This window comes from Populus nigra, chromosome 1, assembly GCF_951802175.1.
Source record: "Populus nigra chromosome 1, ddPopNigr1.1, whole genome shotgun sequence".
NCBI lineage: Eukaryota > Viridiplantae > Streptophyta > Magnoliopsida > Malpighiales > Salicaceae > Populus > Populus nigra.
The window spans coordinates 49035665-49107753 of NC_084852.1; the positions used below are offsets into that span (position 1 = coordinate 49035665).

The 72089-nt window shown below is 35.0% G+C and overlaps 5 protein-coding genes, 3 long non-coding RNA genes and 2 pseudogenes across 18 annotated transcripts; 7 read left to right on the forward strand and 3 right to left on the reverse strand.

Annotated features, from left to right (window-relative positions):
• The first annotated feature begins 9834 nt into the window (after positions 1-9834).
• LOC133682692 (uncharacterized) lies at positions 9835-10362 on the forward strand. The gene has a single exon (XM_062106170.1). The coding sequence runs from the start codon at positions 9835-9837 to the stop codon at positions 10360-10362; it is 528 nt and encodes a 175-aa protein (XP_061962154.1).
• A 3854-nt stretch (positions 10363-14216) lies between these two features.
• Positions 14217-16187, forward strand: LOC133675771 (UPF0481 protein At3g47200-like). 5 transcript variants are annotated; one of them, XM_062098317.1, is made up of 2 exons: positions 14217-14336; positions 14664-16187. In XM_062098317.1, the coding sequence occupies exon 2, from the start codon at positions 14665-14667 to the stop codon at positions 15967-15969; it is 1305 nt and encodes a 434-aa protein (XP_061954301.1). In that variant the 5' UTR covers positions 14217-14336; position 14664; the 3' UTR covers positions 15970-16187. The 5 variants fall into 5 exon arrangements, with proteins under 5 accessions (XP_061954301.1, XP_061955770.1, XP_061955033.1 ...); XM_062099786.1 differs by having other exon boundaries at positions 14228-14336; positions 14588-16187; XM_062099049.1 differs by having other exon boundaries at positions 14247-14434; positions 14588-16187.
• Positions 16188-17708: 1521 nt separating this feature from the next.
• Positions 17709-18691, reverse strand: LOC133679650 (succinate dehydrogenase assembly factor 1, mitochondrial-like). Of its 2 annotated transcripts, none has more exons than XM_062103421.1 (2): positions 18361-18691; positions 17709-18174 (listed from the first exon to the last, which is right to left on the reverse strand). In XM_062103421.1, the coding sequence occupies exon 2, from the start codon at positions 18123-18125 to the stop codon at positions 17823-17825; it is 303 nt and encodes a 100-aa protein (XP_061959405.1). In that variant the 5' UTR covers positions 18126-18174; positions 18361-18691; the 3' UTR covers positions 17709-17822. The 2 variants fall into 2 exon arrangements, with proteins under 2 accessions (XP_061959405.1, XP_061958663.1); XM_062102679.1 differs by having other exon boundaries at positions 18272-18687.
• Positions 18692-19888: 1197 nt separating this feature from the next.
• LOC133704259 (UPF0481 protein At3g47200-like) lies at positions 19889-39741 on the forward strand. Of its 6 annotated transcripts, none has more exons than XM_062129082.1 (2): positions 19889-19973; positions 38323-39741. In XM_062129082.1, exon 2 carries the CDS (start codon positions 38324-38326, stop codon positions 39632-39634), a length of 1311 nt encoding a protein of 436 aa, XP_061985066.1. In that variant the 5' UTR covers positions 19889-19973; position 38323; the 3' UTR covers positions 39635-39741. The 6 variants fall into 6 exon arrangements, with proteins under 6 accessions (XP_061985066.1, XP_061985049.1, XP_061985041.1 ...); XM_062129065.1 differs by lacking the exon at positions 19889-19973 and adding an exon at positions 37892-37996 and having other exon boundaries at positions 38247-39741; XM_062129057.1 differs by lacking the exon at positions 19889-19973 and adding an exon at positions 37911-37996.
• On the forward strand, positions 20165-23011 carry LOC133685229 (uncharacterized). The gene is made up of 2 exons (XR_009838693.1): positions 20165-22522; positions 22619-23011. It is a non-coding gene; the product is annotated as an uncharacterized LOC133685229 (long non-coding RNA).
• Positions 26842-29053, forward strand: LOC133682204 (uncharacterized). Its single transcript, XR_009836632.1, has 3 exons — positions 26842-27088; positions 27991-28062; positions 28813-29053. It is a non-coding gene; the product is annotated as an uncharacterized LOC133682204 (long non-coding RNA).
• A 17109-nt stretch (positions 39742-56850) lies between the features above and the next one.
• On the reverse strand, positions 56851-57857 carry LOC133680789 (uncharacterized). The gene is made up of 2 exons (XR_009836388.1): positions 57486-57857; positions 56851-57388 (listed from the first exon to the last, which is right to left on the reverse strand). It is a non-coding gene; the product is annotated as an uncharacterized LOC133680789 (long non-coding RNA).
• A 1800-nt stretch (positions 57858-59657) lies between these two features.
• On the forward strand, positions 59658-61321 carry LOC133683839 (putative UPF0481 protein At3g02645; annotated as a pseudogene).
• Positions 61322-63727: 2406 nt separating this feature from the next.
• Positions 63728-65609, forward strand: LOC133704086 (UPF0481 protein At3g47200-like; annotated as a pseudogene).
• A 3234-nt stretch (positions 65610-68843) lies between these two features.
• On the reverse strand, positions 68844-70226 carry LOC133691977 (DNA damage-repair/toleration protein DRT100-like). The gene has a single exon (XM_062112647.1). The coding sequence runs from the start codon at positions 70136-70138 to the stop codon at positions 69032-69034; it is 1107 nt and encodes a 368-aa protein (XP_061968631.1). The 5' UTR covers positions 70139-70226; the 3' UTR covers positions 68844-69031.
• Between the last annotated feature and the right edge of the window lie 1863 nt (positions 70227-72089).

Consider the following 72089-nt stretch of genomic DNA (forward strand, 5'->3'; position numbering starts at 1 on the left):
AAAAAAAATGTTAGAAATCTCAAAAAATTTACCTGAGTGTCACTGTATAGGTAAAAGACTGAAATACCCTCGAAGTTCTCTGAAAATTACGAAAATGCCACTGGCGGCGCGTGTGGCACACGCGCGGCTACTGTTGGCGGAGGGGAGATTTTCCAGCGAGATTTCTGGCTAACCGATGGTCGATCCTGGTAGATCTGATGTCGAGGGTTCTGATGGTGATGGTCTCGACGGCCGTTGATGGCTGACGAGGGAGAATCGTCGGTTGGAAGCTTCGAAGGCCGACGAAAATCGCGGCCCTTTTCCAGCCAGATGAGGCGGAGAAAACAATGAAAACCACCGGGGTTTTTGTTTACAGCAGGGGAGAAATCTTTCTGTGGTGGTGCGGAGGCTGGAGACGGCTGGAAAGTGGAGATCAGATGGGAGAGAGAGCGTCGCCGGCGAGAGGAGAAAGGGAGTCTGAGAAGTGCTACGGTGTGAACGCGCGCATGGTGCAACGGTGCAGCTGAAGGCTGTGAACCGTTGGATCGCAGTTGAACTGATCCTACAGCTGTGCTTGGCTGGATCTGCAGGTTGATCGGACGGTCCGCATGATCAGAGGTGTGATCTGGTGTGTCGCGGTGTACCGAAAGCTTGGTACACCGTGTGACGTGGCGCCACAGGATCTAAGAGTAAATTGTTTTAAGGGCTGAGATGGATTTGGGTTTTAATCTAGTGTGATAAGTCCTATTGTACCCTATTAAATCAACAGTTCAGATCCAAACACTATTAGATCTAACAGTTAGGATATATTTGGTATTTTTCAAATTATTTTTTTTGAAAATCAATATCCTACTTGCATGAAGAAATAGTAAAAAAAACGTGAATAGTAAAAATTTGTTTTCTTTCTTTTTTTTCTTTCTCTTTCTTTTTTCTTTCTCTTTTTTTTCTTTCTTTTTTTTTTCTTCTGGCGAACTATCACTAGCTATTTATAGCCAATGACAGGGGACAACACGGATCTGCTTTAAGAAAAATTGTATACGCACAACTACTGAACTGATTGGGTTACAACAGTTGCCCCCTCTTTACAATGCTTACGGTGCAAAGGCATTGGAAAATTCATTTTCTTTTGACTTTGCATAGTAAGTTTTGTAAAGAAAAATGATGGAAGTTTTGAAAAATACACAGATTTTTCAGTTGGTCTAATTCTTATGGGTGACCTGCCCAAGTGAAAAACATGAAAGTGTTTTCAATGTGAAATACATGAAAGTGATTTCGACGATGGTTTTGTGAAATACATGAAAGTGATTTCAACAATGGTTTTGCGAAATACATGAAAATGATTTCAGCAATGGTTTTGTGAACCGACCCATCTGTGAACTACATGAAAGTGATTTCAACATTTTTGTTTTGTGTGAAATTCATGAAAGTGATTTCAACCTTAGTCTTGTGAAATACATGAAAGTGATTTGAAAATTGATTTTTTTGTGAAATACATCAAAGTGATTTCAACCTTAGTCCTGTGAAATACATGAAAGTGATTTCAATATTTGTTTTATGAAACACATGAAAGTGATTTCAGATTAGCATTGTGAAATACATGAAAGCGATTTCAACAATGGTTTTATGAAATACATGAAAGTGATTTCAATATTGGTCCTATTTTCCAGGTGACCACCCTGATGATAAAATGCGAGGAAACTCGCAAGTGGTCTAATTGTTCCAAGCGACCTGCTCGATAGCGAAGATGAAAGCAAAAGAATTTGGCGAATGGTCTAATTGTTCCAGGCGACCTGCCCGATGATAAAATGCGAGGAAACTCGCAAGTGGTCTAATTGTGCCAGGCGACCTGCCCGATGATAAAATGCGAGGGAACTCGCAAGTGGTTTAATTGTTCCAGACAACCTGCCCGATAGTGAAATACTTCAAAGTGATTTCAATATAGTTTTGTGAAATACATGAAAGTGATTTCAGCAATGAGCTTCAAGGTTAATGAAAAATTCTAAAGGAAGGCATACCTGTATGGTTGAGATCTGATTTGTAAATCGATCTCAGAGATGATGAAATCTTCTCAAGAAAGTCTTGTATGTACTGTTGGGATTTGATTTGTAATTGGATCCTAAAGATGAGGAAAGCTTCTCAAGAAAGTCTTGTATGCACGGTTGAGATCTGATTTGTGGATCCCAAAAATGAGGAAAGCTTCTCAAGAAAGTCTTGTATGTACGGTTGAGGTCTGATTTGTAAATCCCAAAAATAAGGAAAGCTTCTCAAGGAAGTCATGTATGTATGGTTGGGATTCAATTTGTGGATCCCAAAAATGAGGAAAGCTTCCCAAGGAAGTACTGTATGTACAGTTGAGATTTGAGCTGCCGTTCAAAACAATGGTAGGAGTAAATTCCTTGTAAATCATGCAGTATTTGGCAAAAGACATCATCAACTTCTTGCATTTTCAATACTCTCAAAGTTCTTAACTTTTGAAGCTTTAACCATGTCTTCCTCTTCTTCCAATGCTAACCCAAACCCTGTTCCTGCAGTAGAGCCTGCAGTTTGGCGTACTAGCTTTGAAGTGAATGGTCGTCCAGTTATAATAGAGGATACTGTAATGGACAACGAAGATATTGTTGTAACCGTGGCTAGAGATATGATCCTTCCTCGTGATGAAATAATGCTGGCAGCCAGGACCAATATTGAAGCAGTGAATCAGTCACTTGCTCTCAGTATCAGAGCTACTTCATCTTTGGTGAACGTTGCAGAACGTCTTTATGCCAGAAGACTTGAGTTGAATACTCAGGTTCATGATCTCCAACATCAGATCGAGAATTTAAGGAATAGACTCCGTGATGAGAGACATCACAGAAACAGCTTGGAGAGGAGAAACCAAGAGTTAAATACACGTGTTGACTTTTGGAGGGACTATGTTAACACACGACACCTCGAGTTCGAGGAAGAGATGGAGCGCATGCATAAAAAATTTGAGGAATTCCGAGGCATGATTAACCATCAAGATGAAAATATCCCTGATCGTTCTCGCACTGTTTAGCATTTGTACTTGTAAACCCCTTTTCCATGAATAAAAATCCATCTTTCTTGTCTTCATTTATGAATTTTGCTTTTGTGGAATTGCCATATTTGATGTGATTTACAAGAACTTCAATTCATGTGAGTCTCGTTGGATCCCAGTGGGAATATTGTTTCATGAAATATCTGCAAAACAATTATGCAATGCATGTGAAGTTAGATGATATGCAATGCATCTTACCTGTTTTTGAAATATAGGTTCCCCCCTCTTTGATGCTTCATCGTCATAGGGTGGCTTTGTTTGCATTCCAAAGCCTTCTTTGTTCTTTCGATGCATTGGCTCATTTATGTGCTAGCCATCCACTCAGCTGTAAATGCAGTGTTCATCTTGGGCTGTCCACGATAATTACTGCTCTCACTGTTTATCAAGCTTGACAATGCCCCCAAGTGTAGCGTTCTTGATTCATCATTAAGAAGTTTAACAAATCGTTCATCTCCTGGATTCTTTCAAGAATTGTTCTCTGATTGATTGTGCGCATCGTGCCAACACCCATCAAGATTGTCAATTAGTTATGAACTCACCTCCAGTTGAAACATACCCTTCAAGTATATGCAGTCATCCACTTTCATGGAACTGTCATGTCATTCAGACCTGCATTTCATACTTTGCAGTAAAAATCTCATCATTGTATGCTCAGTTTCTTTCTCAATAAGTTCTTCTCAACTCATCTAACCAGATTGTGAAAAGAAATGCCTCAACCTCATTAATGATGTCGCTTTTATCACCCATACTCATGTGGTGCAGTGCACATTGACTTCAAATCAGATGGTCCCACGGTCAGTCTAGGTGGATATGGTGCATTCTCCCAACATTCATTCAAAGGTAATCATGTGATAATATCTTTCAATAGTCATAGACATATTGGAGACGATAAACCAAGATGAAGATATGAAGATGTCTTTCAGGTACATCCTTGTTCTCAATTGTTGTCGGCATTTACTGGATCATAAACTGTTCTTGAACATCATTGCCCATAATTGATCTGAATGTGCTCATTCACTGATTATCTTTCTTTGAACCATATTGTCCTCAGTTCATTGATTCATCATTTGATCATCTTTACCCCCCTGCTGATTTAAATACTGTCTATTTTCCTTCTCGAAGGTCCATTGTATTGCCCCAGGAGTGTCGAGGAGAATTGATGTCATTTCTGTCAGGAATCTGAGAACTCGGTCGATGTTTCTCCTATTTGAAAATCTTTCTTATTTTGGAATCAAATCTCACATTTCAAAGATCATGTCAATTCAAGTCTGATTGTTGAAATGAAATCAAAGAGATGTCAATTTTTGAAAGTATTTTTGGAAATCAAGCTTTGTTGGTCAAAGATCCAACACACGCTATTCAATGTAGTCCTTTGATTGTCTTGTATTTTTTAGAAAAAAGAAATTGACTTGTTGTAAGATTAAAATGGCTTTTTCCATGGTTCTTTGTATCCATTTTAAACTCTAATTTTGGGTATATCTTTTGATTGTTTGTGATGAGGTGACCTTTTATGAATTTCAAGAAAAACAAGGTACCCGAGTCAAAACTTGAGGCTTAATCAAGAAAGATTGTTTCTTTTTCTTAGCACTAATTTTATCAGCATGCATAATAATCAGTAGCTTGATTCATGAAGTCACGACCTGTATGAAACAACTCTTCAAGTTTTGAGATCGCCATTTATCGGTTCAAATTGCTTACTTGATTAAAAAGGACTTTCTAAAGCACGTAATGTAGGCTATGGTTCATGGCTATGAAAGGAAGGAATCTCACAAGCTCAAAAGGTGTTTGAGGGTTTCAAGAACCTAGGATCACCATCAATTACTCATCAATATCTTTTCCTCACGTTGTCTTTATAGAGACAGTGACATATAACCTTGTTAATCTCAAAAATCAAAATTTGTTTAACATAGGTCATAACGCAAATCCAACTTTTCTTTGATGAATAGCCAATCTAATCTTTTGAAGATCGTAAAGGCTTTATCATAGACACACCAAAAGACATCACACTTGATTTTTTTTCGGGTTAACTTTTGACATTTGTTGTGTCTTTATCAATCTTTGGCTTTCTTCTTTTAGCCCTTTCTCAATCATTGGACTTTTGTTCTAAGCCTTCCCTTTATCCATCGACTCTAACATTATCTTCGTCTTTTCTAGGAAAAGATTCTCATTGCCCCCAGTGTGGGGTGTGATCCTAGTCAGGGTTTTTTATGAAAGAAATATTCTATCAGCTCAAAATGGGACTGCAAGGGATATATATTTCAAGAATTGTGAAAGGATGAAACAAAAATGGCCTTTTCTCATTTCAAGCAAGGTCGGTTAGAACCGATAAATTTTGACCTCATCCAATGTAATGGTTTAGACTTGTTAGAATCATAATTCACGAGTCCATAACTAATGAATCCACTACGTGTCATTATGCATACTGCTAAAACTAAGCTATATGGTGCGTGGTTCAATTTCATGTGTGAGCTCAAAATTTTCTTCGTCACCTCAGGTCATTTCAACAAGCATCAAATCATTCAAGCAAAATAATTTTAATCTTCAAGATTAACTAATCTTAAACGCATGTTGGAGCTTGATCAAAATATTTTGTCAAAATAACCTTTGAAAGAAACATCTCATGCTTTCAAAACAACAAAGAGACAAAGAAAAGACATGTTTCGTTAAAAGATGAGATGTGATCCCAAAATAAAATGCAGAATGACAAAACTCATAACAAAAAGGATCGACAGTTTAACACTCTTCTTGGATCAGCTTTTCTGGTGATATCTGTGTTTTGCCAAGCATTTCGATCACTTGTCAATATGAGGATGTTGAGGTGACAATATGGCCGATGACGTCATTTTGCACAAACTCAACTTGATTCTTGAAATTCTTGCAACTGTTCAACTGAATGGCACAAATCCCCCAATGATATTCATGTATCTTTTACTAAGGGATGAGGGCTCAAAGGCGCACTCAAAAGGAGTTGAGGGCTCAAAGGCGCACTCAAAATGGAGGTAGGGTTAGAAAACGCACCACCTAAGGGATGAGGGCTCAAAGGCGTACTCAAAATGAGTTGAGGGCTCAAAGGCGCACTCAAAAGGAAGTAGGGTTAGAAAATGCACTGCCAAAGGGATGAGGGCTCAAAGGCGCACCTAAAAATAGAGGTGAGGGCTCAAAGGCGCACTCAAAAGGAGTTGAGGGCTCAAAGGCGCATTCAAAAGGAGGTAAGGTTAGAAAATGCACTACCTAAGGGATGAGGGCTCAAAGGCGCACTCAAAAGGAGTTGAGGGCTCAAAGGCGCACTCAAAATGAGGTAATTAGCAGAGTCAGGGCAATAAGTCCAGAGTCTAACAGATGCTGGTAGACAAACTCGAGTGGTCGAGGTATGTCAAACTTGGCAAAGACATTTTAGCAGTTGATGTTACAGTGAGACCTGGTTGGACCACAAAATTAAGGCTTCCCATCGTCAGAATCATCCTTTGATTCATCTCTCATTATTGTTCTAGAATCCTTGGCAGAATCTTCAATCATTCCTCTCCTTGTAGCTTGTTCAATTCTTTCGACAATCCTCACAACCTCATGTAAATCTTCCAATGTTGTTGTGGTTATTTATGGATTGGTAGAAACTTTCCAACAACCAGGCAATCTTGGTAACGCACAAAAACATGTAGCACCACCACTGCCAACGTGTGGAATCATGTGTTGTCTCAACTAGAAGAGAAACTGATGAATCTGAAAACCCTTTTGTCTCCTCTTTTATTCCTTACTGGCAGTGCAACAAATAAACACCTATAGTGGGAATTCTGCTCTGTTAAAGTTTCAATGTCTGCTCTTGTTTTTCTCAGAGCAGCATCCGATACTGCTGGATCGGAATGGTGTTGACAATAGAGATGTCTGGAAAAAAGGCCAATGCACTAGGAACAGAAAGCTAGCAGCTATTATGTGCTCTTGGAATATGCTAAGGCTTTGAATGACTATCAGTGCAGTTGAATGAGAACAAGGGTTGTCATTAGTTGATGACTGAAGGCATTGCTGTCATTGTTCATGACGAAAAAGGAGAGGTGCAACTTCAATGGAACGTGGACAAGTAGTGTTCCCAGCCATTCTTGAAACTCAACACTTATTCAAACAGATTTGTGAGTCGAGTAGACCTCAGCAGGTGGGGGAACTTATGTTTCAACCCTTCAAGTAAATGCACAAATGGATGCAAAATGCCATATGTTTTATGCATGCTTGTTATTTGTTTCAAGGTTTCCTTATGACGAGGAATAGACCAGATCAGATTCTCTTAAAAAAGTTCTCACTGAGGACTCCAAACCTACAGGAACTTGAACCGATTTGGGGGAGAAATTTGATGCCATAAATCAGAATCAAAATAAACATTTGATGAAGAAATTCTCGTAACAAAAAGATGATGAAATTGCCTTTTATTAATTAATAATATTAAAAGTACAACAAGTCAATCTTTCCAAAGCCTTGGACCATCGTATGCTGAGATCTCATTAATTCCATCTCTGATCAACCCAAAAAATTGATGGAATTCATTTCTGGTCATTGGCTCACCATCTGCTATTTGTTGGGCTAGGCCTTTTAATCCTGAAGCATAATTCTTGGCATCATCTGCTTGTACATGATAGCGCATAGCTTCAGAAGCCCAACGTTCTGCTTCTCTTTCTGCCTTTTCTTTTTCTGATGATAAGGTTTGCTCAACAGAAAGCAAATGGTCGACATGCTCATCTAAATTGGCAATGACTAAATCTTGATTTTGATGTTGCTCTTGAAGTGATTCATTTTTCTCTTCCAATTTTAATACCATTTCCCCAGCTTTTAATGCTCTTCTAACCCATCTCTTCATGTTGACATCTTGCTTCCTCTTATCTTCTGACAAAAGTAGATATTTTTCTTGTAATTGCTGGAACTGAAGTTGTTGATGTTGTAGCTGAGCTGACAAGTCATCCTTTTCTTGTTTTATGATAGCCAAAGTTTTCTCTCGAGTGGCTATATTAGATTCTAACTTTCTTTTTTTAGCCCATAACTCTTCTATTTCAGCATTCAAACTTAGGTTATAAGATTCTTGTTAGGCGCGGACTTCTTCATGTATGTCTTCAACAGACTGAATCAAAGACCTGAGTGGCCCTTCAAAAGGAGGAACTTTGTACCCTTTCCCTCTCTTCTTTTGCCATATTGGATATCCTTCAGTTGTTTTTCCTTCTACTCTCTTAGCAGAAGTAACCCTACCAGGATGTTTCCATGCCTTCTTCACTGACTCCAATAATTTATTCGAGGTCTTGAAATCTTCATAAAATGTTCCCAGTTTGGTAGTCCTTGGAATAAACTGCTCAAATCCAAACTGTCGTAAGACCAAGTTGGGACAGTAACTAATACAGCAGCGGGCTCCTATCAACGAGACCAAGTTGGGACAGTAACTAATACAGCAACGGGACCAAGTTAGGACAGTTGGAACAGTAACTTTATCATACCCGAATAAAGTCCCCTGTAACAGAGTGGTTAGTTTCAAAACAATATCATTTTAGTGGTTTTTTGAAAACAAAACATCGAGATAATTTTTTGTAAAATTCCTTGGAAATAACCTGATTAAAGCTCACTCAAGTTTGATATAGTAACTAGGTTAAAGGTTGATTTATTGGTTCAAAAAGAAATCAAGCCTGGGTGGCTAGACTTCAAGTCGACTTACCGGCTAGAATAGGTTTGATAATTATACCTTAAATTATATTTATTAAAAAATAATATAAATTATATTTTAAAATTTCACGAACAGTTAGTAGATATGACGTGAAAAAAAAAAAAGCATTTGTCACGTCTTCAAGTCACTTGTGCATCATCGTGAAAACCTTTGCCAATGAGAAAATGTTGTTGTTCACGTGAAATCATGTGAGCCCCAGGGTCATGTCTATTGTATTCTGGAATGGTGGGCACGGACCAATTTCTCAGTTGCCATTTTCCTCTTTAATTAATAATTTAAATTACTGAATTAAAACAATTCTTTATATAATATTAGATTCTTGAATGATAAAGTTTAAATTTTATCTTTATTTATTTAATAAAAATTAAATATAAAATAATATGGGTCTATGTAAGTTTAAATCTAAAGGGTTTTCATTTGAATAAATATACTAAAAAATAATATAAATTATAACTTAAAATCCCATCTAATAATTTAAACTATTAAATTAAAATGAATTTTTTCTTTCCAATCTCATAACTGCAAGAAACAGAAGATAGCGAGATAAACATATGGATTTTCTAAGTTAGGACTTACTTTGATTGGCTTCAAAATCCTCGCTCCGAGTTCCTCCAAGAACCTCTGCAGCAAAATAATTCGGAAACTTGCAAACTTGCTTAGTTTTCATATGCACTCTTTCTTACTAAACGGAAAAACGAACTCGGAGATTTTACAGTTTCATTTTCTACACAACTTTCTTTTGCTTCTATAATTCTGAAACTTTTCTTACCTTGTGTTCTGCCTGTTTCTGTGTCTAAAAATATTTACACTCTAGTTTTAAGTTCTCTTCATTTATAGGCATTTAATTTTGTGACAAAATATCCATGGTTGGAACAAGCTTTATTTAGAAGGTATTTGAGAGTGTTGTAACGGTTATTTTTCAAAGTAATTTTTGTTAAAAAAATATATTAAAATAATATATATTTATTTTTTAAAAATATTTTTGATATCAGTACATCAAAATGATTTGAAAACATAAAAAAAAATTAAACCTAAAAAATTATAATTTTGAAATTTCATAGAATGCGGTCCAAACAGTGCTTAGCATTGTTGATTTTTACCCAGTGCAATGGATCTCCATCAAGCTGGAGTCAGGTTTATGTTGGGGTCAAGCAAAAAACTACTAGACATAAAATTCGACGCAGATAAAGGGGCACTGGTAATTCCATGTTTAAAGATTGAGGATGACACAGAAACGTTATTCAGGAATGTCCAAGCCTTTGAGCAATGCCATTTCGGTTCTGGTTTTATAGGTAACTATATCACTATGATCAATTTGGTTGTTCATGCTTCCAAGGACTTAGAAATACTCGCAAGAAAAGGAATTGTAGAGAAATGGCTACGTGATAACGATGCCCTCTTAAGACTTCTCCACAATCTTTCCAAAGAAAATATTGTCGATAGGCACGATTTCTATTTTTCTGATGTCGTTGAACATCTGGAGAAGTATTACAAAAGGCGTAGGCACAAATGGAAGGCAGCTCTGAAACAGAAGTATTTCGACAATCCGTGGACCATAATCTCTGTTATTGCAGCTGGAATTCTCCACCTACTTGCTGTCATACAAGCAGTGTGTCCTATCATTCAAGTTGTTTAGATTCTGCGATTTCAATTGTTCTTTTGTTTCTCTTTTTCTGTAAATAAACAGTGTGCTCTGTGATTTCCTCTCCTGAAATTGCAATGTATTTCCTTCAGTAACTAATCCATGTTAGTTTCTTCCACTTCTTGTTTATCCTTCAGTAACATATTAGAACAAAAAAATGTAATAATTTGGAACATGATCGACATAAAAAATTCTAGTTTATTGGAGAAAAGATCACATACCAGTCTGAACACTCCTTCGAGCATGGTGAATATAAGGAATCCTTGTCCGTTGGAGAAAGATCCTATACCATTCATGAACCCTCCATCAAGCACAGTGAGTGTAAAGATCAGGTACATATTTCAAGTTCAATTTCGACCAGTCAATTATCTACTCGTTGAATGGATCGTTATCTAATACACGCACTCCGATATTATTTTTGAAAAAAGAAACTGATTTAAAACTGAAAATGTCAAATTATTAAGAGTTACAAAAAGAGGGAATCATTATCAGCATAACCTTCTCGTCAACTTAGCCGTCATATGCCCAGGAAAAACCTATATTCAATAGAAAGTACTATTGATTATAAACTAAAAGAGAAGGGTGTTTCCTGAACTATTTATGTTAATAATATTTGTTTTTTTTTTCTTTTAATTTTTTTATCATAATTTTTTTTAATTTATTATCTAAAAAGTTATCAAAATCTTATAATATTGTTTTGTTTTGATTTTCCCAACTAAAACTTGTTCCAAATCAAACTGCTAAATAATCCGAGGCCCAAGCCATCCTTCGAGGTCTAATTTTGTGGCAAAGAATTGTGTAGCCTGGTATTGTTTTCTTGGATTTGACTCCATTGAAGTTAGTGATAACATAATGTATCATATTATATTCGTGAAATTCCATTTCTAATTGGACTCAGGCAGGGAATGCTTTAATTTCTATGGAAATAGCTACTATGTTTAGTATTAGATTGTTAAACTCAGCTAGTTCAAATGAGTTAATTTGGAAATCTCTACCTAAAATATTTTAATAAAAATAAATAATATAATAAAACCCGATTAATCTGAAATGATTTTTACTAACCCAATTAACTTAATTAAAATAAGTTCAAACTCAAGACATGTATGATATTGAAGACGCAAGACTTTGTGGAAACCGAGGTGGCAAGGTGGTGGATCTACTTTAATTTTTATGTTTTTTTATCAATATTTTATTTGTGTAATAATTATCAATCACATGACATTTAAAAAACTATAAATTAAAAAAACACTACTTTTTTAAACGTTTGTGGCTGTGTTTAGTATGTAACAATTATATTGAAGTGTTTGGTTATAAACCAATAACAGATCCAGATACTTGAGTTATGGCTTTTTGAATTTAAAAATAATATTAAAATATATATTATTATAGAAAATTACATTAAAAACATAAAAAAATTAAAATACCCCATATGCAGCTAAATAGTTTTCAATGAAAGGTCAAAAACTATATGAGCAACATGTTTTATTTTTGTTAACCTTAGGGTAGAATAATATTTGTATTATGCAAATAATTATGAAAAAAACTATCATACTCTTATTAAAACGTTTAATGACCAATGAGCCTATAGAACCCACAACCAGGATTTTAATTTTTTCAACCAAAAAACAATATGATAATTTAACTTTATATAAAAAAACATTAATCTCATTTCAAGCCTTCTAGGCTTGGAAAATTCATTGTGCAAGTCTACAGTGAATTATATCTTGGTTCATTATATATATTTTTTTTTTCATTCTTTCTTCTTCGAATATAATAAATTTATAAAATAAGTTGTACAAACAAAAAAGAGTTTACAGTTAAATTCTACTGTATATGAATGAAAAATATTGCTTCAATAAGACAGTATTTGTTTTTGCATTCTAATAATGCTTCTAAAAAATTTTAAATTTTTTTATTTAAATATTTGGATCTGACATGATGTTAGATTCAGGCGCAGGACTAGCAAACCTAGACATTAATTTGGCAGACCCAGATAAGCAGATCTGATATTTTTGTGAAGCTCAGGTCAGCGGGTCTAGACCCAAACAACTTGAATATGAGAATAATGTGAAACCCAAATGAAAATACTAAAACTAATCATGTTCCTAAGATTTTGGTATTGACCATCTTGATGCCGATGTAGTTGGTGATGGCATGGTCTCGTCCTATCCACCAGTATCTAATCTACGGGTATTTGGTATTGTAATGATAAGTATTTTTAAAAAGTAATTTTTATTTAAAATATATTAAAATAGTTTTTTATTCATATTTTTAATATTAATATTTTAAAAAAATATACTTAATAATTTTTTAAAAACAAATAAACTTTAAAAACGTACATAAACACATCAAAAAACATAAAAACAAACCGTGCTCGAGGATTGGAAGAGAAGGCATCTCCGTTTTACTTTCTAAGTTGGTATGATTGATCTGTGACGGCAGCCTTCAGCGCATTAGATTAGATGCACAAAATGCCATCTGGCTAGAACTTTCTACGTTGGTACAATAATTCTTTAAAAAAACAAAAATGTTCCTGTACAATGATTCTTCAAAAAAGAAAAAAAGGAATGCTAAACTTTTTCTAGATATGGCTGCTCTATGACCTGGACACTTGTATTCCATTGAAATTGATAACTGATTCTTTTTTAAAGTGTATTTTATTTAAAATTATATTAAAATAATATTTTTTTTATTTTTAAAAAATTATATTTAATATCCAAATCACCTGAAAATAAAATAATATCTCTAAAATACAACTATATCATCTAAATTTTTGAAATAAAATAAAAAAAACTAAGAAAATAAAATATATTTGTTTTGTATATATTTTCCATGTATAGTAGTAGGTTTATATAGTCAAATATTATAATGAAATATTATAACCGTCAATGAAACTATATTTTTATTAATAAAAATAATTATATTTTGAATTAAATTAGATATCTACTATTTAGTTTTATCTCAACAGTTATAAATATCAAAATTAATTATAAAAAATAAAAAAATATCATTAACATATTAAGTTTCAAATAGCAAATGTCATATTTTGGTATTATAAGTATTTATTTAATAGCATTAAAAAAACCCAACAAAGAGCTCATCTACCATGATTTTCATTTAATTTATTACAGAATATAAACCTATATTTATATACACTTAAAGAGAGAGTGTTTATTTTCAATGTAGGATAGATATATTTTTCATTAATTATTTATTTACAAACTACACCAACACCTAATATATCTAAAAAAATCAAGGTGTTAACTCACCTCCTACCATGTTCATGTAAAAAGTGAAGGAAATAGTGTTTATTTTCAATATTATTGTTAGGTTTTATATTGCAGCCAAAATTAATGTTCTTGGATTCGACGTTGTGGTCAAACCCAATATTTTTGAATTTTAAATTTTTATGGTATTTTAAAAGGTAAGCCCGCGGCATAAAACAGACCACCTAACTAATTAAAAGACTATTTAAAAGCACAATAGCTACTTATTTCATTTAAAAAATATTAAATTAATTTTTTTATTACTTTTTAGTTATTTTGAAATGATAATATAAAAACTTAAAAAAGTAAAAAAAATATTTTTAATAAAAATTATTTTAAAAAAACATAATGCATCATAATACTAAACATAACTTTTTTGTGGGAATGCTTTGAAACCGTGTTTTTTAAAAAAATAATTTTTTTTTAATTTTTTAAATTGTTTTCATAAGTAAAAAATTATTTTTAAAAATAAAAAGATATTATTTTAATATATTTTTAAATAAAAATTACTTTAAAAATTGAACAGCTGCAGTCATCCCCCACCTGATAATGTTGATTTGTTGTTTAGCTGCAAAAGTCTATATTGACGAAGACTTTGTGTAGAATAAGAACTGATGGAGAAATGCAGGAACAGAACATTCAAGAAGATTCTGATCAGAAACACTTCAGACCATAGTTTGTGAAAGAACCTAGAGCTACTGAGTGAGTTTTTTGTTTCTGCCAGAAGGCCGCTGAGTGTTTTTTTCTATATATGTTTTGAAGCAAATCCAAGTATGGAAGTTCTAATTTAGAGAAGCTACGTATGTTGAAATAATTCAGATTGGATTCCTTCCAAATATTTTTGTGATTGTTTGACAATATTTTGTGTGATATTTTCATTTCCTCTTTACATTTCTGTTGGAATTTGTTTAAGCATCCGTATTAATTAAATGATTTGGTAATCTTGACTGTAGAGATCATTTCAATGATTGATCTGATGATTCTCTGTGATTCCGGCAAACATCTGATCACTTGAGATTTGCGTCACAGGATGGAGATTGTTGGAACATCAACTGAGCAGATGAAAAGGAATGATCATGTTTCGCTTGACATGGACAAATTAACAGCGTCTGTGCAACAGGAGTTGAAAACCTTGCATGCCTTCTCTGATGAGTGTTCCATCTACAGAGTTCCTAAAAGACTACGCGACTCGAAGGAATATGCCTACACGCCTCAACTAGTCTCCATTGGGCCCATTCACCATGGAAAAGAAGAGCTGAACGAAATGGAAGAGCATAAAAAAATATACCTGCAAGAGTTTCTTAAACTGAGTGAGGTAGGTGTCAAGGAATGTATTGCAGCTATTGCAGAGAGGGAGACAAGATTGCGCAACTGTTATGCAGATAATTTTGAAAATATTAGTACAGTGGACTTTGTGAAAATGATGTTGCTAGATAGCTCCTTCATCATTATGGTCTTCCTGATACGGTTAGGCTCTTTCATCCCAAGCAACTATGACCGTATATTCGGTAAACCGTGGATGATAAGAGGAATCGATTTTGACATGTGCTTGCTTGAAAATCAGATTCCATTCTTCATTCTTGACGACTTGCTTAAGCTTTCCAAAAGACAGGGCGGATGTTCCATGATTGAGCTTACTCGTGACTTCTTATCAAGCACATTTGGGGATTCATGGGTGCCAAAGGACATTTTGGAGCAAATCAATTCCTCTGAAGTAGAGCATTTTGTTGACTTTCTAAGAAAGTGTCAGCGGCCAGCAAAGCGGACACAGCAACAGGCTCTTGAAAGTCGAACCACACCAAGTGTAATGGAGCTCCATCAATCTGGAGTCAAGTTTAAGTTGGGGTCCAAGGAAAAAATATTTGACATGAACTTTGATTTTCATAAAGGGATACTGGAAATACCACCACTATTTTTAGAGGATGAAACAGAGAAGTTATTTAGAAACCTCCACGCCTTTGAGCAATGCCATTGCAGAGATGTATACGTAAGTGACTATATCGCTACCATCAATTTCCTTGTTCGTGATACTAATGATGTAGAAATACTTGCTAAGAAAGGAATTATAGATTATTGGCTCAGTGATAATGATGCAGTTATGAGTGTTCTCCATGATCTTGATAAAGGAAATCTTGTTGACAGTAAACAATTTTATTTTGCTGATGTCGTTGAAGATCTGAATAAGTACTGCAGAAATCGGACGCACAAATGGATTGCAGCCCTGAAACACAATTATTTCCATAATCCATGGGTTTCCATCTCTGTTGTTGCAGCTGGGGCTCTTCTAATACTCACGGTCATACAAACAGTGTGTTCTGTCCTTCAAGTGAAATAGGTTCTACCATTTCAATCGTGTGCTACAAATAAAAGTGTGTTCTGTTTGTGTTTCCTGTGAGATTGCTATACTATATGATCAGTGCTAGTTTCTTCCTCGTCTTGTTTTCTCTGCAAAATGGTTTGTATCAATCAACATGCTATCAATTAGTCAGAAAAGGATCATGTAATGAATGGGCATTGAAGTGCCATTTCAGTATTGCAATAACTTAGTTTTAAGCATGGTTGTCAGGAAAGCTATTTTTTTTAAGCAATCATCCTCATTACGTTGTCTTTTCTTACAATAGGAGCAAATTATTCCATCCTTTTCAGTTGATCCATTAACAGACGCCTTAGATATCATGGCAACAGCAGGATCTACAAGGGCGCCAGATGGAGAAGAACCACCCAACATTATGATTTGACTTTGAGTTTCATCAAGTCCTCGTAGGGGTTTAGTCTGTAGGAAATCACTATGAACCTTATCAAAGACATCATCTAAACCTGCAAGAAAATCATAGATGCGATCTTTCATGATCTCCTCTTGACGGATTTTGATATCTTGAGCACACACCGTTTTAATTGGACGTCGTTGATCAAGCTCCTGCCAAAGAAGTTTCAATTCAGCGAAGTATATTGGAGTCAGTCTACCTCATTGTTTAATATTAGTTGCTTGACAACGCAATTCATAGATTCGGGCCTCATCAAATACATCAAAAAACATTTCCTTATGAAATCTGTGGCGAAAAATTCAATCAATTATGGAGAATATTTGTGGTCTATATACAAGGGACAAGCGTAAACTCTAAATTAGTGGTGTGAAAATTTAATTAAAAAATGAACTACGTCAACATATCAATTAGTCAGACATTTCCTTATGGAGTCAACAAAATGTTTTACTTCAGAGGAATACATTTCCTCTAAAATGTCTTCTGTCAACCAACTATACATGCCATCTTCCTTTGAAGAGCTTGTAGGTAAACTGATCAGTACAAGTTTAAAAGAATTCCTGCAAGAAGAACATATGCTACTCTTTAAAAGAGAAAAAGAAAAGAAATACATGGGCTGTTCTTAAGCTGGCCCCTGTCAAACATAAAGAGAGCATAAAGCAAATTCAACATTCTTTCCAAACAACAAAAAAGATGAATGCATACATCTCACTTGCTTGTCTGCGGAGCAAAGTGTTTTTGCAACTTGTAGAACCAATTAAATAGATTTCTATTTGAACATAATTGTAGAACTAATAATAGAAAACTTCGGATTTAACAAAGCTGCCTTCTGAATTCTAGTTTTCTGCAGCCTACATCTAACAATCTGACCTATCCACATGATGAGATCATTAGGAGAGATTCCCCTCTCCCCATGTTCTCTTAATTAGTTCCTCTGCATGCATCCAGATGCCATGATAGAAGCATACATTCTATATTCTTAAACCATCACCCAAGCATAGAAAGCATACACTGTTTATTTCAACAATGAAGCTAAATCAGTAAGGGTATGCAACTGAACAGGTAAGTAATGCTTTCTGATAGGACTTTCCAAGAAGCAGGAAATACAATTAGTTAGTTTCGGTTCAATCTTTCCTGTCCCTTCCGCGTGATTTTACTTCTATTTTGACAAATTGCTTGCAGTTCGATTATGTACTAACTACGTTGCAGAGAAAAAATAACAAGACATAGAAGAAACTAACATCAGGATGCTATCTTAAACATCAAGCATGGCCTCTATAGAACAATGGCATGCAAACCTGCTTAAGACAACTGAAAAAAATGACTGTAGGCGTTTTATGAACAGAATTGTTTGAACAAGAAATATATTGCACAAGAAAAAATGATTTCACAATATTACGCAGATGTCAGAGTAATTCATCTCAACTTAGTTTTTAGGATTTTCAGTTTCAGAGAAAGTGACATTCATAGATGACAATCCAACAGTATCAGGACTGTTGAGCTGCTCAAGCTGCTTCTTACCACGGCGAAGCAAGTACTCAATGTAGATGAAATTCTTGCGATCTACTTGTTTGGAGTTGCAGCGGAACTCAGCTGAAACAAAGGATTCAATCTGCCGTCGATCTTCAGGGGGCTTTGAACAAGCTGCTCGTAAGAAGCCCCGGTACAGACTAAGCACTTGCTTCTGCATTCCAGAGAGTCTTGTTCTTCCTCCTGTTGATGGTCCCATTGCATAATTTCAATGCACTTCACTGATCAGATTTTGGTCTTCTAAAGCACTAATCAACAAGGAGAACAACATCAGTCGGTTATGTTCGTATTGGCATTTTATCAAACACCATATGGCCATTCGGAGCAGGAAGCAAAAATACTAACGTGGTGAAGAAAAAGAATTGCAGAAGCAATCTTAGACCAGATCAATGAACTGGGTCCTTGTCCTTTTTACCAAGGAGCTTGGAAAGCACCTGTGAACACGTATTGTAAGAGAATGATGGCCTCTCGTTTTGATCAAGCGTACAGAGAATTCTTATAGAGAGGGATGATTTCTTCGCGTAATTCAACCGAGAAAGAAGTGAAAACCAATCATCGGAATTAGATGAATCCGAAACAAATTCCAAACCATTGATAATGGATCAAGAGTATAGGAAAGGAAGAACAAATTAAGCGAGGTTGGTGACTTTTTGGTTATGGATTCAGCTAGAGAGGGGGGGATAATAAGTTTTGGGCAAACCTCGAATGAGTTCCCTAACTATAAATTTATTCTCAATGTAGTCTACAAACTATTGGAGTTTTTTAAATGGATCCCCAATGCATCGTACATTTCTGAATGGGCTTTGAACCTGTACTGATACACGTTTTGGGTTACAAATTGAATGGACTTACCTATAGATCCAAAAATATTTTTTTTTAACAGGGATTTTTTAAAAAAATTAAAATGATAATTTTTCGTTCTAAATCAATCTGATTTTTTAATTGAGACAATTGTGTTAAGGGTTGATATGTCATATTTTAAAATCTAGTGGGGCTAAATTCTAGATTGATGGTTAACCAAGTTAACCCATCAAACTGAGTTTAATAACAATACAAAAATTATCAAACTTTTTATATATATATAAAAAAAGTAAATTATTTTTATTTTAAAACATATGGATTCTAGAAGGAAAACATTGACAAACCTGGACAAGGGACTCGATTGAGGAACTTCAAATGCTGTAGGGGTTTAATTGAAACAGTCAATAATTTTGCACTCAATAGGTTTATTGCAACCTTTTCTACTAACATTTAAATTTAATTCTATAAAAAACCAGACTGCAAACAAAATCTGCATCATGTATATGCAACGACATGGCTTGAAAATCCTGAGTTTTCATTATGACAAATTTTGAGTTTAATTAAAATTATTTAGACCCAATGTCAGTCCATCGAAGATTCGTTGAAGGCAAGAATCGGACTTACCACTAATTTAAGCCAACTTGAAGCTTGCTTCACGACCAAAATTTGTTTATATTAGGACTTGAGAAGATGCATGGCATGTTTTAATTTGCAGACATGCCTTCGTTTCATAATCCCGCCCAATGGATTCTATGCATTATGATGCTGGAGGTTCTGATTAATTGGATATTGATTTATTTATTATATTCGAATCACATCAATAGAAATGAAATGTATTTGGATAAAGATAAATTACTGCAAGTTTATAATAATAATAAAAAAAAGCTTACAATTTATGATACAGGATGTTCTGATTAAATTAATTGGATATTGATTTATTATATTCAAATCACGTAAATAGTCTAACAAAAATATATTTGGACAAGATGAATGAGTCCAAGTCCAAGAAGGCTACTCTGTTTCCATCTAGTTATGTTAATAATAAAAGGAAAAATATGAGAGTCAGTACAGCTGTAGTCATCCCCACTTGATAATGTTGATTTGTTGTTTAGCTGCAAAAGTCTATATTGACGAAGACTTTGTGTAGAATAAGAACTGCTGGAGAAATGCAGGAACAGAAAATTCAAGAAGATTCTGATCAGAAACACTTCAGATCATAGTTTGTGAAAGAACCTAGAGCTACTGAGTGAGTTTTTTGTTTCTGCCAGCAGGCCGCTGAGTGTTTTTTCTATATATGTTTTGAAGCAAATCTAAGTATGTAAGTTGTAATTTTGAGAAGCTACGTATGTTGTAATAATTCAGATTCGATTCCTTCCCAAATGTTTTTGTGATTGTCTGACAAATTAAATGATTTGGTAATCTTGACTATAGAGATCACTCAATGAGTCACAGGACGGAGATTGCTGGAACATCAACTGATCAGCTGATGAACAAGGGAGATCATGGTTCGGTTGACACTAACAAGTTATTAGCGTCCATGCAAGAGGAGTTCAATAAATTGCGTCCTTTCTCCTATGAGTGTTCAATCTACAGGGTTCCTAAAAGACTACTCAAGTTAAATAGAAGAGCTTATACACCTCAAGTAGTCTCCATCGGCCCACTTCACCTCAAGTGGTCCGATGGAGACTAATCGCAGTGTAAGATTCAAATTTTTGGCCCAAACCCCAAGTCCAAGTCAGCTCAAACCCAACTAAAGTTAATATAGATATATAAGAAAAAGTTGCAAGAGAATTATTTTTCTCTCTTCCAAGTCTTATGGCCATCGTGACCCTCCCTCATCAAACCAAGAATTTTAGTTTTTAGATCTTGAGTTTTGGGTTCAAGAAAGATGGAAGTAGCAAGTAAGTGGTTCTCTATCGTATTACTTTCAATTATGGTTTGTTTATGGAAAGATTAAAGAAGAGATTAGGTTCTATAAGGATTTGAAGTTTATTTTGTTAAGATTAATTCATGATTATTATGGGTTTAATGTTAAGTGATTGATTTTGAGTATGTTGTTAAAAATAAAGATTCATGAGTTGATTTGTTTAAATTGATTTTTATGAGTTAAGAAATTCATTTCAACCTTACTGGAAAATCTGGACAGAATGGTCTTGAGGTTGAAGATAACAAAATTTTATTTTGGTCATTGATTTATGAAAATTCAGTTTAGTCCCTAAACTTTGGAAAAATTTTAAATTGAACCCTAAATGTATTTTGAGGTTCTAGATAGTGTTTTTATGAGGTTAAGGATAAGGAATCTTAGTTTGCTAATTGATTTAGAATATTTTCAGTTTGGTCCCTCAATTTCAGGGATTTACATTTTAGTCCCTAAACTTTTAAAAAACTACAGTTTGGTCCATGGTTTGTTCTGGATAGAATTGAGGATGGTTATGGGTGAAATTTCAGTATGATTATGCATTTACAGTTTGGTCTAGTTTTGGTAAAATTATATTTTTGTTATTTATATTATATGTTTTGGAAAATTATCGTTTTAGTCCCTAAACTTAGGAGACTAAACCTAGTTTTCTTTCATGCATTGGAATCTTTTATTTGTGTTATTTTGAGTATATTTCATATATTTTTTGTAGATTCTCCTAAAGATCCTCAATAGGTTTTTCGGATCTTTCATCTGATATTCCTTTTAATCTATATGTTTCTGGGTGAGTGGAATAATCTTTAATATACATATAATATAAATAAATATGTATGTTGATTATATAATGAGTATTATTAGTTAATCTCTTGAATATTTATATATGTTGTTCTATTTTTTGAGTACTCGTTTATTCTTAAATTTGCACTCGCATTCTGTTGAACTAAATTCTATTTGATATGATATACATTCTTTGATGATTATACAAATATCTATTATGCATTTATATAGGACTTGTTAGTAAATCCATGCTAACAGAGAGTAGTTAGCCTATGTGCACATAGTATTATGTATACCTAGCTGGTGAGAGAGGCATTGACTTGTGGCGACTGATCATCCCACAGTGTTTACCTTCGAGTGTCATCTGGTCACCTTCGGGTGTCATCTGATCTCTGAAATGTATTCCACTACTTTATGATAATATGTATATGTATATGTATATCAAGATAAATCGACTTGCAAACTATTAATATCTAAAATGTATATTAGATGTTGTTCTCTCACTGAGTTGGTTGAACTCACCTCTCATTCTTAATATTATTTCAGGTTCTTAGTTTCTGTTAGTAGGTGTACTTTGTTGAGTGTTCCTGCTTCTTTAGTTTGGTCGGAATGCCTTACTTGTTTTGTGAGGCTTTCCTATTAGTTTTGATTCGATCTCTTAGACGCTCCACTATTACTATGTTTTAATTAAGTTTGGAATTTTGACAATGTAATGAGTATTATGAATTATTGTTTTTGTTTTGATTACTGATGAGAAGTTTTGAACTATCATTTGATTTCATTAGTTTTGAATATTATAATATTTTTGAAAATTATGAAATGCTGTGTTTTTTTTAAAATAACTTGTTCTTTTAATATGTCCGTTTTGAGGCTTAGCGTAGGTGAGGTGTCCTTTCGACACTGCTACTGCGTTGCTAGTCATGAACTCGGGATTCGGGTTATGACACATGGTGTGTAGGCTTTTTCATTCAACAGACGCAGTTGAACAGGAACATGATTGATACAACCTTGGTCGGAAAAAAGGGGGCAATATTTTCATTTCTTCTCGCATACACTTTGCTAACTTTGTGGGATTCCAGCTTCAATTGTCTTCATACCAGGTTTGGTCCTCTAATCATCACCTTAGAAGATGTAGTATATTTGACTGGATGGTCCCCTGTTGGGATTGGTTTGATATCAGTTGTTTCTACCATCAGATAAAGAAAATTAATGCAGAACGGAAAGAGGAAGGCAGGCTACCAGTGCATGTGAAGTCTGGAGAGTCTTTTTAGAAGTTTGCTTTAGAGCTTCTTCGAAGTAATGATGTTAAGGCTATGGAGTTTGGGTTTCATTTAATTTGGAATTATAGATATCTAGTGGTTTGCAAAGGTGCGGTTATCAGTGAGAGCTGCTTTGGTCTAGCGATACTTTTCTTTGATCATAATGAACATTGTGCTGTTAAGGAAACTGTTGCGTGGTCGGTTAGTAACCCTTTGATCATAATGAACATTTTACCCCAACCTGTTTGTTTTGTAAGTTCTCTTGTGTTTTGGATTTCGTAAATGTTGGATGTTTGGTTGCTAACACATTAACAAGCTTTTATTTTTAAACACGTGATACAATAAGAATATGATAGTTTGAAATCATAATGAAAAAGACTAATATATTTATTAAACAAATATATAAACTTACAAATGATCAAATCATAATCTTGGCATGTATACTAATGTATAGGATTAAAAAAAAAAGAGTACTTAATTGTTGAAAAACTTTAAAATTAATCAAGTTATGCTATTATTAAAGATTAATTCTTTATCCTTTAAACTTTATTGCTCCTTACTCCTCTATGCTTTGGACACTAGTAAGCTGCTTTCTTATGGTGACTTCTACAGCCTTACCATGACTCCCATTAATTCATTCTCTTTTGCAATTGTAATGTTTGAAACATAAGATGGAGGACACGGCACCGAGCCATCAACGAAGTGAAAAACACCTTGACCAAGGAGATAGGGCTTCATCTGCATTCACTAATAGAGATAATTTATGTTTGTAAGTTTCAACGAAACAACTTGGTGGGTGTTTGAGAGAGCAATAATAGCCGGAGTTAGTCTTCCCATAATGTGCAGAGGAACGACAGAAACTTGCGAGAAGGAGTCATTGACTTGTTCTGAAAGGGAAGGTTGCTGCTGTGGAGGAAGAACACCACCGGCAGCTGTTTGTAGATGGCTGGCCGGTGGGGCCTCACCACCGGTGGTGAGGGAGAAATCGGCTACAACGATTGTAGAGTCCATATAGGAGAGGAGAGAAGGTCGGCTGCAAAGGGGAGATGGAGAGAAGAGTTCTAACGACAGAAAGCTCTGATACCAAGTTGAGAATAATTAGGAGGCTTAACCTATTAATTAGCCAACTTTCTCTATATATATGTATATGGCAATATACAATAGTAATGGTGGAGGGTACCACCCAAGAGTATGACTATAATATTTTCTATATAAGTACATTCTATAATACCCCGAATTTGAAGAAAGATGATGAACCAGCTAGACATGGTGTGTGTGTGTGTGTGTGTGTGTGTGTGTGTGTGTGTGTGTGTATTATGGTCTGTCTTGGCATGTGCAGAGGAAGAATTCTCAGTAACTCATTTTCTGGATCTCCTGACCTTAACTCATGGCAAAAACCAAGTGTTTTTACTGTTGTTGTCGCGGGGGGAGCGAGCTGACGCGACATCGTTCGGTGATGGTGGAGGCTTTTGTAGTGCCTCCTGTGTGAGGTGTTGTGTGTTTGAAATAGTTTTGGATTTAATCATGAAATTATGATTAATGTTTAGGAGTCGCCACCTAGTATTATGGTCACTAGGAACCTATGGTAAGCGAGAGTCTGAGTAAGGGACTGGTTGTGCAAGGGGAAGACGCATCACCCCTAGTGCACCCTCCCTAAGGTAAGCTGCATTGTTGTTTGATTGTTTTTTCTAAGTCGGGTTTCTATTCGTTGTTCTTTTCTAAGGCTCAAGGCAGATCTCTCTTTATGAGAAAATCTATACCTTATTGGGTTAAATCTTAACCGCTCTAAAGTCTGAATTTTAATATCGTATTTATTTACACCTTGTATCTTTAATACCTGAGGGTGTACTTTATCGTGTAATTTTACACCACACAAATATTAAAGTCTACATCTAACCCTAGAAAAAAAGATTGCAAAAAGATTTTTGACATGTTGGCCAAATCTTAATGGATAATCATAAACTGGTTACGATATCCATTTGGGGATTAAAAAAAATGAAAAAGGATGCAAATTTGTTTTTTGTTTATGAAAATATGCTTGGAAAAAATTTAGGATTTGGTCGTATGCATGAAAATAATTTTTTTTAAAGGGAAAATTAATTTAAATGTTTTTGAGATTTTTTAAAAAATGTTTTGAATTTTTTTTTGAAATATTTAGGAGAAAACCAGGTATTTTAATACCAGATTTGTATTTTACAGTGTAAATATACAACCTAATATTATGCAAAATTGATAGAAAAATATTTGAGAAAATCAAAAATTTTGAAATGATTTTTTTGAAATTTTTTTGGAATTTGATTTTTAAAAAATAAGGGCCGAGCCTTGCCACTTGGGTGGGCCATAACTGGCTCATCCCAAAACATGGGCTAATTAATTAGCTGTTGCATGCAGAAATGAATTCTTCATGCAACAACCACGACGAGGAGGAAAGGGGCGAAGCAGAGAGGAGGAAGTTGCCTGGCATGGGGGTCTCGGTCGTGATGAGGTGGTTCGGCCGGTGGCTCAAGAGGCGTCGGATGAGGTGACGGTGGCCAGAGTCGGCTGTGGGAGGAAGAAGAAAAAAGTTGCAGAGGAGAGAGAAATGCTGGAAGGAGAAGAGGGAGATAGTCACGATGGTTGCTTACTGGCCGGTTGGCTTCCTATGGTGGAGCCCGTGTTCGTGATGGTGTATAGACTGGGTTTGTTGCTATTCTTGCCGGAGAAGGCAGCTCTGGCAGAGGTGGAAAGAGCTGCAGAAGGCTGACGGGGAAAGAAGGAAAATGGGAACAGGGGGGAGGCTGGTTTTTTATTATTTTTGGACCCGATTTTCTCCTCTCTCAGGCCATCAAATCCACCTATATTTATAGGCGGTGGAAGACGACAATCTCATCTACATAAGGAAAAACTTTCAGCCCTTGATTCGGTTGGGAAGGATCCCAACCGTTGGCTCACAGTAGGCATCCTGAGTTGTCAATTCTGCAGAAAAGGCTGACTGAGTTTGCCTGTTTAGGCCGGCACCGATGGGCTGTCATTCAGACTGAACTATTCACATGGAGCTGTAGAGGAACTGCAGAGGATCATTTTTGTGCAAGTTTGGTTAAATTTGGTGGATGTTATGTGCATTAAATGCACCTAAAAATAGGTAATCGGACCAGCTTTAACCGTGTAGAAGAAGAAGATAATGAATAGTGACCAGACGATCTCTGTTTTTTTTTTTTATACTCAAAATGGCACCATTTTCGATTAAATTAGGGATTTTTAATGAATTTCAATGTAGTCCTCCATCTGTACATTGTTTTCAATTGAACTCCTAATTGACCCTAAACTTTTAACTTAATGCAATTAAGCCCCTGATGAATTTCAATTGCAGCCCCGTATTTATGCACCTTTTGCAATTTGGTCCTTGGTCTCAGATTTTGTCAATTTAACCTCTAATTGACCATTAAACTTTTGATTTCTTCAATTTCACCCCCGGTTTTTGTCAATTAAGCCCCTATCGTTTGGTGCCTTTTGCAGATTGGTCCTTGGCTGCAAATTTCTTCAATTTAGCCCTTAATTGACCCTAAACTTTCAATTTTCTTGCAATTTGGCCCCTGATTTCCATCAATTAACTTGGAAAAAATTAAATTTGGTCTCTTGAAATTTCAATCTTCTCAATTAAGCCCAAATTAGGCTCCCAAACTTAATTTTTCACCAATTAAACCCCAAATAAAATTAATTTGACCCATTTAAAGTATAATTAAGTCCTTGCACTTAATTAAATCCTTTAATTAGACCCAAATTAATTCTTAAACATAATTAAAATTCAATTTGGCCCATGATTAAATCAAATTGGCCTATTAAAAATTTAATTATGTCCTTGGACTTAATTTTTATGCAAATTCATCCAATAATCATTTAATTTTGACTTTGAATTTGTATTTTTCTCCATTTTCGGGCATAATAGGGTACAATTAGGCCTTGAATTTCCGCCAAAAATTACAGCTTAATTTTTTTTCTATTTTTGTAGTCCTTGATCTACTTTCTCCATATTGCTAGCTTTTATTTAATTTTTTTATTTTTATTTTGAAAAAAAAATTTGAAAGAATAACCCAGAATTAGGTTATGACAGTTGTAATAAATAATTCTAAAGTTGGTGAAGCACCTAACCTGTCTGTATTAGCAGTGATTATGTGATGTTTTGAAATAAGATGAGTAGGTAAAAGGCCATAAAGCCCTTGAAGGCAAAAAATGAGTATAAATGAATAAGGGGTATTGTAGTAATTGAATAAAGAGTTGATAAATATAAATAGAAAAGAAAATAGAAGAAGAGAGCTGTGTTTTAAGAGTGAAAACTGACGGGAGAAGAGAAGAAAAGGGGAGGAAGAAGAAGAGAAAAGAGGGAAAGATAAGGAAAGGAGAAGCGAATTGGAGGAAATAAGTTTAAAGGTAAGATTATGTATAAATGAGTGTTCTTTAAGCTTTAAGTTCTGTCTTGATAAATGTTAGGGTTTTGAATATTGTGTTTTGAGTTTGATTGATGAATTAATTGGAATGTTATGGGTTGATTGTTGTGGGTAATTGGTTAATTAGTTGATTGTGAGAGATTGGAGGTAAAGATGATGATTTTGAGTTATGATTTTGTTTGAATGGTGAAATTGTGTTAGAAATCAGGAGATGACAGTAGGTAATCTGTAAAATTCTGGGTTTGAGGTTGAAGATGATGAAAATCCAATTTGGTCCCTCAATTTGTGAAAATTACAGTTTAGTCCCTAAACCTTGGGAAAATTATAATTTGACCCCTAAATGTATTTTGAGTTCTGGACAGTGTTATTATGAGATTAAGGATGATTAATCTCAGTTTGATAATTGATTTGGAATATTTTCAGTTTGGTCCCTCAAATTATGAAAATTACAGTTTAGTCCCCAAACTTTGGGAACATTACAGATTGGTCCCTGGGGCATAAATTGAGGTTATGAACAGAACTGAGGATGATTTAAGGGCAAAATTCCAGTATAATTAGGAATATATGATATTTTCAGTTAGGTCCTCCAATTTGACAAATTACGATTTGACCCCTAAAATTTTGATAAAATCACAGTTTGGCTCTTGGGGAATAATTCGAGATTCTGGACAAAGATAAGGATGAATTATGGATAAATTTCAGTATGGTTATGTATTTACAGTTTGGTCCAGTTTTGGTAAAATTACGTTTTGATCCCTGTTTTGGATAATTGTTGTTTTAGTCCCTAAACCTAGGAGACTAAACCTGGTTTTCATTTATGCATTGGAATCTTTTATTTGTGTTGCTTTGAGTTGCTTTTGAGTATATTTCATATATTTATTGTAGGTTTTCCTAACGATCCTCAATAGGTTTTTCGGGTCTTTCATCTAACATTCCTTTTAGTTCTATATTTTCCGGGTGAGTGGGATAATCTTTAATATGCATATATGATAAGTAAATATGTATGTTGATTATACAATGAGTACAACTAGTTAATTTCTTGAATATTTATCTATGTTGCTTATTTTCCGAGTACTCATTTATTCTTGAATTTGCATTCGCAATCTGTCGAACTAGATTCTATTTGATATGATATACATTTCTCTGATGATTCTATAAATATATATTATGCCTTGATATCGGACTTCGCAATCTGTCGAACTAGATTCTATTTGATATGATATACGTTTTTCTGATGATTCTGTAAATATCTATTATGCCTTGATATCGGACTTGTCAGTAACTCCATGCTAACGGAGAGTAGTTAGCCTATGTGCACATAGTATTCTGTATACCTAGCTGGTGAGAGAGGCATCAGCCTGTGGTGACTGATCATCCCATAGTGGTCACCTTCGGGTGTCATCTGGTCACCTTCGGGTGTCATCTGGTCTGGTCACCTTCGGGTGTCATCTGATCTCTGACATGTATTCCACAACTTTATAATAATATGTTTAGTATGTATATGTATATGTATATGTATATGTATATGAGGATAAATTTCCACTACGTTATGATAATATGTTTAGTATGTATATGTATATGTATATGTATATGTATATGTATATCAAGATAAATCATCTTGCAACTATTAATATCTGAAATGTATATTAAATATTATTCCCTCACTGAGTTGGTTGAACTCACCCCTCATTTTTAATATTATTTCAGGTTCTTAGTTTCTGATAGCAGGTGAACCTTGTTGAGTGTTCCTGCTTCTTCAGTTTTGGGTCGGTATGCCTTGCTTATCTTTCAAGGCTGTTTGATTCGATGTCTTAGGCGCTCCACTATTACCTTGTTTTAACTAAGTTTGGATTTTTGACAATGTAATGAGTATTATGGACTATTGTTTTTGTTTTAATTACTGATGAGGAGTTTTAAACTATCTTTTGGTTTCATCAGTTTTTAATAATATAATATTTCTGAAGATTATGAAATGCTGCGTATTTTTGAATAAATTATTTTTTTAATATGTCTGTTTTGAGGCTTAGCGTGGGTGGGGTGTCCTTCCGGCACCGCTCCTGCGTTGCCGGTCATGGACCCGGGATTCGGGTCATGACAGATTAAGACACACCTAATGTGCCTTCAAGATATGTTCTTTGTTTTTGTTGATGTTCCTAACCTGTCTGACATGAATCGCAACCTTCCAGAGCTCATAGAGTCTAAAGAGTCTTCCCAACTAAAGCTTAAGCAACTTAGTTTGATGCTGTCAGGCAACAGATTGATCAAGAAAAGAAGGCCTTAAGTGGATTATCAAAGGAGCTGACCAACTTGCATGCAAAGACGGAGTTTGCCTCTGCTGCTCAATTGATTGACAACCAAGTCTCTATTTAGAATTTGATTTTAATATTTATAAGAATCTCTTTCGAACTTGGTTATCTATGGTCTTAACTATCTTATATCTTGTGAACAATGGGTTCACATGATATATTATACTAGAATACTTTAGAATGTTGGGGAAATTTCTCCCACATTTGCGCATACATGCTGGACAGATTGGCGGACTGATTTGTGGCAGCAGGACTTGGATTCCGAGCAGCCTTAAGTTGCTTCCGGCGGTCCAAGTACTAGTCAGGAAAGCTATTTTTTTAAGCAATTATCCTCCTTACGTCAACTTTTCTTACAATAGGAGCATATTATTCCGAACGTTTCAGTTGATCCATTAACAGACGCCATAGATATCATGGCAACAACAGGATCTACAAGGGCGCCAGATGGAGAAGAACCACCCAACATTATGATTTGACATTTGAATGTAACCAAAGGGTTCATCAAGACCTGGTAGGGGTTAGATGAGTTACTGAGAAGGTAACCAAAGGCTTCAACATTATGATTTTACTTTTGATCCTTTAACAGACGCCTTAGATTCGAAACACAGCCAAAAATGGGGGGACAAGCTCTCTTTCAAAAAACCCAGCCAACGTTCCAGACAAACACAATTCCTTCACACAAACACAGAAAACAACCTGATCTTCCATATAAGCCATATCACCCCCAGCCTCAGCTACCATCCATCACCTTAAACACTCAGACTTTAACAAACTACCCTGGTTTTCACCTACTATGTTACTTTGAAAACTTCCCAAGTTGGGTCGATTACCATAAGCTCAAAGACCGTTTCAGAAAACAGGGCAAAGTTATTAAGTTGTTTGTTTCCTGGAAAACAAATCAAGCAGGAAAGCATTTTGGCTTTGTTACCATCCTCTCGAATCTGTCAGACAAAACTCTGCTAGAATGTTTAAATGACATATGGTTTGATTTCTACAAACTGAGAGTTGATGTGGCTAAGCACAGAAGAAAAGATGAAGTGATGAAACAGAAACCAGTGGGAACAGGGAAACAAATATCCAAGCACAACAACAAAGCCAAGGCCCCCATCCGTGTAAGAGACAACCGAAGCTATCTTGAGGCAGTAAGATCAGGGAATCAAGTGCATCAAGCGTCTGATAATGCCACACCACGTCCTCATAACTTCATCTCTTTCAACACTACAGATGAGGAAATTCTATGGTTAAGAAAAAGTCTTATAGGCAAGATATCTCAAGGAGTAGATTATGCACAAATCAGACATGGATTAATTCAGCTAGGCATCGGCTTCTCTGCTGTCCGTTTCTTGGGGGGTTCCCAGGCAAGCGTAAGCTTTGATGGTGAGAAATCTATGCAACAAGCCATGCAGAAAGGTATGGAATGCTGGAAGATCTTCCTTGATGAAGTTCGCCCGTGGACGGAAGAAGATGTGACAGAGAGCCGTCTAGCATGGATCTCCATCTCTCATTTGCCTATCTCTGGCTGGAGCCTGAGAGTATCTCAAATCTCCTCATGAACCATGGACGGGTGATAGGTTTTGACAAGACCAACCTAAAAATCTCTGAACTTCATAGCGTGGAAATCGTTAGGTTAGAAAATAATATAAATTATATCTTGAAACTTCACCTAATAGCTTAAACTTTTGGATTGAAATAATTTTTTGACATAATATCAGAGCATTAATGACCAAATGGTCATGAGTTCGAATCTCACCATCTCTTTTATTTGATAAAAATTAAATATAAAATAATATGAGTTTGTGCAAGTTTTGAGCTTTTACTTTAGGGGGAGTGTCAGAGAATAATATAAATTATATCCTGAAACCTCATCTAACAACTTAAACTTTTGGATTGAGATGCTTCTTTGATACCTTATAAATACTCACTTGCCGAGATCCACCATTCCATAGATTTCATGCTAAACTCCAAGTTAGTACACATACAGCTGGATTAGATTGACCCTTGAGATATCCAGAGGCAAAAGGAATTTCATACTCCATGGCAGAATTTCAAACCACATTACTTCAGGGAGAAGATGCTGACAGTGACTCAGATTATGAAGTGTCCACTGACCTGGCTTTTGACTTGGCAGGAGATAACAACATTTGCAGGTTGGCTATTGCTGATAAGAATTTTTGAGCTGATGACAAGGCACACACGCTGGAGGAAAGGAAGCACAGCCCCCATGGAACATATGATGTTAAAACCTATATTTGAAAATACATGCTAACATATATTTTTAAATTTTTGTTGTATGAAAATACAATATGATTTTTTTTTTAAAACAATATATATAACTTTTTACAACATTTTAGAGATAACTCGAATATTTTAATACCAGATTTGTATCATTACAATATAAAAATACAAATCAATATTAATTAAAATGATATAAAAAAATACATGCCAAAAATCACAAATTTTTTTTAAAGGATTTATGGGATTTTTTTTTAAATATACAATATATAACATTATTGGGTTTGGCCCAAAATGAAACTGGGTTGGGACTGACCCCAAACCTATACCAACTTCTTTCTACAAGGCTGGACTCAACCCAGCTACGTGGGCTGGGCTGATGGTCCAGCCCCAAACAACCAATGGACTGGTTAATTAGTGTGCTTGTACAAGATAAACGTGTCCATGTCCAAAAAGATAACTCTTCCATCTAGTTACGTGAATAATAAAAGAAGGAAAATATGAGAGTCAGTTAATGCATCTTGAGAATTACAATGAAAAGGAAAGATGAGAGGTAATTCATCAAGTTAAGAGGATTGAAAATTATAAATGAGAGTATTTGAGAGTCCTTATCCTTCTTAATTTTATCCCTCGTATCGAATAAAAGATGCAACATATTAGAACAAAAAAGTAATAAAAGATGGACATAAAGATTTCTTGTTTGTTGGAGAGAAGATCATTTGCTCGTGCTTTATTACTAGTCGGATAATTTATTTTGAACATAAAAGTATAAATGTTTAGAGGTTGCTAAAGGTTTTTTTTTTAACAGAAAAAATTAAATATAAGAGCTGACTCGATGGAGTTGATGAGTTCAAAAATAACCTGAATGATCAGTAAAAGTATAGTTTCACTATAAAAAATCAAGACAATATTTTTTTCAAAAAAAAATTGAAATAACAATATATTGGATTGACATGTATCTAACTTGTCAAATCTACAACTCTGGTCATGAGACCATGATAACTCCATAAAAAAAAAATCGAAACAAACTATGAAACCAAATCATCAATTAACTCAATGTTTAAGGATGAAATTCAAAAAAATATCCAATTAAAAAAAGATCTAAAAAAAGTTCTAAGTTAACCCGAGTTTACTTACCAAACTAAAAACTCAAGTCACGAGATTAGGATAACTTTATAGAAAAAATTAAAACAAATTATGAGATCTAATTTTCAATCAATCCAATGTTGAAATTTAAAAAATAAATCAATTTAAAAAATGACACAATTCAACTTGGATTACCAATCAAACCCGCGACTTGAATCACGAGACTAGGATAACCTCATAGAAAACAAATAAAAAAAATAGAAAGACTAATTCCTAATAAATAAAATATTGAAGGATGAAATTATAAAAAGTCAATTAGAAAGAGGAAACAACCTAAATCAACTGAATTAACCCGCCAAACCCATGACTTGGGTCATGAGGCTCTAATAACCTCATAGAAAGTAAATCTAAATAAAATTACGAAGGTTAATCCTTAACAAACTAAATATTAAAAAATAAAATTACAATTAAAAAAAAAACAGGTTAAATCATTAAATCCATGACTTGGGTCATCAAGGATAGAGGTAAAGGGTGGCAGCCCCTACAAATTCTTCCCTAATGTCTCCCCCCGTGAAAAATCATAAATTTTAGCCTTTAAATTAATAAATTTTAACATTTAGCTCCTCTAAAAGTTTTTTTTTTTTAATTTTCCCCCATAAACCTAATGTCCTGGCTCTGCCTTATGGGTCATAGAAAGTAAAATGAAATAAATCACGAAACTTAATTTTTAATAAAATAAATATTAAAAATTAAAAAAATATATTATTAAAATGAATAGTAATTTGTGGGTGCTGCAGAGTAAAAGTATCATTTTTTTAGTATTTTACTAATAAAGAATTCATGTCCATCGCAGAAATATCATATAACATTCTTAAACTCTCCATCAAGCATAGTCAGTGTAAAAGATTAAACACGCGCGCGCGCATATATTTATGTTTTGAAGCAAATCTAAGTATGCAAGTTGTAATTTAGAGAAGCTATGTATGTTGAAATAATTCAGATTCGATTCCTTCCAAATATTTTTGTGATTGTCTGACAGTATTTTGTGTGATATTTTCATTTCCTTTTTACATTTGTGTTGGAATTTGTTTACGCATCCGTATTAATTAAGTGATTTGGTAATTTTGACATGAGAGATCACTCAATGAGACACAGGACGGAGATTGGTGGAACATCAACTGATCAGCTGATGAACAAGGGAGATCATGGTTCGGTTAACACTAACAAGTTAGCAACGTCCATGCAAGAGGAGTTCAATAAATTGCGTCCTTTCTCGGATGAGTGTTCAATCTACAGGGTTCCTAAAAGGCTACTCAAGTTAAATACAAGAGCTTATACACCTCAAGTAGTCTCCATCGGCCCACTTCATCATGGAAAAAAGAGCTACAAGAAATGGAAGAGCATAAGAAAATGTACCTTCAAGATTTTCTTAAATTCAGCGAGGTAAGCCTTGAGGATTTTATTGCATTTATTACAGAGAAGGAAACTAGATTGCGAAACTGTTATGCAGAAACCTTTGAAAAGCTTAGCAGTGAAAAATTTGTGAAAATGATGCTTCTCGATTGCTCCTTCGTCATTATGGTCTTACTGAGGAGCTGCTTCGGAAATATTGGCTTCGGATCTATTGGATGCAGAAATGACCGTATATTCGGTAAACCTTGGATGATCAATGATGTATCCAGGGACATGTGCTTGCTTGAAAATCAGCTTCCATTCTTCATTCTAGAAGACTTGATTAAGCTATCCAAAATATGGTGCCCTATTTCCTTGAAGGAGCTTACCTTTGTATTCTTAACACAGAGATGGCCTTCATGGGTGCCACACGACAATTTGGAGGAAATCAAGTTCTGTGAAGCTTTCTTTTGCTTCTGTAATTCTGAAACTTTTCTTACATTGTGTTCTGCCTGTTTCAGTGTCTTCCATAAACATAATTTTTGTTTTGCTACATGTTTCACCATATATTTTTTAAAAAAATTATTTTTTTTGAATTTATTTTTTCAATATTGAGCTAGCTGATAATCTAGCGTTGGCTTTCCCCCGATGTTTTTTTAATTCTTTTTCTTTTTCTTTTTTTTCCAAAATTGTCATTTTCTACATATTTTCTTTTTTTTTTATTTTGTTTTTTTCAGAATTATTTTTGTTGATTTTATTTTTTTACTATTAAGCTGGTTGAAAATTTAGTTTTTTTTTGTTTTTTTCTTTAAAACACTGTAGCTTTCCCCACGTGTTTTTTTTCTGTTTTTTTTTTACATGTTTTTTTTTCATTTATTTTACACAAAATTGACTCTCTTTTTTCCAAATAGTCTTTGCCGGTTTTTTTTTATATATTGAGTTGGTTGAGAACTTAGCTTTGTAACTTTTTTCAAAAAACAAAAAAAAACACTATGGATTACTACAATATTAGCTTTTTTTTTCCTTTTAATTTTATTTAATGAATTTTTTTTTGTTTGATTTAGTTTGTTAGTGTTAAAATTTTTTTAATTTAGTTATCAGATTTTCATTATACGAATCTCAGATTTGACGAGTTATTTTTTCCATGTAGTTTTGTTTGTTAAAGTTAATTTTCTTTCTATTTAATTATCAGACTTTCATACTTTCATGACATGTATCATGAGCTTGACGAGTTAACTTGATTTGATGGGTTAACCCGTCATTTTTTTTCTATTTAGTTATCAAACTTTCATGACGGGAATCCCAGGTTTTTCGGGATAACCTGGTTTAAAGGGTTAACCCAATTAATTCATTTTTTTTCCTTTTTCTTCATTAGGTTTTTTCCTTCCTGTTTTTTAATTAATCTATTTAATTATCATACTTTTATGACACGACCTTATAGCCAAACCCACATCCAATATTCTTGGGTCCGGTGGTGTAGCCAGGCTCACTTGAACTTGGGTCATGCAAGTTTAATTTTATTATAAATATTACTCTTAGGTCAGGTATCGCAGCCACACCTAAGATTCTTGGGTATAGCTTTGCAGAACAACCCAAAATTTTTATTTTTTTATATTTTTAATATTTTTTATACAAAAAAATGACCCCCGGCATCGCGCGGGTCATGTATCTAGTTAATGTTGATTTGGGGTCTGGCTCTAAATTGACGAAGACTTAATTTATGTTTTTGAAAAATATTTTTGAAAAAAATTAATTTTTTATTTTATTTTATTTATTTTAAATTAATATATTTTTAGTATTTTTATATTATTTTGATGTATTAATTTTAAAAATAATTTTTTAAAAATAAAAAAAAATATTAATATGTATTTTAATACAAAAAATTATTTAAAAAATAACATCACTACCGAAGAAGAAGTGATGGTGAATTGGAAATTAGAGCTATGTAATAATTCAGACAACAGCTGGAACAACCCCCACTTATTGTTTGTGGTCCAGCTGGAAGACTCTAAAAGTTGACGAAGACTTTTAGAAATTAAGGCCCCGTTTGTTTGCAGGAAAGTAGTTTTCTTTTGGAAAGTGAATTCCGGGGAAAGTGAATTCCTGGAAAGTGAATTTCGGGAAAGTATTTTCCGATGTTTGGTAGTGTAATGGAAAATAAGTTGGAAAACACTTTCCAGTGTTTGGTTATGTTATGGAAAATGAGCTGGAAAATAACTTATTAATGTTTTATTTTTTCAAGTTTATTAAAATAATGAGGAACAAATCTTACAAATTAAAAAGTTGAATGAGAATGAAATTGAAAAAAAATATAATTTCATAAATTATCTCAAATAAAATAAATAATAATCAAAATAATAGAGATCAAATCTAAAAAATTAAAAAAAATGAAAGGTGAAGAAATTAAAATAATAATAATAAACATTTTATAAATTATTTCAAATAAAATAAGTAAAAATCAAAAGAATGAGGACCAAATTTGATAGATAAAAAATTTCAATAAAAAAATAATAAGAAAAAAGCAAATAGCAATTATAAAAATAAGGACCAAAATTAATATAAAAATTAAATTTTAAGAGATGAAATTAAAAAATAAATATTCAAAACAAATTATATATAACAATCAAAAGTTTGAGGATTAAATTTGATATAATTAGCAAATAATGACATTTCTAAATTTTTCACAACTTCCGGAAAGTGTTTTCCGCCCAAATTTTTCAGGAAAACACTTTCCTGAAAACCAAGCCAAATTTTCCTTTGACTGGAAAGTGTTTTCCGTTGACCAACTTTTCCAATAGCAAACAAACACAAGAAAGTTTGGAAAGTGGTTTCCCGGAAACCACTTTCCGGAAAACAAACACAGCCAAAAGGGAAAACACTTTCCTAGAAATCAAACCAAATTTTTCTTTGACTGGAAAGTGTTTTCCGTTGACCGAAAAGTGTTTTCGTTGACCAGAAAGTGTTTTCCGTTGACCGGAAAGTGTTTTCCGTTGACCAACTTTCCTAATGAAAAACAAACACAGGAAAGTTTGGAAAGTGGTTTCCCGGAAAATGAATTCCGGGAAACAAACATGGCCTAATTCATTCACTTTTATATAGCTAGGATTTTATTAAAAATTATTTTTAAGATTTTCTTTTAAACGTGATTAAAATAAAGGTAACATTCTAATTCATTAATTCATCAATCCAGATGCAAAACATCAATCCAGATGCAAAACATCAATTAATTCATCAATCCAGATGCAAAACATCAATTAAGAGCGAAAAGTATCTGAAAAGATCCAGCCCATAATTCTTTTAGCATGCGCAATCTTATTCTCAATCATGTGCTAAATAATATAATTTGAGAAGTCTATCCACGTTTTTTTTTTTTATTCTAACATCTGATCAATTGAGATTTGCGTAACGGGATGGAGACTGTTGGGGGGCCACAACTGAGAAGGCCACAACTGAGAAGATGAGGAGGAATAATATAATCATGTTTCGCTTTACATTGACAAAAAAAATTATTTTTAATAAAATTATTTTAAAAAAATATTATTTATCATAATACTACATATAACTTTTTTTAAAAAAATGTTTTTGAAATCATATTTTTTTAAAATTTAATTTTTTTTATTTTTTAAAATTATTTTAATGTGCTGAACTAAGAAATTATTTTTAAAAATAAAAAAGATATTATTTTAATATATAACAGGTGTAGTCAACCCCACTTGATAATAATATTGATTTGTCGTTTAGCTGCAAAAGTCTACATTGACGAAGACTTTGTGTAGAATAAGAACTGATGGAGAAATGCAGAAGCAGAACATTCAAGAAGATTCTGATCAGAAACACTTCAGACCATAGTTTGTGAAAAAACCTAGAGCTACTGAGTGAGTTTTTTGTTTCTGCCAGAAGGCCGCTGAGTGTTTTCTCTATATATGTTTTCAAGCAAATCTAAGTATGCAAGTTGTAGTTTAGAGAAGCTACGTATGCTGTAATAATTCAGATTTGATTCCTTCCAAATATTTTTGTGAATGTTTGACAATATTTTGTGTGATATTTTCATTTCCTCTTTACATTTGTGTTGGAATTTGTTTAAGCATCCGTATTAATTAAATGATTTGGTAATCTTGACTGTAGAGATCATTTCAATGATTGATCTGATGATTCTCTGTGATTCCGGCAAACATCTGATCAATTGAGATTTGCGTCACAGGATGGAGATTGTTGGAACATCAACTGAGCAGATTAAAAGGAATGATCATGTTTCGCTTGACATTGACAAATTAACAGCGTCTGTGCAAGAGGAGTTGAAAACCTTGCATGCCTTCTCTAATACGTGTTCCATCTACAGAGTTCCTAAAAGACTACGCGACTCGAAGGAATATGCCTACAAGCCTCAACTAGTCTCCATTGGGCCCATTCACCATGGAAAAGAAGAGCTGAAAGAAATGGAAGCGCATAAAAAAATATACCTGCAAGAGTTTCTTAATCTGAGTGAGTTAAGTGTCAAGGAATGTATTGCAGCTGTTGCAGAGAAGGAGACAAGTTTGCGCAACTGTTATGCAGATAATTTTGAAAATATTAGTACAGAGGACTTTGTGAAAATGATGTTGCTAGATAGCTCCTTCATCATTATGGTCTTCCTGAAACAGCTTGGCCCTTGCTTCCGAATAAACAACGACCGTATATTCGATAAATCGTGGATGATAGAAGACATAAAGATGGACACGTGCTTGCTTGAAAATCAGATTCCGTTCTTCATTCTTGACGACTTGGTTAAGCTTTCCAAAAGACAGGGCGGATGTTCCATGATTGAGCTTACTCGTGATTTCTTATCAAGCACATTTGGGGATTCATGGGTGCCAAAGGACATTTTGAAGCAAATCAAATCCTCTGAAGTAGAGCATTTTGTTGACTTTCTAAGAAAGTGTCAGCGGCCAGCAGAGCGGACAAAGCCACAGCCTCAGCCTCTTGAAACTCGAACCACACCGAGTGCAATGGAGCTCCATCATTCTGGAGTCAAGTTTAAGTTGGGGTCCAAGGAAAAAATATTTGACATGAACTTTGATTATCATAAAGGGATACTGGAAATACCACCACTATTTTTAGAGGATGATACAGAGAAGTTATTTAGAAACCTCCACGCCTTTGAGCAATGCCATAGCAGAGTTGGATACGTAAGTGACTATATAGCTACCATCAAAGACCTTGTTCGTGGTTCCAATGATGTAGAAATACTTGCTAAGAAAGGAATTATACATAATTGGCTCAGTGATAATGATGCAGTTATGAGTGTTCTCCATGATCTTGACAGAGGAAATAAGGTCTCCCTTGACAATTTTTACTATACGGATGTCGTTGAAGATCTGAACAAGTACTGCAGAAAGCGGAGGCACAAATGGATTGCGGCCTTGAAACATAATTATTTCCATAATCCATGGGTTTCCATCTCTGTTGTTGCAGCTGGGGTTCTTCTAATACTCACTGTCATACAAGCAGTGTGTTCTGTCATTCAAGTGAAATAGGTTCTACCCTTTCGATCGTGTCCTACAAATTAAAGTGTGTTCTGTTTGCGTTTCCTGTGAGATTGCTATAATGTACTTCATTAAATGATCTGTGCTAGTTTCTTCCACGTCTTGTTTTCTCTGGAAAATGGTTTGTATCAATCAACATGCTATCAATTAGTCTGAAAAGGATCATGTAATGAATGGCATAGAAGTGACTTTTCAGTATTGAAATAACTTAGTTTTAAGCATGGTTGTCAGATCTTGCCCATTGGAATAGATTCGGGCCTTAATCTTAAGCCTTAATAGGCTTCTGTAAAACAATCTAAGCAAAATTTGAGTACGGTCATGCATTCCGTTTGTGCTGCTGGTATCTAATAATAGGTACTCTTGCACCTTTGTACATAAAAATCAAATCATTTCTTCAGAAATAGCATTGTAACACATAGTGTTAACCTTACAGAAATTCATTATTCGAAACAGTAATCATTACAATGAACAGGCTAACTGATAATTAGAAGCTTAACATTGATTAGCAAGGGAGGAGTACACAGCAATCAGAAGTCTATGGGAAACATTTGAAATGGTAGAAGCTACGTACAGTTGAATAACAGAACACACTGGTTGTATAACAGTGAGTACGAGAAGAAGAACTGCTGCAATAAGAGGTGTCAGTGTATATTATGGCAAGAATATCAACAATATATGGCAATCAAATTGTAACAGAATATCTTGTATTTATTGTATTTATTATAGACTACAAATTAGGGATTAGAGACAGTAAATTAGGGATTATTACATGTATTTAGAGGACTAAATTCTTCTGGGAGAAATCAATCAAACAGAGAACAATTTTACATTGAAATCTGATATTTATGACATGGTATCAGAGCCAATTATTTTCTAGAGCTTTGTTCTTCTCTTCAGTCTACAGACTGAATTCGTCAGTATTTGGTGATTTGTTTTTGGTTCCTAGGATGTCTGAAGAGGCTTTTCTTACTCGATTCAATGGCAAAAACTATGCCAGTTGAGAGTTTCAGTTTCGTATGTTTGTTAAAGGGAAGGAATTATGGGGGCATCTCGATGGATCTTCACCAGCACCAATCGATCCATAGGAGCTAAGTATATGGACTACCAAGGATGCAAAAATTGTCTCTTGGATACTGGGGTCTGTTGAACCCCATATGATCAACAATCTTCAATCGTTTGGCACAGGGAAGGAGATTTGGGACTACTTCAGACGCATCTATTCCCAGAACAATTCAGCTCAAAAATTTCAAGTCGAAATGGGTATTGCCAATTACAAACAAGGTAATCTCTCAATTGAACAATTCTATGCTGGATTTCTAAACCTATGGAGTGAATATACTGGCATAATTTACTCTAAAATACCAAAGGAGAGTTTAGAAGCACTATACCTTGTTTATGCCGAGAGCCAGAGGGACCAGTTCTTGATGAAGCTCTGGCCAGAATTTGAGGCCGTGAGAGCTAGCTTGATCAACCGAAGTCCAGTGCCCACTTTGGATGAATGTTTGGAGGAACTGTTACGGGAAGAACAACGACTCGCCACTCAACACGAGTTGACTCAGGACACTGTCACATAGATGAATGTGGCTTACATGGCTCAAGAAAGGGGACGACAAAGGGGTGTGAGTGTGCAGTGTTTTAATTGCAAAGAATTAGGGCACATTACCAGAAATTGCAGCAAGAAATTCTGTAATTATTGTAAGAAAGAGGGGCATGTAATCAAGGAATGTCGTCTGTGACCACAGAATCGGCAAGGGTTTACTGTACAATCGAAATTGGGAGCTGCTTCTATGGCTGCTGCAGCCGTGTCCTCACCGTCAACACCAGAATCTTCATCGTCGGTGAGCTCTTTGTCGAGCACTCTCACTCCCGAGATGGTGCAGCAAATGATAGTATCTGCCTTCTCTGCACTCGGGATTTCTGGTAAGAAAAATAAACTGAACTTTCCCTTGGATTCGACACATAATAAACAATGGTTAATGGATTCGGCAACGTTGAATCACATGACCAGCAGTGAAAATGGGTTGTGTAATGTGCGAAAATACATGGGTAATCAACATATACAGGTAGCAAATGGTGATAATTTGCCGATTTTGTCGATTGGAAATTTGGGGTCTTATTTCAAAAATATTTTTGTGTCACCAAAATTATCCACAAGTTTACTCTCTGTTGGTCAAATGGTAGAAAATGACTGTGAAATTCACTTTAATCGTCATGGTTGTTGTGTGCAGGATCAAGTGTCGGGGAAGGTGATGGCGAAGGGGCCTAAAGTGGGACATTTATTTCCAATACAATTTTCAATTCCTAGTATTAATTCCTGTGGTTATTCTACTGTCATTAATAATCCTCATTTTTGGCATAAGAAATTGGGACATCCCAATTCTAATGTATTGACTCATCTTATGAAACATGGATATTTGGGAAATAAAAATTCTTTTTCAACAGACTTTTTGGATTGTAGTTCTTGCAAATTGGGTAAAAGCAAAGCATTATCATTTCCTTCACATGGTAGTCGTGCTTCTAAATGTTTTGAAATTATTCATACTGATGTATGGGGCGTAAGCCCTGTTATCTCTCATGCTCAGTATAAATATTTTGTCACGTTTATTGATGATTTTAGTCGTTTCACTTGGATATATTTTCTCCGATCTAAGGTTGATGTATTCTCAACATTTTAGGCTTTCCTTGTATTTGTTGAAAATCAATTTTTTGCTCATATTAAAATACTTCATTCTGACTCCGGGGGGGAATATGTGTTTAAAGAATTTCAGGAATATCTAAAAAACAAAGGGATTCTCTCTCAAAGATCTTGTCCTTACACTCCTCAATAAAATGGAGTTGCTGAGCGTAAGAATCGTCATCTTTTAGATGTTGTTCGCACCTTATTAATTGATTCTTCGGTACCTACTCGATTTGTGGTAGAAGCTTTGTCAACAGCCGTTCATCTAATTAATCGTTTGCCTTCTCAAGTTCTAAACTTTGCATCTTCATACTCTATTTTATTTGGTGTTATTCCTAAGTATGATTCTCTCCATGTTTTTGGGTGTGTTTGTTTTGTTCACTTACCATTTACTGAACGTAATAAACTTTCAGCCCAAGCTGCTCGTTGTGCTTTTCTAGGATACAGTAATTCTCATAAAGGGTTTGTGTGTTATGATGCAAATGCTCATAAAATTCGTATCTCTCGAAATGTGATTTTCTTTGAAAATCAGAATTTTTTTCCTTCTTGTCCCTCTATAGAATCCACTCCTATCCAGCTTCCCACATTTGATGATGATAGTCCATCTTATATCTTTGAACTTTTTAAGCCAGGAATTGTATATCAGAGACGTCATCCACCATCCACTTTGCGCCTTCCGGACACGGAACCAACATCTGATCATTCCCCGCAACTAAAAGACGATCAACTCAAGTTTCACGTGCTCCAAACAGGTATGGATACTCAGCAACTACTATTGATAGTACTTTTGTGCCTAAGACTTATGCTCAGGCTTCTACCCAAGACTGTTGGCAACAGGCCATGAAAGAGGAACTTCAGGCTCTTCAGGATAATCACACATGAGATATTGTTTCTTGTCCTACCGGAATTAAACCTATTGGCTGCAAATTTGTATACACTATTAAATTCCAACCTGATGGATCTGTGGAACGATATAAAGCACGGTTGGTGGCTCTTGGAAATTGTCAGGCATATGGTATTAATTATGAGGAGACATTTGCACCTGTGGCTAAAATGACTACCATACGAACCATTATGGCAATTGTTGCTACCAAGAGATGGCCACTTCGTCAAATGGATGTAAAAAATGCATTTTTACATGGAGACCTGAAAGAGAATATTTATATGACTCCTCCTTCTGGTATGTTTACTTACCCATCTGATAAAGTCTGCTGGTTGAAACGGTCCCTGTATGGTCTAAAACAGGCACCACGGGCATGGTTTGAAAAATTTCGCACTACTCTTCTGAAACTTAAATTTATTCAAAGCCAATATGATTCCTCTCTGTTTCTTCAGCAAACTACTACTGGTATTATTGCTCTTCTGGTATATGTGGATGATATTATCATTACAGGATCTGACATTCCACTCATTGAGGATTTACAACGTTCTCTTAACAGTGAATTTCATATGTAGGATCTGGGATACCTTCATTATTTCCTTGGTCTACAGGTGCACTCTATGTCCAATGGGATTTCTCTACATCGGCACAAATACACCCAAGAGATTCTTCTCTTGGGCGGTCTTGAATCAGGGAATAACGTTCTTACTCCTCTCGAGATTAATTTAAAACTTTGTCAGAATGATGGTGACCTGTTACCTGATCCCTCCATATACAGGCAATTGATGGGCAGTTTGAATTATCTAACCATTACTCGGCCAAATATTTCTTTCGTAGTACAACAAGTAAGTCAGTTTTTGCAGGCTCCTCGTCAACCTCATTTAGCTGTTGTCCGAAGAATTCTTCGCTATCTTAAAGGCACATCTGGGCGAGGATTATTTTTTCCTGCTAATAATTCATTACAATTAATAGGTTATAGTGATGCAGATTGGGCAGGGTGCATGGATACACGTCGGTCTGTTACTGGGTGGTGTATGTTTCTTGGAAATGCTTTAATTTCATGGAAAAACAAAAAGCAAGACCGAATCTCAAAATCTTCCACAGAATCTGAGTATCGAGCTATGTCCTCCGCATGTTCTGAAATTGTGTGGCTCCAAGGTTTGCTACGTGAACTTGGTTTTCCTCAGCACACTCCTACACCTCTTCATGCTAATAACACAAGTGCTATTCAGATTGCTACTAATCATGTGTTTCATGAACGCACCAAATATATTAAAGTTGATTGTCACTACATTCGTAAAGCTCTTGATCATAATATTCTTACACTACCTCATATTTCCACCGAGCACCAGACAGCCGATGTCTTTACGAAGGCCTTGTCTCGACCTCGACATCAACTCATAATTGACAAATTGATGCTTCTTGATCGGCCAGCATCAATTTGAGGGGGGATGTTAGTGTATATTATGGCAAGAATATCAACAATATATGGCAACCAAATTGTAACATAATATCTTGTCTTTATTGTATTTATTATAGACTACAAATCAGGGATTAGAGACAGTAAATTAAGGATTACTACATGTATTTAGAGGACTAAATTCTTCCGGGAGAAATCAATCAAACAGAGAACAATTTTACATTGAAATCTGATATTTGTGACAAGAGGTATTATGGCCCATGGAGTACTGAAATAATCTTGTTTCTGTTAACGTGAAGAATAATTATAGGAATCACATAATAGGAATCACAAAATATTTTAGTTTTCTAATTATCCGTATTCGATTGTAAATCATCCGATATTATTTCCTAGACTAGTGTAATGAGTCTTTTCCTAATTAGTCTCTGTACAGGCTATATATAAGCCTCTTCTGCTCATCAATTGGTACTGCAATAAAAACAATACATGTTCTTCCTCTGTTCAACATGGTATCAGAGCAGAAATTCTAGGGCCATAGAATTTCTATAAAATAGGATGGAAACACCTTCCGCTGGGGTGAAAACATACGAGGGGGAGAACTCAATTCTTGCAGATCTGACGGCAGGAATGACACAACTTGCCAGCCATGAACATTAGATATTATGGCAACAGCAGGATCTACAAGGGCGCCAGATGGATAAGAACCACCCAACATTATGATTTGACATTGAGTTTCACGTCGAATGAAACCAAAGGCTTCATCAAGTCCTGGTAGGGGTTTAGTCTGTAGGAAATCACTATGAACCTTACCAAAGACATCATCTAAACCTGCAAGAAAGTCAAAGATACGATCTTTCATGATCTCCTCTTGACGGATTTTGATATCTTGAGCACACACCGTTTTAATTGGACGTCATTGATCAAGCTCCTGCCAAAGATGTTTCAATTCAGTGAAGTATATTGGAATCAGTCTACCTCATTGTTGAATATTAGTTGCTTGACAACGCAATTCATAGATTTGGGCCTCATCAAAAAACATTTCCTTATGAAATCTGTGGCGAAAAATTCAATCAATTATGGAGAAAATTTGTGGTCTATATACAAGGGACAAGCGTAAACTCTAAATTAATGGTGTGAAAATTAAAAAATGAACTACGTCAAAATATCAATTAGTCAGACATTTCCTTATGGAGTCAACAAAATGTTTTACTTCAGAGGAATACATTTCCTCTAAAATGTCTTCTGTCAACCAACTATACATGCCATCTTCTTTTGAAGAGCTTGTAGGTAAACTGATCAGTACAAGTTTAAAAGAATTCCTGCAAGAAGAACATATGCTACTCTTTAAAAGAGAAAAAGAAAAGAAATACATGGGCTGTTCTTAAGCTGGCCCCTGTCAAACATAAAGAGAGCATAAAGCAAATTCAACATTCTTTCCATACAACAAAAAAGATGAATGCATACCTCTCACTTGCTTGTCTGTGGAGCAAAGTGTTTTTGCAACTTGTAGAGCTAATTAAATAGATTTCTATTTGAACATAATTGTAGAACTAATAATAGAAAACTTTGGATTTAACAAAGCTTCCTGCAGAATTCTAGTTTTCTGCAGCCTACATCTAACAATCTGACCTATCCACATGATGAGATCATTAGGAGAGATTCCCCTCTCCCCATGTTCTCTTAAGTTCCTCTGCATGCATCCAGATGCCATGATAGCAGCATACATTCTATATTCTTAAACCATCACTCAAGCATAGAAAGCATAAAGGTAACTCAATGCCCTGCCATTCTATATTCTTATAACTTGGAGGTTATTGCCCAATTCCTTCAAATCTTCTATTATAATGCATCTTCCTTTCGAAGACATAATTAATTGTGTGCTAGGAATATGTGTATGTTTGGTAATGTATTTTTAAAAAGTTTTTTTTAATTGAAAATACATTAAAATAATATTTTTTTTATATTTTTTATTTATTTTTAACATTAACACACTAAAACCATAAAAAGTACTTGAAAAAATATCAATTTAATATTTTTTCATGCAAAAAACATTTAAAAGACATATTAAACTACAAAAACAAAACATCTTACCAGTTTCAATGGAAATCATTAATAATTAATAATGCCGAATTCGTGAGATGACTAGCCTTCTAAAAAGTTAATACATTTAGCTAGCTCTTAAAAGGGATCATCTCACTTTGGGCATTAACCCCTCCTGCAAATGTGGATTATCCTATAATCCAAACGATACAAGAATATAAAAATAAGACAGTAAAAAAACTGCACATGCATCCTTTAAGCACAAGAATCTGTCAGCCTTCCATTTATGTAAACATTTCGACAAGTAAAGCATATCAGTGCAATTACCATAGATTAATTCTAGATGAACTTCATCTGTAAATCAGGCATGGCTAGTTTGGTGGGTGTGTGTGTACTGTGCGCGATGATGTAGCTGTGGTATGCTAAAATCTGCAGATGCAAACACTTTATAAGGTTAATTGCTTTATATTAATCATATACTGTCTGAACAGCATTTTCGATGAAGTTTTGTATCATTTTGATTGAGCCATAGCTGTTCATGTTAGATTAGTCATGCATGGATGATCTCTGATCTTAAAACTGCCTAAAATAGATTTGTGTCTTCCAGGATATAGGGACATTCTTCATGGATATAGTCAACTCTTCTCACAGGTATGCAACTGGAGGAACTTCTGTTAGCGAGTTCTGGTACTGATTGTCATTTTTAGTTAAAATTCCGGCAGTGATTTTTGAAGTAAAATTTCTATGCATTCATATGGATGATTCTAAGTTCATAGAAATGGTTGCTAAGTTCCTTTCCTGTCATTTACCTGACTATCTGGTTGCTCGTACTCTATCCACACTGGTCTCTTACCCTGTGTTATTTTGACACCTTTGCCTGATGTATGAGTAGGTCAGATCCAAAGCGACTGGCTAGCACATTACAGACTGAAAATGAGGAATCATGTGTTAGGAAAACTAGGGACAACTAACCGGATCAATTCAGCGGAATACAATTCATAATTCACAAGTCCCAATCCTTTTTCCCTCTTTGTGCAGTAAAAAACAGAATCAAACAATGAACAAATATAATGCAACAATCACACAAATTAACATCAAGATTTTTACGTGGAAAACCCGATGCGGGAAAAACCACGGGACCGGAGTCCACCTAAAAACTTCCACTATCACAAATAATGGGTTCACAATAATTCTTCCTCAGATTCAACTAAGGGCTACAACATATATATCATCAAGAACAACTTATTCTCGGATTACAACAAGATTAAAAAGAGTAATGTTAGAGAAAAGCTCACAACACTGACAGCCCCGTTTTCTATCAAAACGACCAGCTTCCACACCACCAATCTTCAATCCAACCGTTCAGAATGAAGAGTAACATGTCTAGAAGCTTCTGTCCAAATCTCAGCTCGATCCAACGGTGAACGAACTGGCAATCGAAGAAAGAAGACAAATTGCTCTGCTGCCTCCTCTTCTTTCTTTCTCACGTTTTTCTCTGCTCTCTTTTGTTCTTCGCTACTGCCTCTACAGTGGCAGTTTCATTTTAAATCAAAGAGGCAGCCAGCTGCCTCCTTAATTAATGTGGTGGTCCCCCTATCACATGGTGTGGGACCACACAACAAATCTCCCCCTCACACACCATGTGAGGAATTCGCCATACTGGCGATCAACATGTAAGCTTCAATTTAGGAGGCTCTGACAAGCCTGCTTCCCTTCTGCAAAACTCAAACTTCTCTCTCGGTAGAGGTTTGGTCATCATGTCTGACACGTTGTCATCGGTATGGATTTTCTCAACAACAAATGACTTCATCTCCATAGCATCTCGAATCCATTGATATCTAACCTCAATGTGCTTTGACCGAGAGTGAAAAGTAGGATGCTTACTGAGATGGATTGCACTTTGACTATCACAGTGCAACACAAAGTTCTCTTGAACTAGGCCAAGTTCATGTAAGAACTTCTTCATCCATAACAACTCTTTGCCCCCTTCAGTAAGAGCAATATATTCAGCCTCAGTAGTGGATAATGCCACACATTTTTGCAACCTTGATTGCCATGAGACTGCTCCCCCTGCAAACTTCATCAAGTATCCTGATGTGGACTTTCTAGAATCAACATCACCAGCCATATCTGCATCTGTGTATCCATCCAACACAGGTTTATCATTACCAAAACATAAGCTGAAACTAGAAGTACCTTTGAGATACCTGAGTATCCATTTCACTGCTGACCAGTGTTCTTTACCAGGATTGGAGAGGAACCGACTAACCACACCAACTGCATGAGCTATATCCGGCCTTGTGCAAACCATGGCATACATCAAGCTACCAAATACGGATGCATAAGGAACCTTTTTCATCTCATCTCTTTCTTCATCACTTGAAGGAAACTGCTTAGAACTTAGTTTAAAGTGGCTTGCAAGTGGAGAACAAACCGGTTTGGAGTTGCTCATGTTGAATCTCTCAAGTACCTTTTGGACATATCTCTCCTGAGATAGCCAAAGTTTCTCCTTTTTCCTGTCACGTGTGATCTTCATGCCAAGAATCTGTTTTGCCGGTCCTAAGTCTTTAATTGCAAAAGACTTGCTTAACTCTTCCTTCAAAATCTAAATCTTCTTAGCATCATGGCCAACAATCAACATATCATCCACATACAATAGGAGAATAATAAAGTTTCCATCTGGAAACCTTTTCATAAATACACAATGATCAGAAGTGGTCATGTCATAACCATGATCCACCATAAAAGAATCAAACTTCTTATACCACTGCCTTGGAGCTTGCTTTAACCCATATAGGCTCTTTTTCAACTTGCAAACTAGCTGCTCTTTACCTTTTGCTTCAAACCCTTCAGGCTGCTCCATGTAGATTTCCTCATCTAAATCACCATGGAGAAAGGCAGTTTTCACATCAAGTTGCTCAACTTCAAGATTCAAACTAGCAACTAAGCCAAGCACAACTCGGATTGAAGACATCTTGACCACTGGTGAAAATATTTCTTCAAAATCAATACCCTTCTTCTGACCGAAACCTTTCACAACCAATCTTGGCTTGTACCTTGGTTGTGAGCAATGTTCATCAATTTTCAACCTGAACACCCATTTGTTCTTGAGTGCTCTCTTACCTTTAGGAAGCTTCACTAACTCAAAGGTATGGTTTTCATGCAAGGATTTCATCTCTTCTTGCATTGCTTGCAACCACTCACTTTTCTTCTCATGTGACATGGCTTCATCAAAGCATTCTGGCTCTCCCCCGTCAGTAACCAGCACATACTCATGAGGAGAGTATTTGGTGGAAGGTTGGCGAGGTCTAGTTGACCTCCTCAATTGTGGCTCATCTGGAGCTTCCTACATAACCTGTTCAGGAATAACATCAATATCATCATTAGTTGATTCATGATCACCAACTAATGGCTCAATAAGAAAACCACCATTATCATCATTTTGCAAATCTCCCCCATGATTAGCAGGCATCAAAGGTAACTGTCGAGTAGGTCTTGGATTTGAATTAGATGGAATAAAAGTTGTAGACTCTGTTTTCTCCTTCAGTTCAAAGTCTTCAATGGTTTGATCTTCAAAGAAGATAACATCTCTGCTTCTCACAATTTTCTTCTCCTTTGGATCCCACAACCTATAGCGAAACTCATCATCTTCAGATCCCAAGAAAATACACTGCTTTGTCTTGCTGTCAAGCTTGGACCTTTCATCCCTTGGAACATGTACAAATGCTCTGCATCCAAACACTCTCAAGTGTGCATAGGAAACATCATTTCCTTTTCAAACTCTATCTGGAACATCAAACTCAAGAGGAACTGATGGAGAAAGGTTGATCATGGCAACTGCAGTCTTCATTGCCTCACCCTAAAAGGACTTAGACAGCTTTGCATGAGAGAGCATACATCTAATTCTTTCAACAATGGTTCTGTTCATTCTCTCAGCCACTCCATTCTGCTGTGAAGTCTTAGGAACTGTCTTCTCCAACTTGATACCATGTTCCCTGCAGTACTTTTTAAAAGGACCCCTGTATTCACCACCATTGTCTGCTCGAACACATTTCAGCTTTCTACTAGTTTCTCTTTCAACTCTGGCATGGAAATCCTTAAAGAAATCAATCACCTGATCTTTGGATTTCAAACAAATAGCCCAAATCTTCCTGGAGTGATCATCAATAAAACTAACAAAGTACAATGCACCTCCAAGAGACTTATCAATCATAGAGCAAACATCAGTATGAACTAAATCAAGAACATGTGACCTTCTATGTGAAGGTGATCTTTGAAATGCAACTCTATGTTGTTTACCAACTAAACAATGAGTACATGTGTTCAGGTTCATACCTTTTAAAGGAAGGTAGTTCTTCTTGGCAAGGATGCCAAGGCCTTTCTCACTCAAATGTCCAAGCCGCTTATGCCATAGATCAGTAGAGCAATCTTCAATTGCATTCACCTCCCCTTTGATCACCTTGGCTTGTGACATGTAGAGACCCATCTTCTTCCCTTTAGCAACAATTAGGGAATTTCTGGAGAGCTTCCATTTACCAGCTCCAAAGTAATTGTGGTAGCCTTCTTCATCAAGAGTACCTGTAGAGATCAAATATAGGCGCATATCAGGCACATGCCTAACATCTTTGAGTAGCAACTTGCACCAAGTATTGGTTTCCAACCAAATATCTCTAATGCCCACAACACTAGCCATCCCTTGATTTTCCATCCTAACTTGACCAAAGTCACCAGCAGTGTAGGATGAGTAAAAATCATGTCGGGGTGTAACATGGTAAGAAGCTGCTGAATCTGCAACCCAGGTGGTATCTTGACATGCAAGATTAACACAGCCATCATCACACACAATGGCAACATCACCATCAGATACAGCTGCAGTTGTACCATTCTCTCCATTCTTGTTTTCATCTCTACCTTTTTTATCTTTTTTATACTTTCTGCAATCCTTTTGCATATGCCCAGGCTTGTCACAATAATAACACTTAAAACCCTTCCTTGACTGAGATCTTCCTCTTGGCTTCCATTTGCCTTTTCTATTGCTGGATTCTCCATCTTGCTTGCCGTGAGAGAACCTGCTTTGACTTCTCCCTCGACTTTCTGTAACAAGTGCATGAGACTCGGAAGTGCTTGTCCCTTTCCTCCTCTTCTTTTCATTGAGGATACAATCCTTCACTGTTTTCAAAGTGAGCTTTCCATTCGGAGTAGAATTGCTAAGTGACACCACCAAAGTCTCCCAACTATCCGACAATGAACTCAATAGGATTAATGCTTGCATTTCATCGGCTAACTCAAGGTTCATCAATGACAGCTGATTCAAGAACCCTCGGAATACATTTATATGCACTGAAGCATCTTCACCATCTCTGTACTTCAAATTCACAAGGTCTCTAATTACAAAAACCTTGTTTTGTGCACTCTCATTGGCAAAGGTTTCTTCCAACATCTTCCACACTATATAGCAGTCATGTTCTTGAGAAATATGATTAATGGACTTAGAAGATACCCATTTTCTAACATTAGCGGTATCTTTTCTATTAAGTCCATTCCATTTTGCATCATCCATATCATCAGGCTTTATTCCTTTACATTCAATCGGCAAAGCCAAATCATTGCAATATAAGTGATCCTCCATCATTGTTTTCCATAGAAAATAATTTGAGGAAGCGAGCTTTATCATGCCCGAATCTTCCTTTTCCATTTTAACTGCACAAGAATTCAATCTACACAACTAAATGCTCTAATACCACTTTGTTGGGAAAACTAGGGACAACTAACCGGATCAATTTAGTGGAATACAATTCACAATTCACAAGTCCCAATCCTTTTTCCCTTTTTATGCAGTAAAAAACAGAATCAAACAATGAACAAATATAATGCAACAATCACACAAATTAACACCAAGATTTTTACGTGGAAAACCCGATGCGGGAAAAACCACGGGACCGGAGTCCACCTAAAAACTTCCATTATCACAAATAATGGATTCACAATAGTTCTTCCTTAGATTCAACTAAGGGCTACAACATATATATCATCAAGAACAACTTATTCTCGGATTACAACAAGATTAAAGAGAGTAATGTTAGAGAAAAGCTCACAACACTGACAGCCCTGTTTTCTGTCAAAACGACCAGCTTCCACACCACCAATCTTCAATCCAACCGTTCAGAATGAAGAGTAACGTGTCTAGAAGCTGTTGTCCAAATTTCAGCTCGATCCAACGGTGAACGAACTGGAAATCAAAGAAAGAAGACAAACTGCTCTGCTGCCTCTTCTTTCTTTCTCACGTTTTTCTCTGCTCTCTTTTGTTCTTCGCTACTGCCTCTACAGTGGCAGTTTCATTTTAAATCAAAGAGGCAGCCAGCTGCCTCCTTAATTAATGTGGTGGTCCCCCCATCACATGGTGCGGGACCACACAACATCATGCACAACTTACAATATGCTGAAGGTATGTCTCCATTCTTATCTCTTTCTTACTAATATAGAATTTTGTGTATGTGTACCTTGATATATAGAATTTATTTCGATCTTTTCGAAAATTATTTTGATAGTAACTTGGTTAGGGCTGTACTTAGTATCCATTCGACACTTTCCTTGCAGTTTTTTTTTTTTTTTTCATTTTCATATTACATAAATTTTCCTGCTAAAACACTCTACACATTTACTGGAACCTTTAGGTCTCCCGCCACCTATTCAGATGGACCAAAGAAATGGCTTCTGCAGATTATTATGAGCGTGCTCTGACAAATGGTGTGCTAGGCATCCAAAGAGGAACAGAGCCTGGAGTGATGATATACATGCTTCCACAACATCCTGGAAGTTCCAAAGGCAAAAGCTATCATGGATGGGGAACATTGTATGATACTTTTTGGTGCTGCTATGGAACAGGTGTGGAATCTGTTACCCGCCTTATCCTTTCTTGCCTGCTAATACATTCACCATTTTTAAATCATTTTTTACTGCTAATAAACCGCATTGTTTTACTCCACACAATGCATTTTGATTTTTTTCATATGATTTTTAATCCAATGCGGATTATTCCTTCCTTTGTTGCATCTGAAGTTTTCAAATATTTTTAAACTGATGCAGTTTATTCCCTCTCGAAGCACGTAGGATTCTTTTCAAATGATTTTTAATCCGATGCAGATCAAACCTCTATTCATTGTGTTTGAAGTTTTCAAATGTTTTTAAACCAATGCGATTAATGCCAATCGATGTGTGTGGATTTCTTTTCAAATGATTTCTAATCCGATGCAGATCATTCCACCATTCCTCTGCTTCTGTGCTAACAATTTGATATTATTTTTTGTTTCTGACTCTGAAGGAATTGAATCATTTTCAAAGCTGGGAGATTCCATATATTTTGAAGAGGAAGGAGAAGCCCAGGTCTTTAAATTATTCAGTATATATCAAGCTCTCTTGATTGGAAATCTGGACAGATCATGATCAATCAGAAAGTTGATCCTGTTGTTTCTTCGGATCCTTATCTTCAGGTGACTTTCACCTTTTCTCCAAACGAGGTATTCGCTACAATTGATCTATCACAGAAGCATACAGAAGTCCTTGCTATATATAAAAAAATTTAACATGGATCCTCCTTGATTAGGAAAAGGAGAGAAAAACACTGCTAAATCTCCAGTAAACTTGTTATCATTTTCTTTGCGCAAGAGCTCATAGAATCAAAAGTTTTAATAAGAACTGAGAAAAGGGTAACTGATGATCATAATGGATCTGATTTGTGCAGGGGTCAAGCCAAGCATCTACCTTGAATTTGAGGATACCGCAACAATAAACTCTCAGAGTTTGGCTATACCGGTTCCGGGTGTGAAGCATACTCATGAATCATGACTGTTTATTTCTTAATCTACATGTTTCTCATATTTGATTTAATTTGTTTCGTAAGAGCTAATGGGAGAGCTCGTTTGGAACCACCTTTCGATTGGCATCTTCGGAGGAAACCCTGGTGTTGTCTTTAATATTCTGCTTCTAATGCAGGTAGTTTCTTATCAGTCAATAGAAAATGGAGCAGTGGTGACAAATTAAGCCTACAGCTTCCCATTAGTTTGAGAACAGAGGCCATACAAGGTATTTTCACTGGATTCTTGCTTGAAATGTAAAATATTTTTATAATTTCTATAATGATGATGGTCATGTAACTGACAAAGTCCTCTGACAACATTCAGATGACCGGCACCAGTATGCTTCTATTCAGGCAATACTCTATGGTCCTTACCTGCTTGCTGGTCATACCAGTGGTGACTGGAACCTCAAAGCCGGGTCTGCTGGTTCTCTTTCAGACTCTATAACACCAATCCCTGCCTCTTACAATGAACAACTAGTATCTTTTTCCCAAGACTCTGGAAATTCAACTTTTGTGTTAACAAATTCAAACCAGTCAATTACAATGGAAGAGCACCCGAAATCTGGCACTGACGCTTGTCTTCAAGCCACATTTAGAATTGTCTTTAATGACTCTTCTTCCTCCGAAGTCCTCGGAATTAATGATGTTATTGACAAATCAGTGATGCTTGAACCATTTGATCTTCCTGGAATGCTTTTAGTGCAGCAAGGAAAAGACAGCAGCCTTGCCGTCACAAATTCTGCTGCAGATGATGGTTCATCTATCTTCCATGTGGTTTTGGGACTAGATGGAAAAGATGGAACTGTGTCCCTGGAATCAGGAAGCCAGGAGGGTTGCTATATATACAGTGGTGTCAATTACAAGTCAGGCCAGAGCATGAAGCTTAGCTGCAAGCTAGGGTCCTCAGATCCAGGATTTAATCAGGGAGCCAGCTTTGTAATGAACAAAGGACTAAGTGAATATCATCCAATCAGCTTTGTGGCAGAGGGGGACAAAAGGAATTTTCTTCTTGCACCGTTACATAGTTTGAGGGATGAATTTTACACCATTTATTTTAACATTCAAGCTTAAAATGTGTGGATAGAGCTATTGTTTCCATGATTGGAAGATAAAGTAAGCTCATATTTATTAACAAAAGCTGGCAGTTGTTATCAGTGCTATGCTCTTATATAAATTCAATGCAACGCAAGCTCATATTTTAAAACCCATCGCATAGATCTACACTACTCAAGATTTTCATTTTAACATTTAGATCAAAATTTTGGATTTGGATGAAAATTCAGATGACAGGACTGAGTATGCTTCAGTTCAGATTATCCTTTACGGTTCTTGTCTACTTGCAGGTCATGCTACTAGTGACTGGGATATCAAAAATGTAGCAGCTGATTCTCTTTCAGAATGGATAACTCCAATATCTCCTGCTCACAATGATCATCTGGTTACCTTTTCACAACGATCTAGACACTCCACCTCTTTCGGGATCAATTCAAACACTGGGTCTGGCAACAATTCTCCTCTCCATTCAATATTTATAAGTGTTTGTGAAAAAAATTAATTTTTTTTTAGTTTTGAATTAATTTTTTTATATTTTTAAATAGTGTTGATGTTAATGATAAATTTTTTTAAAAAAAAATATTTTATACATTTCTAAAAAAAATACTTTAAAAAATATATTTTTTTCCAAATGCACTCACTCATCCTTGCTAACAAATCTTCCTCGAAACCTTCAACAAGTACGGATGCTATTGGCAAATCAGTGATGCTAGAACAGTTTGACCATCCTGGCATGCTTGTAGTTTATCAAGAAACGGACGGCAACCTTAATCTTCAAGTTGCAGAACACGACCACTTTCTGCTTGGTTGCGGGATTGGATTCAAGTACTCTGTATCCTTGGGAGGCTGAAAGACAAAGGTTGCTTTGTGTATGGTGGGGTGAAGAAACATACAGGTGAAAGCTTGAAGCTCAAGTGCAATTTGGATAAAACAAATCAAATAGCAAGCCAGCTTTGAAATGAGAGAAGGAACGAGCAAATATCACCCAATGAGCTTTGTAGCGAAAGGGGCAAAGAAATCTTCTTCTGGGACCATTACTGGACTACAGAAAGGAAACCTACACCGTTTATTTCAACAATGAAGCTAAATCAGTAAGGGTATGCAACTGTACAGGTAAGTAATGCTTTCTGATAGGACTTTCCAAGAAGCAAGAAATACAATTAGTTAGTTTCGGTTCAATCTTTCCTGTCCCTTCCGCGTGATTTTACTTCTATTTTGACAAATTGCTTGCAGTTCGATTATGTACTAACTACGTTGCAGAGACAAAAAACAAGACATGGAAGAAACTAACATTGGTTTAAACATCAAGCACGGCCTCAATAGAACAATGGCATGCAAACCTGCTTAAGACAACTGAAAAAAATGACTGCAGTCGTTTTATGAACAGAATTGTTTGAGCTAGAAATAAATTGCAAAAAAAAAAAGATGTCACAATATTACGCAGATGTCAGTAATTCATCTCGACTTAGTTTTTGGGATTTTCAGTTTCAGAGAAAGTGGCATTCATATATGACAATCCAACAGTATCAGGACTGTTGAGCTGCTCAAGCTGCTTCTTACCACGGCGAAGCAAATACTCAATGTAGATGAAATTCTTGCGATCTACTTGTTTGGAGTTGCGGCGGAACTCAGCTGAAACAAAGGATTCAATCTGCCGTCGATCTTCAGGGGACTTTGAACGAGCTGCTCGTAAGAAGCCCCGGTACAGAGTAAGCACTTGCTTCTGCATTCCAGAGAGTCTTGTTCTTCCTCCTGTTGATGGTCCCATTGCATATTTTCAATGCACTTCACTGATCAGATTTTGGTCTTCTAAAGCACTAATCAACAAGGAAAACAACATCAGTCGGTTATGTTCGTATTGGCATTTTATCAAACACCATATGGCCATTGGGAGCAGGAAGCAAAAATATTAACGTAGTGAAGAAAAAGAATTGCAGAAGGAATCTTAGACCAGATCAATGAACTGGGTTCTTGTCCTTTTTACCAAGGAGCTTGGAAAGCACCTGTGAACACGTATTGTAAGAGAATGATTGCCTCTAAGATTAACGTAGTGAAGAAAAACAAATTCCAAACCATTGATAATGGATCAAGAGTGTAGGAAAGGAAGAACAGATTCAGCTAGGATGTGAGTGAGAATGGTGACTTTTTGGTTATAGATTCAGCTAGAGAGGGGTGGGATATCAAGAGTGTATATGCATATTACTCTTGATACTTGGACTGTTGGACATGACTTGAAAATCTTGAGTTTAATTAAAATTATTGAGACCGAATGTCAGTCCATCTAAGATTCGTTGAAGGCAAGAATCAGACTTACCAATAATTTAAGCCACGGGCCCAATGGACTCTATGCATTATTATACAGGAGGCTCTGATTAAATTAATTGGATATAGATTTATTATATTCGAGTCACGTGAATTAATAACAGTCTAACAAAAATATATTTGGGGAAGATGAATGGGTCCAAGTCCAAGAAGGTTACTCTCTTTCCCTCTAGTTATGTGGATAATAAAAGAAGGAAAATATGAGAGTCAATTAATGCATCCTGAGAATTACAAGGAAAAAAAAGGAAAGATGAGAGGTAATTCATCAAATCAAATTAAGAGAGCTATTTGAGAGTCCTTATCCTTCTTATCCTGAGAATAATGGACATAAAAAATTCTTGTTTGTTGGAGAAAAGATCATATACCATTCTTAAACCCTCCTTCAAGCATAGTGAGTACTATATCATTTGTTCGTGCTTTATTATTAATCGGATAATTTATTTTGAACATAAAAATATAAATGTTTAGAGGTTGCTAAATGTTTTTTTTCTTTAGTAGAAAAAAATTAAATATAGGAGCTGACTCAATGGAGTTGATGGATTCAAAAATAACCTGAACGATCAATAAAAGCATAGTTTCACTATAAAAAAATCAAGACAATATTTTTTCAAAAGCAAATTGAAATAACAATATATTGGATCGATCTGTATCTAACTTGTCAAATCCATAACCCTGGTCATGAGATCATGATAACCCCATAAAAAATAAATCGAAACAAACTATGAAGTCAAATCCTCATTTAACTCAATGTTTAAGAATGAAATTAAAAAAAATATCCAATTAAAAAAAGATCTCAAAAAAGTTCCAGGTTAACCCGGGTTTACTTGCCAAACTAAAAACTCAAGTCATGAGACTAGGATAACTTTATAGAAAAAAATTAAAATAAATTATGAGATCCAATCTTCAATCAATCCAATGTTGAAATTTAAAAAATAAATCAATTTAAAAAATGACACAATTCAACATGGATTAACTAATCAAACTTGCGACTTGAGTCATGAGACCAAGATAACCTTATAGAAAGTAAATAATAAAAAAAAACTAATTCCTAATAAATAAAATATTGAAGGATGAAATTAAAAAAAATCAATTAAAAAGAGAAAATAACCTGAATCAACCGGATTAACCCGTCAAACCCATGACTTGGGGCATGAGGCTATGATAACCTCATATAAAGTAAATCTAAACAAAATCACGAAAGTTAATCCTCAACAAACTAAATGTTGAAGGATAAAATTGAAATTGAAAAAAAAATAAGTTAACTCACTAAACTCATGACTTGAATCATCAAGAATAGAGATAGAGGGTGGCAGGCCCCTACAAATTCTTCCTTAATGTCTCCCCCATTAAAAATTATAAATTTTAGCCTTTAAATTAGTAAATTTTAACATTTAGCCCCTCTAAAAGTTTTTTTTAATTTGCCCCCATAAACCTAATGTCCTGGCTCCACCTCTATGGGTCATATATAGAAAATAAAACGAAATAAATTATGAAATTTAATTTTTAATAAAATAAATATTAAATGATAAAATTAAAATTAAAAAAAATATTATTAAAATAAATAGTGATTTGTGGGTGCTGCAGAGTAAAAGTATCATTTTTTTAGTATTTTACTAATAAAGAATTCAAGTCCATCGCAGAAATATCATATACCATTCTTAAACTCTCCATCAAGCATAGTGAGTGTAAAGATTAAACATGCGCGCGCGCGCATATATATATATATATATATATATATATATATATATATATATATATATATATATATATATATATATATATATATGTTTTGAAGCAAATCTAAGTATGCAAGTTGTAATTTAGAGAAGCTATGTATGTTGAAATAATTCAGATTCGATTCCTTCCAAATATTTTGTGTGATTGTCTGACAACATTTTGTGTGATATTTTCATTTCCTTTTTACATTTGTGTTGGAATTTGGTTACGCATCCGTATTAATAAATGATTTGGTAATTTTGACAGGAGAGATCACTCAATGAGTCACAGGACGGAGATTGCTGGAACATCAACTGATCAGCTGATGAACAAGGGAGATCATGTTTCGGTTGACACTAACAGGTTAGCAACGTCCATGCAAGAGGAGTTCAATAAATTGCGTCCTTTCTCCGATGAGTGTTCAATCTACAGGGTTCCTAAAAGACTACTCAAGTTAAATAGAAGCGCTTATACACCTCAAGTAGTCTCCATCGGCCCACTTCACCATGGAAAAAAAGAGCTACAAGAAATGGAAGAGCATAAGAAAATGTACCTTCAAGATTTTCTTCAATCCAGCGAGGTAAGCCTTGAGGATCTTATTGCATTTGTTGCAGAGAAGGAAACTACATTGCGAAACTGTTATGCAGAAACCTTTGAAAAGCTTAGCAGTGAAAAATTTGTGAAAATGATGCTTCTCGATTGCTCCTTCGTCATTATGGTCTTACTGAGGACTTACGACGAAGATTTTGGATGCAGAAATGACCGTATATTCAGTAAACCTTGGATGTTCAATGATGTATCCAAAGACATGTGCTTGCTTGAAAATCAGCTTCCATTCTTCATTCTAGAAGACTTGATTAAGCTATCCAAAATACGGGGCCATATTTCCTTGATTGAGCTCACCTTTGTATTCTTAACAAGGAGATGGTCTTCATGGGTGCCACAGGACAATTTGGAGAAAATCAAATTCTGTGAAGCAGAGCATTTTGTTGCTTTTCTGAGAATCTGTCAGCAGCCAACAGAGAAAAACCAGCAAAAGAAAATTGATACTCTAAGCACACCCAGTGCAATGGATCTCCATCAGGCTGGAGTCAGGTTTAAGTTGGGGTCCAGCAAGAAACTACTAGACATAAAATTCGACGCTGATAAAGGGACACTGGAAATTCCATGTTTAAAGATTGTGGATGACACAGAATGTCCAAGCCTTTGAGCAATGCCATTCCGATTCTGGTTTTATAGGTAACTATATCACGATGATCAATCTGGTTGTCCAAGCTTCCAAGGACACAGAAATACTCGCAAGAAAAGGAATTATAGAGAATTGGCTACGTGATAACGATGCCCTCTTAAGTCTTCTCCACAATCTTTCCAAAGAAAATATTGTCGATAGGCACGATTTCTATTTTTCTGATGTCGTTGAACATCTGAACAAGTATTACTCAAGGCGTAGGCACAAATGGAAGGCAGCTCTGAAACAGAAGTATTTCGACAATCCGTGGACCATAATCTCTGTTATTGCAGCTGGAATTCTCCTCCTACTTACTGTCATACAAGCAGTGTGTTCTATCATTCAAGTTGTTTAGATTCTGCCATTTCAATTGTTCTTTTGTTTCTTTTTTTCTGTAAATAAACAGTGTGCTCTGTGATTTCCTCTTCTGAAATTGCAATGTATTTCCTTCAGTAACTAATCCATGTTGGTTTCTTCCACTTCTTGTTTATCCTGCAGTAACATATTAGAATAAACAAACAAAAAAGTAATAATTTGGAACATGATCCACATAAAAAATTCTTGTTTATTGGAGAAAAGATCACATACCATTCTGAACCCTCCTTCAAGCATGGTGAGTATAAAGAATCCTTGTCCGTTGGAGAAAGATCCTATACCATTCTTGAACCCTCCATCAAGCACAGTGAGTGTAAAGATCAGTTACATGTTTTACTCGTTGAGTGGATCTTTATCCAGTACATGCACTACGAAATTATTTAAAAAAGAAACTAATTTAAAACTGAAAATGTCAAATTTTTAAGAGTTGCAAAAAAAGGGAATAATTATAATTATAACCTTCGTCAACTTAGCCGTCGTATGCCCAGGAAAAACCTAGATTCAATAGAAAATACTATAACTATAAACTAAATTGACGAAAGGATTATACTTTATTTATGCTCATAAAGCATTATTTATTTAAGTAGTGTTGTGTTTTTCTTTCTATAACTTTTTTGTTTAATTTTATTATTTAATATTATATTTGTTTTTTATTAAATTATCACACTTTCATAATATGAATTACAGGTTTGACGAGTTAACCTGGTTAAATCAAGTTATTTTAACTCTGGTTAAATCATGCAAACTTGCATAGTTACATCATGTCATTTCCATATGCTCTCTTTCTTACTAACCGGAAAAACGAACTCGGAGATTTTACAGTTTCATTTTCTACAGAACTTTCTTTTGCTTCTATAATTCTGAAACTTTTCTTACCTTGTGTTCTGCCTGTTTCTGTGTCTCAAAATATTTACACTCTAGTTTTAAGTTCTCTTCATATAAAGGCATTTAATTTTTGTGACCAAATATCCATGGCTGGAACCGACCCCACTTAGTATTATTGCCGATTTTTACTCAACAAGACAACAGCTGGAACCGACCCCTCTTATTAATGTTGATTTGGGGTCCAGCCGGAAGAGTCTAAATTGACGAAGACTTTGTGTAGAACAAGAAGTGATGGTGAATTGTAATTTAGAGCTATGTATGTTGTAATAATTCAGATTCGTTTCCTTCCAAATATTTGTGTGATTGTTCGACAATAATTTGTGTGATATTTTCATTTCCTTTTTACATTTGTGTTGGAATTTGTTTACGCATCCATATTAATTAAGTGATTATGATAATTTTGATAGGAGAGATCATTCAACGAGTCACGGGACGGAGATTGTTGAAACAACAACTGAGCTGATGAAAAAGGGAGGTCATGCACTTGAGGGTCTAGTTGTTGTGGTCAATTGTATGACTTGTTCCGTTCCCGTTCCGGGTTTGATCTTTTATGTGCATTCCTGTCATCTCCGCGGTGTTTTACCTGCTTCTGGGCTTGCAGAATGTCCAGTGGGCCGTGGGGATAGTCGTGGTGCGCGCAAGCTGACCCGGACAACCCATGTAAATCAAAAAAAAAAAAAAGAGGTCATGTTTCGGTTGACGCAAACAAGTTAGAACGTATGTGCGAGAGTAGGTCTATAAATTGCGTCCTTTCACCGATCAGTGTTCAATTTACAGGGTTCTTAAATTAGAATTGTTTGAGACGCTCAACTCAAGAAAACCTTATTTAAAGGAGAGTCCTTCATTGTTAAACCGATTGGTGAAAGGTCTATAACAAATGATATGGCTTATAAATTTCACCGATCATTCATTATTTAGACGATGAATATATCAACAACTCTATCTTTATTTTCATAACAAATGATCTCAATGGTCTTATCCTTTGTGAAATCTCTTAAGAAGTGAAACTTCACATCAATATGCCTTTGTCTTTTGAAAGTTTAATTGTTGAGTATTGTCACATAAAAAATTGTTATAGGCCTTTGTCTTTTGAAATTAAGTTCTTCAAAAATTTTCTTCAATCATATGGCTTGCACGTGCACATGAAGTTGCAGTCATAAATTCAGCTTTCGTGGCATAATTCATTTCATTCTTTTCCCAAAGTTTAATTGTTTTTTTTTTTCCTAACATCTGATCAATTGAGATTTGCGTCACGGGATGGAGACTGTTGGGGGGCAACAACTGAGCAGATGAAGAGGAATAATATAATCATGTTTCGCTTGACATTGACAAAAAAAAAATTATTTTTAATAAAATTATTTTTAAAAAATATTATACATCATAATACTAAATATAACTTCTTTAAAAAAAATGTTTTTGAAATCATATTTTTTCTAAAATTTAAATTTTATTTATTTATTTTAAATTATTTTAATGTGTTGAAGTAAGAAATTATTTTTAAAAATAAAAAGATGTTATTTTAATATATTTTTAAATAAAAATTATTTAAAAAAAAAAAACAGCTGTAGTCAATCCACCTGATAATAATGTTGATTTGTTGTTTAGCTGCAAAAGTCTACATTGACGAAGACTTTGTGTAGAATAAGAACTGATGGAGAAATGCAGGAACAGAACATTCAAGAAGATTCTGATCAGAAACACTTCAGACCATAGTTTGTGAAAAAACCTAGAGCTACTGAGTGAGTTTTTTGTTTCTGCCAGAAGGCCGCTGAGTGTTTTCTCTATATATGTTTTCAAGCAAATCTAAGTATGCAAGTTGTAATTTAGAGAAGCTATGTATGTTGTAATAAATATTTTTGTGAATGTTTGACAATATTTTGTGTGATATTTTCATTTCCTCTTTACATTTGTGTTGGAATTTGTTTAAGCATCCGTATTAATTAAATGATTTGGTAATCTTGACTGTAGAGATCATTTCAATGATTGATCTGATGATTCTCTGTGATTCCGGCAAACATCTGATCAATTGAGATTTGTGTCACAGGATGGAGAAAGTCGGAACATCAACTGAGCAGATGAAAAGGAATGATCATGTTTCGCTTGTCATTGACAAATTAACAGCGTCTGTGGAAGGGGAGTTGAAAACCTTGCATGCCTTCTCTGATGAGTGTTCCATCTATAGAGTTCCTAAGAGACTACGCGACTCGAAGGAATATGCCTACAAGCCTCAACTAGTCTCCATTGGGCCCATTCACCATGGAAAAGAAGAGCTGAAAGAAATGGAAGAGCATAAAAAAATATACCTGCAAGAGTTTCTTAATCTGAGTGAGTTAAGTGTCAAGGAATGTATTGCAGCTGTTGCAGAGAAGGAGACAAGTTTGCGCAACTGTTCATCATTATGGTCTTCCTGAAACAGCTTGACGCTTCCTTCCGAATAAACAACGACCGTATATTCGGTAAATCGTGGATGATAGAAGACATAAAGATGGACACGTGCTTGCTTGAAAATCAGATTCCGTTCTTCATTCTTGACGACTTGCTTAAGCTTTCCAAAAGACAGGGCGGATGTTCCATGATTGAGCTTACTCGTGATTTCTTATCAAGCACATTTGAGGGTTCATGGGTGCCAAAGGACATTTTGAAGCAAATCAAATCCTCTGAAGTAGAGCATTTTGTTGACTTTCTAAGAAAGTGTCAGCGGCCAGCAAAGCAGAAACAGTCAAAGCCTCTTGAAACTCTCACCGCACCAAGTGCAATGGAGCTCCATCAATCTGGAATCAAGTTTGAGTTGGGGTCCAGGGAAAAAATATTTGACATGAACTTTGATTTTCATAAAGGGGTACTGGAAATACCACCACTATTTTTAGAGGATCATACAGAGAAGTTATTTAGAAACATCCACGCCTTTGAGCAATGCCATTGCAGACGTCAATACGTAAGTGACTATATCGCTACCATCAATTTCCTTGTTCGTGGTACTAATGATGTAGAAATACTTGCTAAGGAAGGAATTATAGATAATTGGCTCAGTGATAATGATGCAGTTATGAGTGTTCTCCATGATCTTGACAGAGGAAATGCTGTTAACAATAAACAATTTTATTTTGCTGATGTCGTTGAAGGTCTGAATAACTACTGCGGAAAGCGGAGGCACAAATGGATGGCAGCCTTGAAACAAAATTATTTCCATAATCCATGGGTTTCCATCTCTGTTGTTGCAGCTGGGGCTCTTCTAATACTCACTGTCATACAAACAGTGTGTTCTGTCATTCAAGTGAAATAGGCTCTACCCTTTCGATCGTGTCCTACAAATAAAAGTGTGTTCTGTTTGTGTTTCCTGTGAGATTGCTATACTATACATGTACTTCATTAAATGTTCAGTGCTAGTTTCTTCCACGTCTTGTTTTCTCTGCAAAGTGGTTTGTAATCAACATGCTATCAATTAGTCAGAAAAGGATCATGTAATGAATGCCATTGAAATGCATTTCAGTATTGCAATAACTTAGTTTTAAGCATGGTTGTCAGATCTTGCCCATTGCAATAGATTCGGCGGTCCAAGTACTAGTCAGGAAAGCTATTTTTTTTAAGCAATTATCCTCATTACGTTGTCTTTTCTTACAATAGGAGCAAATTATTCCATCCTTTTCAGTTGATCCATTAACAGACGCTTTAGATATCATGGCAACAGCAGGATCTACAAGGGCGCCAGATGGAGAAGAACCACCGAACATTATGATTTGACTTTGAGTTTCACGCCGAATGTAACCAAAGGCTTCATCAAGTCCTGGTAGGGGTTTAGTCTGTAGGAAATCACTATGAACCTTATCAAAGACATCATCTAAACCTGCAAGAAAGTCATAGATACGATCTTTCATGATCTCCTCTTGACGGATTTTGATATCTTGAGCACACACCGTTTTAATTGGACGTCGTTGATCAAGCTCCTGCCAAAGATGTTTCAATTCAGCGAAGTATATTGGAGTCAGTCTACCTCATTGTTTAATATTAGTTGCTTGACAAAGCAATTCATAGATTTGGGCCTCATCAAATACATCAAAAAACATTTCCTTACGAAATCTGTGGCGAAAAATTCAATCAATTATGGAGAAAACATTTCCTTATATACAAGGGACAAGCGTAAACTCTAAATTAGTGGTGTGAAAAATTAATTAAAAAATGAACTACGTCAACATATCAATTAGTCAGACATTTCTTTATGAAGTCAACAAAATGTTATACCTCAGAAGAATACATTTCCTCTAATTAAAATGTCTTCTGTCAACCAACTATGCATGCCATCTTCCTTTGAAGAGCTCGTAGGTAAACTAAGTACAAGTTTAAAAGAATTCCTGCAAGAAGAACATATGCTACTCTTTAAAAGAGAAAAAGAAAAGAAATACATGGGCTGTTCTTAAGCTGCCCCCTGTCAAACATAAAGAGAGCATAAAGCAAATTCAACATTCTTCCATGCAACAAAAAAGATGAATGCACACCTCTCACTTGCTTGTCTGTGGAGCAAAGTGTTTTTGCAACTTTCAGAACTAATTAAATAGATTTCTGTTTGAACATAATTGTAGAATAGAAAACTTCGGATTTAACAAAGCTTCCTTCAGAATTCTAGTTTTCTGCAGCCTACATCTAAGAATCTGACCTATCCACATGATGAGATCATTAGGAGAGATTCCCCTCTCCCCATGTTCTTTCAGCTCTGCATGCATCCAGATGCCATAATAGCAGCATACATTCTATATTCTTAAACCATCACTCAAGCATAGAAAGTACAAAGGTAACTCAATGCCCTGCCATAACCAAAAAGAAGAAATTCAACCTATATAACTTGTAGGTTATTGCCCAATTAATTCCTTCAAATCTTCTATTATAATGCATCTTCCTTTCGAAGACATAATTAATTGCGTGCTAATTAATTGTGTACTAGGAGCATGTATGTTTGGTAATGCGGTATATAGTGTTTTTTAAAAAAAAAATTAATGAAAAATATATTAAAATAATATTTTTTATATATTTTTTTATTTATTTTTAACATTAACACGCTAAAACCATAAAAAAAATCACTTAAAAAAACATTTATTTAATATTTCTTCATACTAAAAACATTTTAAAAAATAAGTTAAACTACAAAAACAAAACATCCTACCACTTTCAATGGAAATCATTAATAATGCCGAATTCGTGAGATGACTAGCCTTCTAAAAAGTTATTACATTTAGCTACCTCTTAAAAGGGATCATCTCACTTTGGGCATTAACCCCTCCTGCAAATGTGGATTATCCTATAATCCAAACAATACAAGAATATAAAAATAAGAAAGTAAAAAGGCCGCACATGCATCCTTTAAGCACAAGAATCTGTCAGCCTTCCATTTATGTAAACATTTCGACAAGTAAAGCATATGATCAGTGCAATTACCATAGATTAATTCTAGATGAACTTCATGTGTAAATTAGGCATGGCTAGTTTGGTGGGTGGGTGTGTGTGTACTGTGCGCGATGATGTAGCTGTGGTATGCAAAAATCTGCAGATGCCAGGGAAAATTGCTTGCCTCGTCCATCGCTAGGCCCTCATCTTTGAATGCAAAGCAAAGATGTCATTATCTCACTAAGGCTTCACGTGCACTGTCTTGTTTTGTATAGGAATAGGAGCTGACGAGCTGTGTATAATTAAATCGCCACTGACAACAGTTCCCATCCATGTCCCAGAAAAAAGCTTCATCACACAACGTATGCTTGGCCAGTACTGGTTACTAAATTATTATGCACAACTGTAGCAAAAAGATTCAGATCTTTCAATCCAATTATCAATGTACTTGATCGTCTAAATTGAAAAGGCTAATTCGAATTTGAAACCTCTTCAAAATAAAATATTTGTAGTTATTTTTTTTATTTTAAACTAATATTTTTTTAGTATTTTAAATTATTTTAAAGCGCTGATTTAAAAAATAATTTTTAAAAATAAAAAATATTATTTTGATAAATTTTTAAATAAAAAATATTTTAAAAAATAATTATAATTACATTTTTAAACAGGTTTTATACATTTTTTTTTCAAATATTTTTTTGTTTTTGAAAAACACGGGTTATTAAAAACAAATAAGCAATCATTCGTTACGTGTACAACTTTCATTTACTTTTTCAAATAAATTAAAAAAAATCAATCCAAAATGTAGCTTTTGCACATCATTTGAGTTAATTAATTACTGCACGCATGAATCAGTACTGTCGGTTTTTTCTTCTTCTTTTTTTTCATTTTGGGTCCAGATCAGTGCCACCAAACGTGGCTTCATTTATTTTATATAAATTAAAGAAAAATAAAACACAAAAGTAGAATCACTTTAGCAAATAGCTGGAAATTAATATTTGACTTAATTAGTCATTTCTTATGTGTCATTTAAACGAGGAAAAAAAATAGAAATGGAGAGTTTTCAAACCCAGTCCAAGACAACAATTAAAACTAGCTACATCATATTCAGAAACCGAGTTTAGTAAATTATAAGTTGACTCAGTCAAACCAAGTCAATTTTAAATTTAAACTAATCTAAACCAAGGTTAGGGAGATCGGAATCCTAATCCTAGCCCAGTTTAACACCTTTGGTTCTTCGCAGTTAGCACTAAACGGGCCCGCCTAGGAAGGTAGTGAGAAAGAAACTGAAAAGAAAAGAACATTAATTTGCTTTTTATCATTTGATTTGAGATAATTTGGTATTAAATTTATGTTTATAGGTACACTCATTGCATCAAAGCTCCATTTCATGCAAGGTTTACGTGCATGAAACCTTTTAATTAATTCCCATAACAACGCAACTAATTAAACACACTTTTAGTTACTGTTACATTACATAATATTCATACAAACATCTATTACCAAACCCGAAAAATCAAACTAATCCCGTTCTCCGCCGATCTGAACATTTTCTTCTCTACTGGCAAGCTCCAAGTGGCTTCCCACAAAGACAGGCATTATAAGCAAACGATGAGGCTTCGAGGTGATCGAACGGAGGCCCTGCTGGAATCCTCCCACACAGGCGGTTATGACTCAAATCCAAGTGCCCGATAAATGATGCCTGGGACAAAGATTTTGGTATCGGACCCCAGAAATTGTTGTAAGATAAGTCAAGTACCGTGAAGTATGATCTCGGCCCGAAAACATCTGGTAAGTATCCTTGAAATGAGTTCTTGCTCAAGTTCAAGTTACCAATAGCTGAATTAAACAAACTATCAGGTATTTTTCCTGACAATTTGTTGGAATCAAGATTTAGTGTTGCCAAGACTGCCATTTTACCCAATGAAGCCGGTATTTGGCCAGATAAATTATTCAAGGAAAGATCCAGATCAGCGAGACGATAGATTTTAGAAATTGAATCGGGAATTGTCCCACTAATATAATTTCGGCTCAACAAAGCCCGACTCAACATCCGAAGGCGCCCGAAATCTAGAGGCAACGGGCCCCAAATCCGATTGTTACGTAAATCGAGATGCATCAAACTCGACAGATTAGTCAAGGATCTCGGTATCCTACCTGTTATAAGATTGTCGGCGATGTTCAAAACGGTCATCCGCTCCAACCGTCCGATATCTGCCGGAATCTCACCAGAAATCCGATTCCCGATCAAATCAAGAATCCTCAAGAACGGCAAAGACGTGATGCAGGCTGGAATCGGACCTGAGATCCCTTTCCAATCAGAAATAGTAAGGCTGGATAGCCTCTCGAGCTTGCAAATAGAAGGAGAGATCGAACCAGTCATGTACCCAGACCGACCAGCTTTTTGGAAAATGGGGTCTTCAGATTCACCTCGCAGGTTAATGTCAGCAACCCTTTTGGTCTCCATGTCACAACTGACACCATACCAGTTATGGCAGCAGTCGGTGCCCGTCCAAGAATTGAAGATGCCCAAGTAAGGTTCATGGAGAGCTGCTTTGAAAGCTAGCAAAGCTGCCCTATCTGAAGCAGGACAGCTTCGAACTGTAGAAGTTAAGATGAATATTGTTAAGGTTGCTAGAAATGTAATGTAAGAAAACGTTGTCATGGTTTCTTGATTTCTTTGCTTCAACTGTGAGCTTGCGTTGGGGAGTGAAGTGCGAGCATGGAGGTGAGGGATAACGTTGTTGTCAGAGTGTGTGCGCGTGTATATATATAGGGTGGGATTATTTTGGTGACGATTTTGGCCCTAACGTGGATTGTTACCAGATTGTTGGGTGACCAGGTGATGGAGATGATCTCATGGTTCTTGGAAATTTCATGGATGGTTTTTTTTAATGTTACAAAAAAAATTTGTATCACTGCCACGTCTTACCTACTTGCATGTTCATTCAAAATTATTAATGGTGATTTTTAGGTACGTACGAGACCTTGAGACTTTAATTCAAACCAGTGAATATTAATTTGACTCAAGTTAAATACGTAGATATTTTTTAAATAATTATTTTATTTAATGAATAATAGATCAAATATAGATATTATTAAACCCAATTAAAAAAATTAAATCTAATTCAAAATAAATATTTATATTATATAGATATATTTGTAAAATATTTAATTTTTTTAATACAATATAATATATACATATCATAATATTAACATAACACACACACACATATGTATATGTATATTATTTTTTATTGAATAATAAATAATAGTAAATAATGGATAAACATTAAATACTCGAAACCCTATTGATAATTTATAAACAATTTATAAACGTATAAATTTTTAACCCCATAAATAATGAATAAAATATAAGTATTAAGAAGAAATCTAACCCTTAGTACCCATTACCATACCTGATGAGAAAGTTTAAGGAATGATTTGTTCCAAAAACATTTTCTCATAAATATTCATATTAATGTGAATTAATTTGCCGGAAATTGAAAAGTAAAAAGGAGTTAATTTTGATATTAATTAGTTACTGTTTTGAGACACTGAAAATAAAGAAAACATGTTTTTTTTGTGTTTTTTATTTTGAAAATATAAAAATTTATTTTAAAATTGTTGAGATATTTATTTTATGCATGTTTTTTTCTCTTTAACTAAATATAATTCTATATTTTTTATATGTATTTATCTATCTTAAAACACTAATCTCGAGTTCGAAGAGGTAAAAAAATGTAAACATTATGTCTACGAAAGTAACTAATGAATCCAGTCTCTTCTTGGAATTGAGAATGTATATATATATGAGAAGTGTTATATAAAATTATTGTAAAAATTACTTTTTTATGAAATATCAGTAATTATTTGTATTAATGAAACTCACACGTTTTCATTTATCGGTTAACTCAGCAATTTATATGAAAATCTAGTATAATTTGTTTTTTTTTTTTTTTGTCTATTATCTCCCATCTATACACATGGATTGCTTTAAATAAGAAAATGTTCGGATGTTTTAATAATTTCATATTTATAAACTAATTAATAATTTGTAATTAATTAATAGACAATATCATTATGTGATTAATCATTCAAACTTAAAAGCTTAAATTATTAGGTGATATTATACCAAATATAATTTATATTATTTTTTAATATATTTCTTTAAATAAAAGTTTTTTTAACTTAAAATTTACACGGGTCTATACTATTTTGTGTTATTAATTAGATTTTAATTAGAAAATAAAATAAAAATAATGAGATTCGAACTCGTGACGGTTTAATCACCAAAACTATAATAATATTTTAAGGAATTATCAGAACCTAAAACATTAAATTGTTAGTTAAAATTCTAAGTATAATCTATTATCTTAACCTTGAAGAATTTAATAGCGAATTAATTAAAGTATGGATACAAACTGACCAGATCAATTCTCCAAATCAATGTACAAGGGCATGAGCTGGAGTCCATTGGTGGTTGCATGATAAATGTTTCACTGCTCTCTCATGGATGGTCTTGAAAGTGTCAATTAACCTTGATTTTTAAATTGACAATGCACCAAACTAATATTCTGAACTTGAAATTTGCAAGGCCACAAGGATGAAGAAGT

Excerpts from the sequence above, each read along its gene's own strand:
- LOC133682692 (XM_062106170.1), top strand. The coding sequence starts at position 9,835 with ATGGATCTCCATCAAGCTGGAGTCAGGTTTATGTTGGGGTCAAGCAAA.
- LOC133675771 (XM_062098317.1), top strand. The coding sequence starts at position 14,665 with ATGGAGATTGTTGGAACATCAACTGAGCAGATGAAAAGGAATGATCAT.
- LOC133679650 (XM_062103421.1), bottom strand. The coding sequence starts at position 18,125 with ATGGGACCATCAACAGGAGGAAGAACAAGACTCTCTGGAATGCAGAAG.
- LOC133704259 (XM_062129044.1), top strand. The coding sequence starts at position 38,045 with ATGTTTTCAAGCAAATCTAA. Across the intron at positions 38,065-38,322 it reads ATGTTTTCAAGCAAATCTAA|GATGGAGATTGTTGGAACAT; the intron begins GTATGCAAGTTG and ends TTTGCGTCACAG.
- LOC133691977 (XM_062112647.1), bottom strand. The coding sequence starts at position 70,138 with ATGACAACGTTTTCTTACATTACATTTCTAGCAACCTTAACAATATTC.